Source organism: Ischnura elegans, chromosome 7 (assembly GCF_921293095.1).
Source record: "Ischnura elegans chromosome 7, ioIscEleg1.1, whole genome shotgun sequence".
NCBI classification, from domain to species: domain Eukaryota; kingdom Metazoa; phylum Arthropoda; class Insecta; order Odonata; family Coenagrionidae; genus Ischnura; species Ischnura elegans.
Genome location: NC_060252.1, coordinates 100848215 through 100910843, shown reverse-complemented (window position 1 = coordinate 100910843; position 62629 = coordinate 100848215). Strand labels below are relative to the sequence as shown.

Sequence of the window (62629 nt, the reverse complement as noted above, 5' to 3'; positions counted from 1 at the left end):
TTAATTGGGACAGCATGCCGCGTTATTGGGCCATGAGTCGGCGACATATACTCAATACTAACGACAAAATTAATTTTTTTGTCTCCAGAATACTATTTTTTTAATATTTTCCTCCTTTGATTTACTTTTATTTTTCACAAATGGTCCTATTCTTGCCCTATTTTGGAAGCTCTTGTTGTTATACTATCCGCAAGAGGAGAGGACTTTTCTTTAATAGGACTTAGTAAAAGACGTTCATTCAGCGTCACCCGAGGCTGTGAAAAATATTTTTAACTATATTGTTAAAGTGCACAAGTCCCGATATGTCCCAATTAACCGGAATCTACTGTAATTTTTATGTGCAAGAGGTGTAGAGTCATCAAGTTTTGAAGGGGTGAGCTTGGACGAGATGAGCACCCCAACTGGATGTTCCACAATTTGCTGGTTTATATTTGTTAGTTCACTTGCATTCTAAAAACTTAAGAAGACTTGATGCCTCTAACCTGAAAGAAAGGAAATGTTGTGATATTATGACCACCTCACCAAGATCATTTCTTGCTCTGAATCAGTACTCTCTGATCATACTTCCACCCATAGTATGTTTTAGAATCTCTTGTGTCCCAGACATTCTGAATTTTTACAATGTTTTTATAAACTCGCATTGTTGTCTTGTCAGAGTCAAATCTTGCTACTCAATTTTAGCCTACTTTTCGATTGGCTATCGAGCTGAAATTTTCAGGGTAACTCAGAACGAGATGACATTGCCATACATGTTAAGACTTTTTTTATCATGTTTGTAACTATCTTGACTTTTATTCAGAATTTAAAATGAAAATGGAGATTAGTTCAAAAGATGGCCACCAAAATCAGATGGTGGTGCTGTGATCATGAAAAGGAAGAAGAATCCTAAAAAAAAAAACTAGATTATTGCCTTATGATTCTGCATACAAGGAATTGATTGATTACAAGATTCTATCTTAATCTAAAAAAAATAATATTTCAATATAACAGTAATTTTTTTATGGAAAGTTTTTCTAGCTAACTTCAAATAATAAAATACATTTTACAGGAGCCCAGCTAAGTCTACATAAATTTCTTTTAATACAATGAAAAATTTGGGTGCATGTTCCTCTATAATGTACTATATTTATACCTCACTTCAATTAAAATGTAAATGTGCCCAATATTTTTCTTTGAATAAGAAGCCAGAATATTTAGAGACTGTCAGGCATTCCAAGCTAATCATTTGAGACTCATGTACCCGTGCATGCTGAGGAGATGGTAAGAGAAGCGTGACATGAGTTGGAGGCTGGAGTAAAAGTGGGAGGAATGATGTGTAATATGTATTTCTAAACCTGCGGCATGAACGGCGGTGAAATATACAAGAATTGCCATGAGAAAAAAAGTACCATCAGTCTCAGTATAATTGCCATGGGAATTAACCTTTTCGCACCGAGCTCCTTCACGGGAAGTTGCTTTTGGCTCTACGAAGGGTTTGAGAAATTCTTTTTCGCCCCGTACGGAGTTTTTTCTCGGCTTGGGAATGTTCAGGTAGTCGCTCCCTCCCCTTAATGACCTTTCCTAGCGGGGTCCCGGACCCTTTCCTCCGCAACTGGGCAAATATAATCATCGACTCTTTTCCCCGAAGGCAGCCCATCCCGGCGTACTTTTGCGGTCAGTTTATTGTTGCCAGTGCAATTTTAATTTTTTCAATTGTTACTGTTGCATTAAATGTCAGTTCATCAATGTATTCCTTTAATTTTGCAATGCCTGTACAACTTTTAAACGAAGTTCTACGGTTATTTTTAGGGTTTTCAGCAAAACAGCACTATATCATAGCCAAATGAGGTTTTCCGAGAAGAGTGAGGTTATCATCTTCCACATACATATTTCTGTAGGAGAATACTTACACCAATATACTCTTGGGTGTTCCAGTTGGAGGATAATAAGTTTTTCCAAGAAAACATTAATGCTCTAATGTGTCCCGAAATAAGCCCGTGAGGGGCATAGGGCAGACCACCTGGATCCTGACCAGAGAACCAAGATATGATAGTAATTACCAGGGTAGAGCAGTTCTTATTCCTGCAATGGTATGGAATGCTTCTTACAACATGTGTCTACGTAAAACATTCCCTATTGGTACATTAAATTTACGAAATTTTAGGATATGCATTAATCAGTATTTATAGTGAAATTCGTTTATAATACCTTTGTACTCAAAGGTTGGTAAGAGGTTATTAAAAATAGCCGCTGTAATTTTGGCTCACGACAAAGACTGAGAGAATCATATTTTATTACATTACGAGGGCTTTTTTTCATAGAAGTGAAATCGGATATTCTATCGAATTTCACCGCAAATGTACACTTAGAATGTAGCTAACAGAGTAACGTATATTTTTAGCCGTAAATCATTACAATATCGCTCCTATAAACTTGCTAGTAAGTTATAAAAATAAAAATTAAACATCTAACCTTACCCAGACGAAAAGCGACGGAGCGGTAGTCAATGGATACTATCTGCATACGAATTAGATACGGAGGATTCTGTGCCGTCTGGGTAGAGTCTCCAAAAATTGTTCTAGGTGATGATCAACTCCGTTAATGTGAACGCTAGAATTCCGTTTAAAATTTGGAACCAATCAGCAGAACATACAGAATGTTATTCCTGGCATTGATTTTCAATAAATGCAACATGAACGTTTTTAGTTATTTTAACTTATAAACAAATAAGTGACCATGAGCACCTTCCTTGAGTGGGACACTGAGAGCCGGTATGGGCTGAGGTAATCCTCACACGGACAATAGGAAAGGGTCGGACCTCTCGCCCCGAGGGACCCTAATGGCTGTTGGGACCCACTTGGCATGCTTGACCGCGAAACCGTGAAAACACGGCCTTTGGCCTTTTGCTTCGAGAAATTCAAGCCGTGAAAAGCCGGCCTTTCTTCTTTAGCATCAGAAAATTCAGGCCGTGAAATCACGCCCTGCGTAGGGAAGAGGTTAATTAACCTGGATAGCATAGTGGTCTCCGCGTTGGCCCGTAAAGCCTAAGGTCCATGGTTTGATTCCTGGTCCAGGGGAATTTTTTCTCATGGCAATTCTCTTACGGGAGGAATGATGTTTAAATCAGTTAGGTTTGTGGATGATCAGATCAGGCCTTGATTAGCGAGGGGACTGCTGCCTCTAGTGGATGCGTTAGACAAGCGTTGCGAGGAGTATGGGATGAGGATTAATGAAGAAAACCAAGGTCAAGTGGTTTTGTAAAGCATCGTAAGTGAGGAATGTGAGGATAAAAGATAAAGATGGGTGGGAAAAAAATTGAGAAGGTGGAGCAATTCAACCATTTGGGCTGCACATTAGAGGAAAACTGACACAATAGTAAGGACATCAAGAAGAGAATTGTGTTTGTAAATGAAGTTTTCACGAACGGGATCCTTACATTACACTGAATTAGTAGTAAGTTGTGGTCAGAAACTGTATCCCCCAAAAGGAAGCTAAATAATTGTTATTGTTCCTAAACATTAACATCCACCAATTGATTCTGTTGGAATCAAGTTTTACAAAAAATTGATTACATCATTTGGAAAAATTTTTGACCAAAATAATACCTGGACAATAATAGGTAAACATGACCTGTCCTAATTCCTAGGAAATATGAACTTGCTCATGTTATTCATACATTATAAGCAGAGAATTATTATTACCTTAACAGTTTTTATTTCAGTTAGAAAATTAAATACTTTGTATTCAGTTAAGTACATTCCATGATAGATCAAATTCACAGAAGAAAGGCCATGGTCCATGTTCATGTTCACCACAAGGCAAATCATTCAAACCACCCTGACGAAAAAGAGATCCACAATCCTCTTCCACGCCAGGCTCATTAGGAGCCCATTTAGTGAAATTTGTTGCTTCCAGAGGTTCTCCTGTCAAAAAAATAGCGGGTTATTTTTTCTGTGGATACTTTATTTTATATCAATACTATCTATAATTAGTATAAGGAAATCCTAAAGGCTTTACTTTAATAGCCTTTGAGTTAGTTTCAAACAATGTAATTGTTAAAAGCATCACATTTCCATGAATAGAATTATGTATATAATTTGTCTGAAACCTTGTATTCAAGTTCTGTGGAAAAGTGGTGAAGATAGTCTGGATGATCTACGGAAACTTTCAGTATTTCTGGTGGTCAAATGAAAAATAATCTGGATTGTTGAAGTCCATCCTTATTTTGTTGAAATGCTGTCCTCATCTGGGCTATTCTGCTGATAATTTTCTTTCTTGTTACTTCCATCACTGCTTGCTTCCCAAATAACAGAATTCATTCACCTCCTCAAGTTTGTTTCCGTATATGGATGTTAGCCTTGACTTGACCCCTTCTGCTGCATATCTTAGCTTTCTTTGAGCTTAGCCCCATCTTACAAATCTCTATGTCGGGGTGGTTAATATTTTGGTGATTTTGAGAGCCAAGTTTATAAAATAAGAATGCACTTGTAAAACTCGATTACCAAAATAATTGCTCTGCATGCTATTTAAGGCACACAGGTCATAGGTTCACCACCCCAGTCTTTGAACATTTGAAAATTTGTTTGAAAGGTTAGTCAAGAAAGTAGTTAGTAGTCTATGATTAATGGTGATGATGAGAAAAGCATTCCAAAGGGCCAAAAAAATTGCTTCAGAAGATTAAAATACTCTTTAAATACCCCATATTCGAATATATGTTTGGGGAAAACTATGTCCAAATAACACGCTGCTAAGCGACCGGCAACATGTCGCAACCTTATTATGTAACCTAGTGAATATTCCACTCTCAAGTACAATAAGTGTCTTATGAATAGGGTGAATCGGATTTAAATATGTATATCCTCTGGCTAAAATATGACATTATGAAATTTTTCAGACCAAACGAGTATGTCAGCAACATAATTAGGACGTTGCAGAAATGTTGTCACTCATCTAGCTGCATCCTGCAACTCCAGCTACCTCGCGCAACCATTTTGCAACATTTTCACAGCATGCTGTATTCACTGGGATATTTACTATTGTAAGCGCGTGGTTTCTAATTGGGTTGGCACTCCAGAGGAATTATGGAATCAACTCATTTCGTGAAGGTATTTATTATCAATCACACACCGTGCGTCGCACACCTGGCCTGCGGCCTTTACACATGAGTACTTTTTGCCGACTGCCCTCTGCCTTTTCCACACGTGGCCTCCGGCTTCCCGGAAGGTGCTGATGGCAGCATCACTCCCACGCACTCACATGAGTGACTAGGCATGGGGATCAGAATAGCATTACCATCCGGTTTCACGTCTCTGCGAACTCAAGATGTTCCGCTTACAACTATACCCCCTCCAAAGTGAATTGTTGAATATCCTAAAAACACAACAATTCAATACTAGAATACATGGAAACCATTAAAATCACAATAAAACAAAGAAAGATGAAAAGTTACCCAATGATAGATGAAAGAAAGAAAAAGAAAGAAAAAAAAACTTAACGCACTTAACAGAAAACCGTACAATTTGAAATATATGAATCAATTCAAGTGGATGAATAGGTCCAGAGTTCAATTTTCGGCCGTGGCCTACACTTTTTTAGAATCACAAATTCCCACCCTCCCAAGCACTCGTCATCTTTGCACGGGAATCCCTGGATTTTAAAAACCCTCTTGGCAATTCACTGCCCACGACCCCGCCCCACACTACTGATGCACTTCACACATTACACATTATCACTGTTAAGCAATACCCTTCATTTTTACAACCTTAACTCTAACATTGCATACCCATTATCTAGGGGTCCCCGCCCCCCATCACGTATCCTCCCCTTAGCTCTGTCAAACAATTGACCTATTAATTTATACTCATTATTCATTCCTTCAAATCAAAATTAATTACCACCATCCAATCGTGTTCTATTAACCCCACATCTTGTCCACGATCAAATACCAAACAGTTTTTTTTTTAATGGCACCAATTCTTGAGCTATTTCAAGTCCCGCTATCCCAGCGGCGACTAAAATGGCGAATACCAAGGTCATTGTTCTTGTTCGTCTTCCTCTAGAACCGTGGACAAGGGTCCTCGTGATCGGAGCGAATAGGAGTGTGAGGGTGCTGGAGCAGGGGACAGGGGAGGGGCTGCGATTCTCTCAGCTGTTCGCTGTCGGCTGCGGAGGGGGTAAGGGGACCGCCTTGTGAGGGGAGGGGAAGGCGGTGGAGGGGAGGCTGCTTCGTTCCGCTGGGAGAGGCTATCCCCTTGGCCGGTAGGAGTGGAAGGGACACCTTCCCTCTTCGCTGGCGCCTCGCCGTCTGGAGTGGGTGAGGGAGGGGGGTCAAACCCTTCCCCGCTATCCGTTCTCAGCTGGCTGGCCTGTGGAACGTCGGCGTACCGCCGCGGCTCCTCAGATTCGAACTCTATTTCACTGCAAGGGGGTAGAATTGGGGTTTGGGGAGGAAGGGGTGGATTCTTCCGGGGTCTTCCTCGGGGGCGAGCACGTCTCCTTCCTAGATCCGGGGGTGGAATAGAACCTGAGTAAGGTTTCACACGATTCACATGCACCACAATTTTTCGAAATGGAAGCTCCAACTCTAAATTGCAATCGGACAAAACTCTTATCACTCGATACGGCCCTTCCCAGGGGCAATGAAACTTTTTCACTTGCCCTGGCTTCAAACACGGGTCGCGTAAATATACGTAGTCGCCCACCTCGTATCTGCGTTGTTTTCCCTTTGTTTTTACCCCCTCTGCTTGCGTCTTTTGTGCCCTCCGATTGTTTTCCTTGCAAACTTCCCACAACTTTGTTAGTCTCGCACACAATTCTCCCACAGCCGGGTGCTCAGACGGAACACCGTTCGCCGCCACGACTTCAAAGGGGGAGGCCATCGGAAATCCGAATATCACTTCGTGGGGGGAGTACTCTGTACTACGGTGCTTTTTAATATTATACACAGAGACTGCATAGTCTAATAAAGAATCCCAATTGTTGTTATTGTAATTTACGTAATGGCTCAGTATTTGGGCGATCGTGCGATGCACTCGCTCAACCCTCCCGTTCGCCTCCGGGTGATACGATGACGTGCGTAATCGCTTCACTTCGAGCAGTCTACACATCTCGCGGAACAACTCCGATTCAAAATTGGTTCCCTGATCGGTGAGGATCGTCTTTGGAACTCCGAATCGCAAAATCCAGTGTCTAACAAGCGCCGCAGCCACCGTCTCCGCAGTTTGGTCGGCCATGGCCGTCATGACTACATACCGTGAAAAGTGATCCACAATTGTCAATATGAACCGGTTTCCTTTATCTGTTCGCGGCAAAGGGCCTACAATGTCTAGCCCTAAGAACTCAAACGGCCGCGAGGCATAAGGCACTTCCTGCAAGGGGGCCTTAGAGCCTCCATACGGGCTTCTTCGATTGCACGCAATGCAGTGCTTGACGTGCTCCCTCCCGGCTCTTTCGATACCTGGCCACCAATATTGCGATATTAGTCGAGTCACCGTTGCTTCCCTACCTAAATGTCCCGCCATTATATGATCATGGCATTGCTTGAGTATTTCCTCCCTACAGCTTCTCGGCACCACAGTCCTATTCCCCCGTTTCGTTTTCCTAAACAACACGTTGTCGATTACCGCGAAATTTTTGTCTTCCCTCCACCCTCGGCACTCCTCATCGCTCCCTTGCACATCCGCGAAGTCTATCGCTCCCTCAGCGACCACGCCCCTCACTTTCCGGCTGAGCGTGTCGGCATTTAAATGCGCCTTCCCGGGCTTGTGCGCTACTTCGTAATCGTACTCGCTTAACTTAAGTGTCCAACGCATTAGCCTGCTGCTTGGATCCTTGAGACCAAACAACCACTTAAGAGCAGCATGGTCAGTTACGATCAAGAATTTACGGCCGAACACGTAACACTTAAACTGTCGCACTGCCCACACGACAGCGAGGAGTTCCTTCTCCGTTGTAGTATAGTTTATTTCGGGGTTTTTCATTTGCCGAGACGCGTATGCAACGGGGTGTTCATCCCCATCGATCACCTGCGATAACACGGCCCCTATTGCGAAATTACTCGCGTCCGTAGAGATGATGAAAGATCGATTGAAGTCGGGGTAAATTAATACCGGACTACTCGTCAACGATTCCTTCAAACTCTCCACAGCCTTGTCGCACTCAGGCGTCCAATTAAAAGTAGTCCCTTTCCGCAGCAACGCCGTCAGTGGTCGGGCGAGGACGGCGTAGTTATCCACGAACCGGCGGTAATAGTTCGTAAGTCCTAAAAATGACTGAATTTCCTTTGCCGTTCTCGGGGTTGGGTAATCGCGCACCGCAGCAACTTTTTCTGGGTCGGGCCTGATCCCGTTGGCGCTGATAACATGGCCAAGGTACTTTACTTGTGGGAGGGCAAAGTGGCACTTAGCCAATTTCAACGACAGGCCGGCCGCTTCCAACTTTTCGAATACCTTGCTTAGCCGTGAGGCGTGAGTGTCAATCGAATCGCTAAACACGATGACGTCGTCTAGATAAACTAAACATTCCGACGGCGTCATCCCCCGTAGCACCCCGTCCATCATCCGTTGGAATGTCGCGGGCGCGTTTCTAAGTCCAAATGGCATACGGGCGTATTCGTAATGGCCGCTGTTTACGATAAAGGCGGCCTTCTCACGCGAGTTCGCGGCCATCGGAATCTGGTGATATCCGCTAGTGAGGTCGAGGGTCGTGAAGTACTTACATCCGCCTAAATATTCCAAAGTCTCTGTGATATTGGGAAGGGGGTAAACATCTGCTTTAGTGATAGCATTAAGGGCCCTAAAGTCTATGCAGAATCGATAGTTTGGCTTGCCATCCAGTGACTTTTTCGGAACCACCACCACCGGAAACGCCCACGGGCTATTGCTAGGCTGGATGACCCCCCCGTCTAATTGCTCTTTCACGAAATTCTCTATCAGGGGCTTCAGATGGTGCGGGGTCCTATAGGGTTTTTTATAAATCGGGCGGGCATCACCCGTCGGAATTTCGTGCTCCACTAGGTGAGTGGCAGGGGGCCCGCCCGTTTGCGTAAACAAATTCTGAAATTTCTCAATCACTGGGGCTAGTACTTCTCGTTCCTCCCCTTTCAAGTGCCCCAACTTATCCCGAATGTCCCTTCCGAATTCCTTCACTTCCATTACCCCAACGCACCTTTCCTCCCATCCAGTTGTCCCCTCTTCGCGGCCCGTTTGAATGTCCTCACCCGAGTGCACCTCGCTTACTCTCGCGATCAATGTCCCCTTGTTTAGCGTAAGTGTATCAGGTCCAAAATTACTTACGTGTGTGGTGACGCTTCCCTCATCGCTCACCAAGCACACACACCTGGCCACCCAGCACTCCTCCTCCTCCAGGGCAGATTCCACCAGGCACTCCTGACCCGGCCGCCAAACTTCGGTGTCCAAGAAAATAGGCAGGAGTCGCACGCTTCTACCCGGAACGATTTCAGCGCGCAGGAGTCGAACCGGTACGTCAACTGCTCCATGGCGATGGCACGTCCTCGTGGGGTATCCTCGTGGTATCTTTTCGCCCCCTCTCTTCGCCGCGTCGGGGCGGAAAGGAAGATCACGGTCGGTCGCCGCCAGCACCGGGTCCACTACCGGTGAGAGCGGGCTCCTCGTCGCCGCTAGGGCGGCCCCATCAGCCGGGGGCGATGACGGCCCGTCGGTCGGTCTCCTCCTTCCCCCTCTCTCCTTGCGCTGGGGCGAAACCACGCCCACTTTTCCTTCCATCCCGTCGGACGGGGCCCGCTGATAACAACCCACCGCGCCCATCGCCGCCTCCCTCCTAGTCGACGCACTCTCTCGCGCGTCGGCCAAATGAACTATTTTTCCATTCAATACCAACACTCCCCGAGCGAGATCAATCACTGCACCGTTTTCTCTTAAAAAGTCCATCCCCCACAGTCCTGCATAGTCGCCCAGCGAGTCCACCACTTGCGCACGCAGCATCAGTGACATGCCACCAACTCTCAAAGGGGCCACCACTTCGCCGTAATTTCGCATGTGCCCCCCCGAAATCCCTCGTATCCTCAAGGGCGAGAAAGTAGGGGTCAAATTGCCACTGCACTGTCTAGTTATTAGGGAAACTTGGGCTCCTGTGTCCACTAACACGGGCCACACCCGTCCGTCCATCTCCACTCGTACTACCAGTCCATTTGCCTCGCGGAGCGAGCAAACAGGTGTGATCGCCACCTCCTGGGGGGGCCGCGTTCGGCGATTAACTCGGCCCCACCCTAGTTTAAATCCGGCTTCCTGTCGCTCGACAGCCGCGGAGTACTCTTACAGTCCCTCGCAAAATGCCCCAGGCGGCCGCAGGCGAAGCAGGGCCCTCGGGGGCGGCTCGGACATGAGCGTGCGAAATGACCCTCCTTCCCGCACGAAAAACACGCCTTTGCCGTCGATGCAAAGACTTCCATCTCCCCAACTGGCCTCTTCGCACGCCGTTCCACCTCCACGATGCGCGTGGCGTTCTCAATGGCGTCATCAAACGTCGCTGGCATCCTCAGTCGCGTTTGTCTGCCCACCTCGCCAGAGAGACCGTTTAAGAAGGCATCCAATGCCCTCTGGTCGGCCTCTTCCCGGATGGCAGCCACCCTCTCCTCAGTGCCTTCGACAGAATAGGTCCGTACATTCGTTTCACGAACCCGATCCGCGAATTCCTGTATGGTCTCCCCCGCCTTCATCCGCAGAGTGGACAGCAACTCCCGGTAATACCGCCGGCTTTTACTCGACCTGTATCTCTCCTTCAGCAGTCCGGTAATCTCCGGATACGTCAATGCCTCTCTCCCCTCGGCCTTGGCTCGGCAATACGTATCCGCGGCCCCCTTAAGTCGCAGCCTGATCGCATGCTGTTTCTCCTCCTCCGTCCACTTACTCAGCAAGGCAGCCCTATCGAACCGTTCGAGAAAGGCATCCACATCCTCCGCTGGTCCGCCGCAGAAATTCTCAACCGACGCTAAGAGGGCGAAATTCGGTTGTCTATCCGCGTAGTTCTCAGCGGTCGGGGCGGGGAGATGCATAGGTCTCTCGGCCTCTCGAGCCCTCATTCTAGCGTTCTCCTCCTGCAGGTCCTTTAACTGCGCAGTCAACGTGTCTAACGCGCGTTGGAGATCCATTTCTTGGCCCAATATACTGACCCTGCCCGTCATCCTCACTTACCTTCACTATAGACTTGATTCCTCTTTTTGTTGGAGGCCAACGTCGCACTCTGACACCAGTTGTAAGCGCGTGGTTTCTAATTGGGTTGGCACTCCAGAGGAATTATGGAATCAACTCATTTCGTGAAGGTATTTATTATCAATCACACACCGTGCGTCGCACACCTGGCCTGCGGCCTTTACACATGAGTACTTTTTGCCGACTGCCCTCTGCCTTTTCCACACGTGGCCTCCGGCTTCCCGGAAGGTGCTGATGGCAGCATCACTCCCACGCACTCACATGAGTGACTAGGCATGGGGATCAGAATAGCATTACCATCCGGTTTCACGTCTCTGCGAACTCAAGATGTTCCGCTTACACTATTATAATATAAAATTTTAAAAAAACTTCATATAACATTGTTGGTACCGAATGAAACATATAATTTGCTTTAGTAGATTAATAGCATACAAAATATCATTAATTGTAAATTAAATTTCCGAAGAGCTAAGATGACTTACCAAATATGGTCATAAATTTCCCCTCTTCAACCATGTCATGAAAGCCCAAATAGGCGTAATTCTTTGCTGTTGGATATTTTTTGAACAGAGAGAGTAATGCACTTTCTTCTGCCTCAGAATTAATTATAGCCAAGTGAGTTCCATCCTCTTCACATTTTGTCTTAGCCTCTGCAAAAGTCTTTGCTGAATTCACGTAAAATTTATAGTAACCAATCCCAGGAAAATATTCATAACCCACTGGTACATCAGGAGGAACTACAATAAAAAGTTATTTTATGTTGGTTAAGTTAGATCTTAAGTAAAATTCATGGTTAATAATGGGTTTTGAAACATTTTTCTGACTAACAAAGTATTGGTAGGGCAAAGTTTCAAAAAATGTATTGAAGAAAAACTGAAAATTTTTCATATTTGATATTGGAAAAATATGTAGTACATAGTCGGTGTTGGACAGTGCACGATAGCTGGAAAATCTGTAAGAACAAAGTAATTTGTTTTAACACAATGGAAACTCATCATGTCAAATGTTGGCTGAAATTTTTCCTCTATTTAGACAATAGCAGCAAACAGTGACTTTCCTGGTGTATTTCCAAGGATATCTGCATTACGTTATACTACACAGCAGTGGCGGCACGTGCGTATACGCATGTTAGCAAGTGCACACCCAAAGATGAATGAATTATAAAAGTAAACTATTCCTTTGCAACGAGAAGGAAAAAATCCTGTCCACATATGTAAGAAACATGAACCTCCGAACGCTACAGCTATCTCCTTTTCGAATCCACCGCTCTACAAGTGTGCGATCCCGTGGCATCGCGCCGGGCACATTTTCGGTCTATGCGATCGCTTGAGGGTGCTCTGGCGGGATGAAGTAAGCGGGAGGGGTATGTACAGATCAAATGGGTGATGGGAGCAGACTCAAGACGATGCGAGTGCACATGCGCATATTTTTGGTGAGTGACTCGCAGGTAGTGTAGTGGTGTAGCCGCCACCTACACTACCTGCGCCCAGGATCCTAGTCTGTCTGCAACAAAGTCATCTGTATGGCCGTTTTCTACACTACTTCCTGTTAGGGTGTAAGGAAAGGAGAATGAATTTCACCTACCGTCACTTATAAAGGTGTGTTTAGAATAACTATTTTCATGCATGCTAATATTATATCTGTTCATGAAATTTTAACGGTAGAATGTACCAGTGATATGTTTTGCTTTAATGTATTCAATTGCGACGAAATATGATGCTCATGTGTTAATTAACATAATACATATAATTAAATCATCCTATATCTGCTCTAATGCACACCCTAGATAAATTACCACCAGCCGCCACTGCTACACAGGCACATAGGCAGAGAGGACATAGGGAGCTTTAATTCCCCCGAAAGTTTTTCCCTTCCACAATGTATTTGCTGAGGAGGTTACAAGATAAAAGGAGCACCTATACTCTGACTCTACATTTCTCGATATACATATATGTATAGTTAAATTCAGTGGTATAACCAGGAATATGCTTTGGGGATGGATGGAGGGACCTGGGGCCAACCCCTAGGCAGTCCGGGAAAATTTTTGAAAAATGACATGCCTGGAAAAACGTTTTACATCATTTTGGCTCTAAAAATTTAACTTTAAGGAGATGCAGTTATTACATCCAAAAACTAGACTAGATTTTTGAATATTTTTTAAAATTTCTCCGAGGCTTCAGGGGGGGATCTAACCCCTCATCCCCATAGGCAGATTTAGGGGGGGGACAGGGGCACGGGCCCACCCAGGCGCTTATGAAATAGAAGAAATTTTTTATAAGGTTCATTAAATTCGTTTCGTGTTTTGTATTACAATCTCATTCAATCATTTAATTTCATATAAATAACTTTCATATTATCTCTTTCGAGACGGTGGGGTTCTCGCCTTAGCATGACTGATGTACTGAACCACAAGAGACTCTTCCGTCCCATCCGTACGGAGCATTTTTGCAGGACATTCTATAAGAATTGGGTCTCGCTGATAATCTCACACTTACAGCACCAACCTCTTTCAACCCTTCCTAGCCCTTTCCTGCCGGAGTCTACAATTGGAAAACGTTTTCGTGCTACGAGTAGCATAAGAATATTTTAAACCTCTCCGTACGGAGCTCTTTTTGGGGGGAGTTGCCAGGGTATTTTTGTCTCTCAGATTTGGGACCCAGCTCAACCCTTACTCTGGCCACTGGACTTCACCCTCTAACCCTATAATAGCACGAATCCACGGTCAACTTATTGTGTTACTGGTGTTTTCTTCAACCAAACATTGTAGTTAATTTTAAATAAGTTACTCTTCTAAAAGAATTACCTACGTTTTTTTAAGCATTGTGAAATTTTAAATGGGTTTCTAGCGTTAATAACAACAAAGTTGGTAAATATAAGGAAATGTGACCATAAGTCCGGAAGTCTGTTATTTTTAACGCTAAAATTCCATTTAAAAATTGATTGGTCACAGAACAAAACGAAAAATTCATTTCAAAGCATAAAAACATAGTATTATGCAATGAAACATATCACGGAAAAAACTATTGAAAACATAACTTCTATGCAGCGGATTCCAGCACTGAGGAAGGTCATAAATGAGTGAGAGGTTCGGGCTTTATTGCCTAGGAGTGGCCCTAAGGACTCGCTAAGCTGGGTCTCAGGCCAGGCCTGAATGCACAGGACAATTGCTGCCTCAGCGGTCACTTTCCTTCCCTCGTGTCGAGCAGAGCCAACGTCCGCTCATCTGCGTAGAAAAGTTTGCGACAGCTATACCCGACATCAGGTGTTCTACGTATGAAAATGCCCGTCGGCTCCACCCGGCGTCCGGTGCGAAAGGGCTAGTGGGGCTCCACATTATCTCGGACTCCGAGGATAGTTGGGCTCCTTCCTTCTGGAGTTAATAAACCTACCAGCGGCATTGGTTCGTGGTCAATCATTCTTTGTTTGTACAAATTAGCTGTATGTATAATGGTTGCTTGCACGCAAATTGCAAACTTCAAATTGAATTCCTTGTTTCATTCTGAGAATTTTCAAATTTTGAGCAAAGCCCTACCATCAATATTAACGCATTAAATCAGCAACAATTTCCATGTTGATACTGAAATCGAGATATAAGTTAATATTTATCGTAGAATTTCGTTCAAAAATTGTAAACGATGCTCAAAAGACAAAGAATCCAATAGGGTAGTTTCCTTCATCAAAGAAAATGGAAGGCATTGATTGTGAGTATTCATAATATACAAATTATTTGGTTTTAGAAATACCAGTTCAGACGACTGGCAATGGCCAATTTTAACCACATTTGAAAAAGCCCAGATTGGTGCCCATGCGATGCCACTCCACGTGACGTCACAGGGACCAAGTTTCTATACGAGTAGATAGGAGTTTTACATCGTCTGAGATTAAGAATGCATGCATGAGGCACAGAGCTCAGGGAAACATCTCTTAATAATCACCCATTAAAACTGCCTAAGGTCGGAAAGTTTCCTTCGTTTGATAGGGCATTAATAATCCTTATTTAAGCCAAGTGCTACCTGCTAGCAAGGTACTCCGCTACCTGCTAGCAGCCTGCATCGTATCAGCACTCAAAGCCTCGCCCCAAGGTCACCTCACACGCTGACAGCGGGAACCAGAATGACGTCACACAGTGTTTTCCCATCATTCATACTTAGCCGTCGCGTTTTCGCGCACTTGAAAAATTTTCACTTTTCTTTTAATCGCTAAAAATAGCTATCGTCATTTAAAAATCTAAAAGCGTGAAATAAGTACTCAAGGAGTAATAATCTTTCAATTTAGGTAATAAAAAAATAATAGGAAACCACCCTATTCTTAGTTTATATTTGTTGAGAAAGGAACAAATATTTACCTTGGAAACTGACTGAATGAACAATCGAATGACCCCGGTCCCTTACCACAAAGAGGGGTAATATAAGAAGAGGGGTCCGGGTACCTTCTCGCGGATTTCAAGGGTACGGCCTAAGTCCCTCTTTGTTGGGTCCCGAAACTAAGACTTCGCTAACCTGTGACCATCATGAAAGGGGGAGAGCCAGGAAACATATATTTTCAGCATTTGTTCGCCTGTGTCGGAAAATTTCCGACGAAACATCCTGCTGCATATTTTCATCATTAGTAGGGAAAGGGGATAAAGAGGATATTCCGTATACTAATTGTTGTATCTTTCCTTTTTATTCTCAAGTATGAGAAGACCATTTGCCTGTCAGACCCTTGAGCCCCTCCCCCCAGAAACAATTACTGGATCCGCCCATGCTCATCCCCCCCCCATAATGCCGGCCTTGGTGGCGCCGCAGTAAAGTCCCTGACTGCTAACCTAGAGGTCGCGAGTTCGAATCCCACCTGGGTGGATTGATCACTATCCAGGGCATGGATATTTGTGATTGTCAATCAAGTTAATTGTAAGAGAGGACAATGCTGTTCTGAATTTGCGTGAAAAATAAAGACAAAATTATTATTATTATTATTATTATAATTACCTCTGTGGTTGCATTTAATGTCTTTGACCAAATCACGTAGGAGAAACAGGGGGGCAAGTCTGTAACTCTGTTCTCTCCCGAAAATGGGAGAAAGGAGATTCGTGAAGCGCCTGCGCGAGAGTTGTCGCCCGCCCCAAGTCTCTAGGGCGCCCCGCCGGAGAAAGGAGACTATTTGTCGCCTGGGAGAGTACTAGTCTCTCGACCCAAGTCCGTAAGCCCCCTCAAGCGCCTTTGGCGCCCCAGACGGGCGCTTCAGTTACGTCCCCCTCAAGAGCCCGACGTATCTCTTTCTCCCATGGAGAAAGTGCGTATCTCGACAGTGTTTTGTTGTATTTTCTCAATATGGCGCGTTTTCTTTCAAACCATAGAATATTATTGCTAGTATATGAGGTGCATTTAAGAGAAGTGGGGCAATTAACACCAGTGAGAAATTGTTGCGGGATATTAATAAACCGTTTGAGGCGAGGGAGGAAGATTTCCGGCCGCATTAGCGGAGAAGGTTGTCCTATCCGTCCTTCGATGGTCCGATTCTCTTCCTGCTGAAAATCCATCACCCTCAATAGCAGACAAAAACACCGCAATACTATGAAATAACAATTATCTGTAGCTCTGAATTCTTTTCGTGTAAGTAGCGGGGTTTAGAAAGCTAATGCTAATTCAGAGAGCGCAAGAAAAGCACTTTAAATAATGGAAAATAACTTCTAAACAGTTACCTATGAAAAGCAACAGATAGTTAATGAAACACAAGACATGCCCTTATTGTTAAAAGAACTTATTCCACGACAATGTAATAGAGTTTCACCATTTCATTGGTTTCACGAATACGACTGCTCAGCATAACCGTGTGCACACAACATGAGATCGCGAATCGGTTCCGCTGTCAACACATACAGAAGCTATAAATGTACTTCAATAATAAATGAATATCCACAAACTAAGTACTAGCACACACCGTAAATATAAAGTGAGACATAGGCAAATAAAATATAAAAAAACTGGAAATCACTTCCACTCTTTTATTCATCACGAACAACTTACAATCACTCATTGATCAATTCACTGATTTAAAGCCAGAAATTAGCCCACGAAAGAGGCACAGGTGACTTTTCTGACTATTTTTCGTTAATATACCAGAAAAAGAAACTTCACACACAGCTTTGATCTTGATAGCTTGATCGTGAAATGTCAATGTACCTATCCGATGAACAACGGAGGTGAACACGCCACTGACAATGTTTACATTGCTGTCAGACATTAATCGATATGGTAATAACACTGCTTACAATTCAATCACGATGGAGCACTGATAATTACAACTCTTAGCCGATATTTTTGTACATTGCAACCACTGGCACTGTGATTATCAGCATGATTTACGGGAGTTGTCACATTGACAATAACACAATTTTGGCACAAAAGATGTTTGCACAAATCTGCAAGCAGCGAGCAAAAGCTGTATTCACATTAGAAATATACTCTTAATTTTCAACTTTGGTGAGGTTGTAATTGATACGAAATGAAGAATTTACATGGTGACAAGCAAAATTTACGGGCACTTGGATTTAGCCTTGCAGCCGCTTGCAAGCGAGGAATCACTGCGCGCGGTCAAAAATGTAGTCCCGACTTTAGTAAGTCATAATGAGGTTATTATGCATTTAATTTAGAAAATATTTGCATGGATGAATTTGACATAAAATTAAAAACATTTTAAAATTGCACGCGGTTAATTTTTCGATAAATCAAGCTCCAATATCAGATTCGCCTTAGAAATTTTTCATACTACCCATCGGAGCGAGTTTTCTCCCATCCGAACGGGAGAAAAAGGCCTTACGGGTTACACGGTGCATTAACCCGTACGGGTTAATGTCTAAATGTATGAACGCGAGAATGAACGGAAAAATTCACCGTGTAACCACCCCAAAATGTACAAATGCATGAACGCGTGAACGGAAAATAGAACCTGTTCTAATTTCGTTCATGCATTCGCACAAGTTGATAACAGAGCCACCTGGTGGGAAACGACACATTTAGTTGTTATCTGCAGGGCTATTCCACGGCCGTCTTGGCTATTCAGTAACTCTTTACGCGTATTTGTTCATTTGTACTGTATCGTAAGTGCTTGAATCCTACCACAAACTCACCATTTGCATCTACACTAATATTCGTATAGATTATCCCTGTATGTATGCCGGACATACCAAGTTTATGCCTATGGTATCTTATTGGCTCTATTATGCCGGAACAAAACAATCGATGAGGTTGTCACAGAGTTTTCAACACGACATTTGTGAAATACAACGGCTATCATACGACTTATAGAACACATTTAAACATAATTTATATCATACGAATTAACGACAATTCTACCTTTTATACGTCCGAGGTGGGAATGCGCTGGCCCACCACATAAATACGACTCACATTACGCAAGTTCATAAATCGACAAGACCTCTAAACCAACATCTTTTCCATCTACAGCAAATATCTTCTTAACTTTATGACCGTCCCGGACAAAAGTAGAACAAAGTATTAAAAATATCTACTCTCATACATCATCTACACTCAGTGAAACAGATGACAGAAAAATGTCTAGTAAACACGGCTTAAAAAACAAGATGCGTCTACAAATTTTCAGCCTAAGTATTAACTTTGATAACGGTTTGAAATAAATAGAGTGCTATTGACATATAGCATTAAGCGAGCGATAACGATAAATATTAAACATAAATAAATATTACTGGCAAGAAATGAAACAACTTCGGCAACTACAATGAAAACCACTGTTTACACGGCAGCGCAAATATATTACCAGTGCGTGAAATTTCCTGGTCCTACTGGAGACAACGAAAAGGGAATTATTTTCTGGTAGGTATCGTCTGCTTCCTACCTAATGATACTGTTTTCACATTTAAATTTTGCGCACTGTAAAGGGAATAAACAAAAACTAAACGCCTCGCGTTACGAGAAAATGTGTGAAAACTTGTGCGAACGCATGTACCGTGTAACCCGTGACCGCTCATTCATGCTCCTCGTTCACGCAAACGTCCATGAATTCAGACATGCAAACAGACACGCATTCATACATTAACCCGTACGGGTTAATGCACCGTGTAACCAGGCCTCAAAAGCTTTCCAAGAGACATGAAACATTTAAGCACAATTAAATGCAAATCAGATACATTCCCTTTTTAATAAGAAATACAAATTGGCAGCTGAATAGATGGGATTGCATTCAGATTAAAAATTAATGAGAACAATTAGAGGAAATGTTTTTTGGTAAGAGTAGAATAGCCAACTTTTGATTTTGAAATTAATTTCCTATGTTTTGGCAATTAAGAGCTTAAAATGCAAGATTGATCATGTCAGGTTACATTCTCCTCATCGCTTACCTGATAAGAACCCTCCTAGATGGAAAGACTCGATCCCATCTTGCTCAGAAAGAGTGGTTTTCAGGTCAATCATCATTCTTTCTGGCAGCCGAGGAGAATTTTTGTTTACAGCCCATTTGGTTACAAGGTGACCAGTATAATTCCTTTTGATTGCAAAAGAAATGTGAACATCCTTACTTAACTTTGATTCCACAAAACTCTGATGTTGAATGATGCAATCAAGAATTAGGAGAAATTTAAAAATCATTGAAAATTTCAAACAATGATAATTCATGGCAGACAGATGAGTAATTGAAGTTGTAAGAGATCAGAATAGTTAGAAACTAGCTGTGAAAGTTGGCGCTTCTGGACTTCTTTGCCGCTTGATGGATGCATTTATGGCCCTGAAGATCATGAGAGCGACGATAGCATCCTCAAAATAGATTAATGTGAAGAACGTCATTCTGCTTCGCAATGGGTTTCCCATTTGAAGTTTGAACCTTCCACAGGTCATGATCTCCAGATATGCCTTCCCATAAAATGAGGCAAATAAAATTTTTAATAGGGCTCTCATGATACTACAATGACGAACCAATGTTGATAAACCACAACCCAATCTTCCCTGCCTAATTCAGGAATCAGGCTATTTAACCATCTACCCATCTCAGTCAGAATGACCTGTTTATCTAAATTCAAGCATGTTTCACTAATGGCTAGCATTTCATGCATTATATTCTATAGGTAAATTTTTCACCCATAACACGGGTGATATTGTATTCTGATATGCAACCAATAACCTGTGATTGTTTGAGATTTTTCTTGTATATTTATAACAATTGATTTTTTTCTGACAAGGTCTGTGTAACTTCTTTTTTCCCAAATATCATTAATTTGTTTTTTTTTTCAGGTTGACAATGTGTAACACCTTGCAGAATAATAGGAACACCAGCTGATATCCCAGCACACTTACATCTCTAGTACAAATTACCATGCACCACATGCCATTTGGAATTATTTGAACATTTAAAAGAGAAGTAGATGTTGAGTTGTATTGATTATTAAAAATATTTTATGAACTATACCATTTTTCTGAACTGACGGCGGCTGACCTTGAGCGTGCTCGAAACCCACCCACTCTTCTAGCCAATCACAGAAGAGCGACAGGAGAAAGTGTGGAAGAACCCGCAGTCTCTCTCCGAACTCCGTGCAGTGCACATCGCTCTCCAGCTAGCAGTGTTGCCAAAATCTTATGAGATCGTACAGCGCTCATTCTGCCGCCCCCGAAAGTACCGTTATTCCCTAGGCTGGCAACGCCGATCAGCCGGATGGAGGTGAGCGGAGGGGAAATGGGAAGGGGATCGAGGGGAACGGAGAGGTGGAAGGGGCAGTGTTTCTCATTGGCTAGTTTCTATTTTCCACCCAGCCGCCGTCAGTTCGGAAAAATGGTATAGTAATCAATTATGATGATATTCATACCACAGACTAAGGAAAAAAGGGTTCCCTGAGATGAGCTGATCCACTATATAGGTACTGTATTCCTCTGAATATAGTCCCCCCCCCCCCCTAATTTTGAGGCTTGAGTTTCGGGAAAAAATTTAAAAAATGGGTTTGAATATAGTCCCCCCTTAACTTTTTCTACGGGCATTTTTGGACAAAAAGGGGGGGGACTACATTCAGACAAATACGGTACGTATATGTTATTTGCCATAACTTGATGAGGAAATCCCTCCCTAATTTTTCTACTCTACACAAAGAGACAAAAACAAGACTGCATTTGCAGAGTAATGGGGACTGATAACGACATGTTCACGAAAACTAAGAATCAAAAACAATAAAAAAACCACATTAAATGTAACAAAATTCCTATATTTTGAATACAAAATTTCATATCCTATTGAAACAGTACATAAACTTATTGACAATCAAACGTTGTTAAAAACTCCCGCTTCAAACTTCAAAAACTCTATATAAGGCCAGTCAAACATTTCACTCACTTAACCAAACACAAAACAAAAAATGCCCACCGGACCTCGGACACTAGACTTCGGCACATCATTATAAAATACTAGTGCAGAAAAATTGAATTTCCTAAAATCCCTTCACGTAATTTTCACTTCTCTGCTTCTGTGATTTCTGATATTTTCTTTGAGCTTTTTATCGACCCAGCCTTTCTTTTCTTTTTCTTTCTCCGCTTCTTCCTCTTGTGTTCTCCAGCTACTGTATCCTCCCTATCAGTCCTCTCCAAGCCTACGACTTCTTCATCCTCTCCCAGCTCACTCTCATCGGCTACGACACCATCGCCAGCGAAACCACACTGCACCGCAGTGACTGCCAACCCACCAGCCTTGAATTTCACCTTAGTCTTCCACTGGTCGTTCATGACAGGAACCAGTGATAGGGATCGAGAGGTTAACTTTTTCGGAGGATCGTAAGACACTCCGCCAGGCTTTGGTGTCTTTGGTCGATCAATCTTTTGCCTGCTGGGTTTGCTCAACGCGACTGGCTGCTCATCCTTGCGCATCGGACTGCTCTTCACAGCCCGAACTACCTTTCCGAGAGCACTGTCATCCTTGTTTTTCTTCTGGAACCCAACGCGCCACAGTTTTCTCTTATGCTTTTGCCGCCGCGTTTTCTTCTGACGATATGATTCATCAGGGTCATCAAGGTCACTGTCGTCGTCTTCATCGTCCCCCTCCTCAACAGCAGTGGGGACGTCCCAATCCTTGTTGGATACAGGCTTCTTTGACTTGGACTTTAATGGCTTGGCACTAGCAGGAGCCTGTAATTCTTTGGAACCTTTCTTTGCCTTTGACTCCTCATTCCTTCCAATGAGTGATGCTTTCCTGCTAAGCGACACAGGCTGCGACTCTCTTCTCTCGACAAATGGCCTGCATGAGGGTGGCAATCCCGAACCAGGCCAGAGCTTTTGCCACAAAAAAGAATAACGTGCAGAAGATTCAACACTCATTTCATTTGAAGATATGCTCTGAGCTCTGCCATTAGGGAACCTATTTTTTGGTTCCGAAAAAGACCTGAAATGAGAGTAAACATATTAATTCACTCTTCCTGAGCCAGTAATTGTTGCAAAGTATTTCTGGGCTTACCACAAGACATAAGCCTTGACAAATTAGCAATAAGTAGCGACCAAAAACATTGATAGTAATAAAAGAGTGGCAATCCCAAGAAGAATTCTTGAGTATGTACCTTGTGCATAAGCCACAACCATTTGAAAGCAAAATAAAAAAGCAAATCCATGTTAAATTAAAGTTTTACCATGATGTAACTATAGGACTATCCCTAGGTACCAGCAGGGGTGAATTTAGAGTGGGGGGGGGGGGGTGACAGGGGTCATGACTCCCACCAAATTTTATCAAAATTTTGAAATTTTTTTTAGTTTAATATTTTTGTGTCCTTGTAAAGGAGTAGAGGGAGTGTACATGCAAATGCATGGCTACAAGTCCCATGCATGAGAGAAGTGTGAGTGGTATTTATCATAGATCGAAGCGATCCCCCCAAAAAGATTTACAAAGGAGAACATCCTTTATCTCCTGAGGGGAACTCCATACTCCCCGGACCCAGGTTATGACCCTCTCCCCCAACTTCGATGCTGAATCTGCCCATGTGTACCAGATACTAATATAATTTAAAAGATACATAAATTTATAAGTCGAATGATAGCAATACTAAACCAGAGATAAAATCAATAATCTATTGATATATGGGGAAAGGGAATGGGCAAAAGAGACAGAAACTAGTGGCATGATGAGTGAGAAAGGATAAATTGTGGGAGAAGGAAAGTGGAAGGAAGAATGAAAAATAATACCTGGAGAGAAAGCAAATAGCAGTGGGCAATTGACAGTATTGTTGGCATGCAAACTTTTTTATTCACCTACGGTTCACTCCCGATCATCCAGGCTAACGATGGAGAGAGATGGCATGAATAATCGGAAAACACGGATAACCCAAACTTTCAGTTAAATGTCTTGTAATGCTCAGAATTTACATACACCAAACAGTATATTATTATTCATGCCATTATAATGCTATTTTAGAGTGCTTCTCGGACTCAATGAGAGGTTTCTCTGCCAGTTTGCAAACTTCTTAGTGGCGATAACATGGTTGTACTTGTATTATTAATGCTCCATGTAAGGCCTGGTTTTGAAAACCACACATCCGTGGCTGCGTGATCACAGATACAGAAAAGTGGTTTGCACGAACGCTTCAAAACCACTGCTCCACGTCAGAAACTACACTGTTAGGCACCATGCCTCGTAGTCACGTCTCACACAAGCTGCCAAGGTTGCAACTGCTCTGGGACGTGTATCTGTAATCACAGATCATGGTCGTGCACTGCGAGGCTCGGAAAACAGGAACACGGTGCTCCCGTGAATGCAGCTAGTGCACGATCGCTTCCGTTTAACAAAGGGGATTCTAACAGAAATAATAAGCCTGGTGTATCCTAGCATTAATGCAGTAATTCTGATGTTTTTCAACAGATTTAAAAAAAATAAAGATTGCAGAAAAAATTGAGTGAGAGTGAAAATTATGCACGGATAATCTGCAACCCCGATAAACCGCAGCTAGATAATCGGGAGTCTGCTGTTTATATGTCAAATGTGTTTTTTATAGAAAAATGAATCGGGCACGAATGAAAGACTTGACAAGCATCACAAGCAAGGATGTATACCATTCATGCTAGCAAATATGAGGGCTATTCGCACAGTAACCTCCGTTTGCTCGCAGAGTGTAAAGTGGAGGGGGTAGTGCTGCATCAGCGCACAAGGCAGGTCAGTCAGAGTACAGTCGTTGAAGGGTGAAGGTCGTCTGAGCATTAGTTGTTTTTTGATTGCTTGTCATAATGTGTACTACAATAGAAAATCCCACTAAGTGTGAAGTGCATGCTGTTATTTGTTTTTTCACAGCTGAACAATGTTTGGCACCAGCAATTCATACGGAACTTTGTGCTGTGTATGGCCCAAATATTATGAATGAAGGATTTGTTCGGGAATAGGTTTATGCATTGCTTGTCTCCCAGCAATTTGAGGATGATGAAGAGCTCAAAAATGCAGTCGCTGGATGGCTCAAGGCACGCGTGGGAGATTTTTTTGCAGAATTAATTTTCAAAGTTAGATTTTAGGTATGATATGTGCTTAAATGTTCATGAATATTTAGTTTAGACATACTAGTTTTCAGTTTCCTAGGTTGATCGCCACTTTACAATCATTACATCTAAATAACAAACAGAGTGTTTATGTAAATAAAGAAGGAACACCTCATATATCACCCAAAAAAACAATTTCCTGTGGAGTTCCTCAGGGATCGGTTCTGGGTCCAGTGCTCTTCCTAATATACATAAATGACATCCCAAAGCTGCTGCATTCCATGCCAAATACACTCCCCATACAGTATGCTGATGACACAAATGTCTTGGTGTCAGCCTCTTCAATTGATAGCCTGGTGTCACGGGCTAACAGTATTGTCAACCTCTTACAAGAATGGAGCAATAACAATTTTCTTCTTCTTAATAAAGAAAAAACAAATCTAATCCATTTTGTTAACAAAAATAAGCCTTCACCAGACATTTCAGTGTCTCTTGACGGTACAATGATTCCCCGGAGCAACAAAGCCTCCTTCCTGGGGGTTACCCTTGATAGCAGTCTAAGTTGGGACAGCCATGTTTCCAGTCTACGTACAAAAACTCTGTGCAGTGTGCTTTTTGGTTCGCTCGATTAGGTTAACAGTTAACAATAAAGTGCTAATCTCAATCTATTACCGTGAATTCTATTCCCACGTTATTTATAGCATCCTTTTTTGGGGCCCTTTTCCCTGTGCTCATGTTGTTTTTAAAATACAAAAGAAGATAGTGAGATTGATGTGTAGTGTAACCCTTAGAGCTCCATGTCGCCCTCTTTTCAAGAAACTCTCCATTCTCCCAATTCCGTGTGTTTACATGTTAGTGCAATCATCTGTGCTAAACGCAATCTTGGTTTGTATGCTACCAACGATAGTATTCACGACCACTACACCAGGAACTCTAGCAATTTACATGTAAAGTTCATCAGAACCAGTAAAACTAGCCTTTCCCCCCTTAACATGGGACTACTACTATACAACAAGCTTCCTATAAACATTAAGAGCTTGGAAAAAATGTCTAGTTTTAAATTTAAGGTGAAGGAGTTCTTTTTGATACATTTATTTTATTCTATTGACGAATATTTAACTATGTAAATATGTTCTGTATGGGTAATGTTTATCATTATTTCCTTAAATGTCTTTTTTTGTAACTAAACATTGACGTGCCGTGTATCATGGAACATGTATGTACCAAGATCTCCAGGCAAATAAATATTATTATTATTATTATTATGCATATGTAGCAGATATGCATGATAAATATACCTGCTTGCTAGCTGTCCTCTCTGGCTGAGTGACCTCGTTATTCTGGGCCTGTCTTCAGATATTTTACTTCCCGGAACAAGTAAATTTTGAGGTAACTTGGATGACTCCTCACCTGCAAGCAAGAGTCATGAGCAGTCCATGGCGGGTAAAATGAGCATCTAAATTGCAGGAATTAGCACGATAATCTCAACTTACTCTTTATTTCTTTTATTTCTACTGTCTCAATGAGATCAATTGATAATTGTCCTTCATACACCTGAAAAATAAGTAATACAAAGAATATTAAATGTTATACAATTTAGCTTTAATTTTTCAATATCCATTTATTCCAAAATTGAAGGTTTTCTATTCCTGATGACTATTAAAAATTTAATTTCATGAGCATCCTCTTGCAATCCAGCCATGGATCTACATATACAAATAGTTTCAAATGCATACGAATTCTCAATAAAAAGATTGAATAAACAGATGAATCAGAAGGAATGAGATTAGCAAAATAAACATTAATTAGAATTGTTCATTCAATTATTTTTAAAATATGAAAATTTGAAACTAAATTACATTTTCTGAAGTATAAACAACAGATTCAATACTAATTTCTGATAAAAGTCACAGACAATATTGACAATGAGTAGACAAAGTCAGAGTCAATATTTTACCTGAGCTTGAGTTACAATTAACTCTGGTGGCATCCTTATCTGCTTGGTCTGTCCATCTTTGAGCCCTTAAATATAGAAAGGGTTCAAATTGAAATTTCATTAAAAAAAAATTTATTTATCAATACTTTTTGCTTTCAGTTTAAACTATAGCATGAATATCCTATTCACATTATCATATCTTGAGAGAAATAAAATTTATATTAATAATTATTATTACATATACAGTAAAACCTCTTTACATCGTAATGGAGGGGACCAAAATTTGGGCAATTTGATGTATGGAGGTTCACTATAGAGAGGTTTTAGTGGTAGGCACCATTTTTTCATATCCCTGGGAAATGAATGGTGCTACTGTCTTTTAAGCCATTATATTTATGTGTTTAAACACACATGCATGCATCAGTGAACATATACATATTTATTATTTAATATTTACAGAAAGCGAACGCTATCGCATGATTTTTACTATGATTCGAGAGAAAGTGATTTGATCTTTCTCAATTCAACAGTCACTTTAAATGATTGGGATAGTCGGATACCTTTTTTCTTATCTACTGCTAGGTACGCTCTCATACTGAACAAAATGGCCACAACTAATGATTAACGTGAAAATTACAGCATAATAAGGCATATAAGAAAAAAAAGAGTGAAACATTGCTGAAAATGTCATTCCATGTACGTAATCACAGCTGCATTAATGATCTCTTGTTGTCTCGGTACGTTTTGCAGAGGTAGTTAGGCCGTCTCGGGGGCATCTCCTTGGTATGATATGTGGAGGTTTTTCGATATAAAGAGGTTCACTACAAAGAGGTTTGCCTAAAAATTTACATGTAAATCAGACGGGACCGTAGGGGTGATATGATGTATGGAGGTTTATGATGTAAAGAGGTTCACTACATAGAGGTTTTACTGTATCATTCACTCATTGGTAGGGATATGCAAAAGGTGAGGTTATTTTATAGTCATTATTGGTGATATATTTTTACAAAAGCGATGTTATTTTGCCTTGAAATTGGTGTTATTTTAACGGCAAAATATATTATGTTGATTGAGAGCCATGCTTTCAGTGGCCCACCCAATGCCCTAAATTTAGGATATTATTGACCGGGGATAATTTAAGCAATGACATAAATGGAGTATTGACTGATTTCACCTATTTTACACATTTTATCCTTCGTGTATCCATATATCCAGCTTACATAGAGAGAAAAATTACTTTTAAATGTCTGTGATTTCAAATGAAGTATTGCTATTGCGACCAAATTGTCTTCTTTCAGATTAGTTCTCTTATCTGTTAACACAGTGCTATAGCAAGAAAGAAATCTTTCTGAGTCCACATTTGAAGAGGGGGTCCAAATTGCTTAAAGGCACTTAGATACAAACGATGTCTCAGAAAATTTGAGCTCCTGCATTGCTTTAATTATGTCTACTGAACCCTGGGAATTTTGCTTTTGTAGTAACTTCTGTAATTCTCCCAACTCCAACATAAACTTCTCTGTCTCCATTGACTAGAAGCCATTAATTTTTTGTCTTTTAAGCCAGGGTTCACGTCAGTAGTCGGAACTTGCTTAGGTCTTCCACCTTCAGAGAACTAAGTTTGGTTGATATGCCTTTTAAGCCATCTTCATAAGTATTGACTTTACAGCAGCTGCTTCAGAGGTTGTCATGTTTTGCAAATGTAATAAGTGGTTTTATCAACAAAAAAAGTACCCTTATGAATATTCTCGAGGCTCCTTTTTAACTTCCTTAACTCTTTTGAGACGGTGGAGTTCTCTCCTTAGCATGAATGAAGGACTGAGTCCCAAGGGACTCTTCCGTCCCCTCTGTGTGGAGCATTTACGTTGGACATTTGTTAAGAAGGGTCTGACATTTATCATTACCTTTAGTGATGGCTGTCACACATGAATTGGGAGTGGGACGCAGCTGGCCCTCTGATCCTCTGGCTGCCATTTTGCGTGCCCAAAGCAACGGATGGTGGTTTCCCTGAGAGCCAGCCCCAGATGGATTGCTGGAGCCACGATTGATGTTAGGAAGGGACTCAGGCTGCTCACCAGAGCCTTCCTCCACCGCTGCAACGGAGGCATTGCTATCGGCTGGAGGCTCCAGGGTTGCCTGAGTCACTGACAGGGTGGGTCTCTGAGCTGCATTTCCGCTAGCGACGATCCCTGTTCTTCCCTGGTTGTACCATGCAGAGACAGATTCACTTGACTGTCTCCTCACCAACTTAAGGGGAGGATTTATCCTCAGTTAATAAATTTAATGAGAGCAATGCCTTCCAAACCAAGAATCACACAAAAGACTCTAGGCTGGCAGGGAAAATGCATTGAAAACTTAGGCACACATAATATGACAAAGAGATTTTCACTCCAAAAGGCATAGAATGGTATGAATGGCAGAATAGTGCATGCTCAAGAGGAGTATGGCAAGACAAACCTTTCACATCAATTAGTTACATTTCAAAAAACTCAAAAAACTAGTTCTGACTCTCTTAAACAGTCAAAGCAGTTTATAACACAAACATGCTTCAATTTTCAATCCTGATGGAGGGGATAGCGCAAAAAGATAATTTTGGGACAATGACTTATTTTGAGATGACATTTTGGGATTTTGACTCAATTCCTGATCATTTTCTTGGCAATTTTTGCATTTGTTTCTGTACCACTCTTTCTCTACTTTTGAACACATTTCAATGAAAAATTAATTGTTTTGAATAAGGATAGGTCAGTTCTAATTTTTTCACATTTTCAATTCCAGTCTGTTTCCTGGTATTGGTTCCAAGTTCCAGCTCATGGCCCTAGATCTTAATCAAGTTTTTCACTTTTATTTCACTAATTTTCAAAATAAGTTATTAAAGATTTTCTTAATGACATCATGAAAACTACCTAAATAACACACCAAGAAATCTACCAAGCAAATTGTTCCATAAAATCATTGCATTGAAGTTTATATAAATTATGCTCAGGAAAATTTTTCTAAATGTATCTCTGGCAAATTATTTTGGAACACATTCTTCTCGACTTTGCTTCAGACTTTGGTTCTAGCCTCAAGAATTGGTGGAACAGAAAAACCAGACCAACCCATCCCTTTGTTTGAGGTATAGAAGGGTAGGATAGGGGAGAAAGGGAGTGCTTGCTGGAATTGGTCAACCAAGCGTTGGGCAGATAATCCAATGAATGGTTCATAAAGTGACTGAAAAATGCCGGAAAATTGGTCTATCAGAACGCACTAACCTATGATTGAAATGGATTTTGACCTATTGGTCTAAAGTTTTTCAATGAGCTTCAGCCGAGGATATTTTGCATAAAAATTTCAGTAAAATGCATTTCATGTGTTTATTTAGACTATTTCCCACAGACAGCAGCAAGGCTAATTTAATGAGGTGCATAAACAATACAAACGCCACGAATCTACAAATATATGCACACCAGTTTCGGCAACAAAAATTAAGATGCTTAGAATTGACACTTAACAGGAGTTGATATGTAGAGAGAAGGTTTGAGTAACTCTACGATAATAAATCAAACAAATTATTTCATCACATAATGAAAACAGAAACATATAATAAATGAATGATTTGAATCAAAAGAAAAATTATCCTTTAAAATGAGGATGGCTCAGTTCTACTTTTTCGTTAGTTCTGAATGCAGGTTGGTACCTGGCATTGGTTCACTGTTCCAGCTATCTGTCCTCGATTTTAATAAAATGTTTCATTTAAATTGCTGAATATGAAAAATATAAGTATTTTTATAAAATCACTAAGAGAACTAACAAAAATAGCACATATTTAAGCTGTAAGTATGAACACCCAGGTGATTTTGAAAAATTCAATGCATTTCTTTTACTTACTTACTGAGTTCAACATTACATTTTAGTGGGAAAGGCTATATGTATAACAAATTCTATAATAGTAAATATTGTAATTACAACAGGAAGTGGAAGGGGTTTAGGAGGGAAGATATCGAGTGGAGGAAAGATTTTAGGTGACGACAAATCGATTTCAGACATGAAGATGGTGGCATTGAAACCTCTTATCAATTAAGTGAGAGATTACCTTAGGAACTGTTGATTTTTTCTCTGGCATTAATCTGTGATGAGAAGATATTGGAGATGATTGTGTATCCTCTTGAGTATCATCCTGGGCATCTAATTTCACCATATTCTCCTTTTCATCTTCACTAGAGCTGCTCGTATCACCATCATCACTTTTGTTTGAATGCAAAAAGAGAGTAAAATAAGTGTCCGATGCTATGAATCAAATGGAATGCAAGTGAATCCATCCACCAACTTGTCAAAAATTTTGCACTATGAAGTACACATTAAGTCTCCTGGTTTCCTAAGAGGTTGGTCATTGAAAACCAGAAGACTTTATGAATAGCAGTGAAGTTTTCTCGGGTTTCACACCGGGTCAGGTCCTCCATTTCTCCTTCCAACGTTCCTCCTAAAAATGCGAGGGGACTGGCAGCCAATCAGGAGACGCTGAACCGCCCTCAACCTCAGAATTATGTATATACATATACCCCAAGAATTTGAGGAATTGGTATTGGATTCCTGAATCCCTGAAGACGATGGGCGAGTTGTTCATCAAAACGTTGGAAGGAGAAATGGAGGACCTGACCCGGTGTGAAACCCGAGAAAACTTCACTGCAATTGTTCGCCGGGAAAAAACCAAAAAATATTACTTTATGAATATGTACCAGGTTAATTACCATTTTTAACCATTTTACCTTAACCATTTTAATTATCTTTCTATTTCAGAGAACTGGAACTAATTTTATCTAAACAAGGAACTGTAACAAATTTTTCATAAATGGGCAATGAACTCTGGCCAGGCAAAAATCAATTTTTGTGAATGGATTAAAAATAAATAACATATTCATAAAATAATTAAATGGAGTGAATAATAATGGATACAAGAAAACGATATGAGAATTCATTAAGAGAAACTACCCCATAGTGTAAAAAGAAATAATTGCAATATTGTACATGAATACATATATGTACTAATTTTGAGGTATGTAGGCAAATTTTTAAATTTGTGCAAGTGTTTTGTATGAACACCTTCAATTCCAACAAGTTGATGGCCAGAACTAATATTATGATGGTGGACCTCACAGTTCCCTGGATATATTGAGGACATCTGAAGGACCTTTACGAACATAACAGCATAAGTAATATAAGATAGATTTTTAAGGTGAGCTATATTTGGTCCCATGGGATAAAAGTAATGAAAAAGCTAGCGGAACAAAAGCTAGAGAGTTGTTTCAGGCTTAACTCTTAGACTGCGGGAACATTTTTAAATGTTTTGTATGTTGACTGCAGGAAAAATGTTTTTAAACGTTTCACCATTTCTTGACCACCCGCAACAGTTTCCCAAAATCTTTATAGCTGCCAGGGTGGAGGCCAAGCACACTTTCCCTCACTCTAGGGATCAGTGGCACAGCAAGGGGGGTGTTGGGGGTAAACCTCCCCCCCCCCCAGAGCTCTCTGAAATTTTTAAATTAAATCTATTTTACTCAATTGGATTAATATTGCTTATAGAATAGTGTGAGCATAAACAAAATATCCCTCAGAAGGCCGTAAAACTCAACATTTTGAACTATTTATCTTAAATGTTTTCTGGTGGAAGTCCCCCGCATCTACTGCTTATCCTGGCGGGTATGCCATACCCTCAGACACCCCAGTAATATTTGAGCCTGAAACCCCTCCTAGCCTTAACTCCTAGCTGCATAGGCGGATCCAGGGGGGGGGCACGGGGGCACGTGCCCCCCCCAGACCCTTAAAAATATGCTCGATTTTTAATACGGTCCCATTGTCATTTCGTTAGTTTTGTATAACAAGGTATCCTTGTGCCCCCCCCCTGAACAAAATCCTGGATGCGGCCTTGCTTGTGCCCCTCCCAGAAAGAAATCCTGGATCCGCCCCTGCCTAGCTGTGCCCCTGGTAGGGATCGCTAATGCGGCTCAACTCACCCCGGCCAGCCTTCATGGCAGGGGGTACTTCCCGCAATTTCCTATGATAATGCCCATTTTGTATTTTTTCCTTCCCACTTCACGCTGTTAACATGCCGACAACAAGTGCACATTAGTTAGTAGGATATAAAGAAGGGTTGCCCCAGATTATAAGGGTTCACTCCTTGCAAAAAACTCTGCCAGGCTTGAGAGCAAAATATTTCTTGGTTCTCTCCTGCAGAGGATGGTAGCTAAAATCATGTACTGCCACAGCTTAAGGGCTAATCTCGCGGAATTTTAATATATAAGTAAATTAAAATTGGTACCTATTTGTGGAAAACTGCCAGCAACTTTAAATTTGCTAATACTATGTTAGAATTCCATGAGAATAACTCTGAAAAACTCTTCTCTTTCTTATTGGCAATCCAGACAGAACGTTTTTCTTGAATGGACTACCAAGTGTGAAAAATGGAAAAAAAATTAATTTCTCTCTCGACCAAAATGTGCATTCAAATTTGCATAAGCAAGTACCTTGAATAATCAGATAGTATGATGTTGGTTGGTTCATCAGCATTGGAACCCTCTTCCAGCAGTCGGGTAACGATTTTATTTCTCAGGCGTTCCTTCAAAATCAAACCTAGGAAGAAAAATGAAATAATGACTGAAAAGTTAGACATCACAACTGCAATTAGTATAGAGGTTTATTTTGCTACACAATATTGTTTTAATGCCAAATCAATTAGTTAAGTCGACAAAAATGCATGCTTACCAATCATTGTTTTCCAAAGAGTGTGCATGAAATCAAAAGCCACAAATGAATTAACAGTCAATTTTAAACCATAACAAAAAAAAGATAAATGCGATGGTGGTTGGCGTAACATGGTGAAACTCCTTCATGATGCACAAAGGCTAAGAAAAGACTTAGCTGTTTCACAAAATAAAATATATTTGCGACCGGTTTCGATACAGCGTATCATAGAAACCGGTCGCAAATATATTTTATTTTGTGAAACAGCTAAGTCTTTTCTTAACCTTTGTGCATCATAAAAAAAGATACATAGTTACCATGATACAAAATGAAATATAAATGCAATGATACGACAAAATATTACTCATTGATTCATGTGACTAAAATTATCACGTTAAAGAAATCAAATTACTCTTCTACTTTACTTTTTCTATAAATTTTAATAGTGATGATTCCTTTTTTGAAGTAGTTTTGATTGTACATAATACACTCAATAATTTAGAAAAAAGTTCAAAAAATGGCTAGGTACTAGAAAAAGAGGAAGTTGATACACATTTAAGCTAATCAAATTGTATTCAGATTATCAATATTTCTCCTTTCACATTATGTACTATGTTTTTGCAGCGTGGAAAAAGTATGCAACATGCATTTGGTTTAAATCTAAAATTACCGGTGAAATCACATTAGCTGATTAGGAGTAGGAATACAAGAGTATAATCTACAAGAACTTTCTGTGACTCCCTCCCTCCACATTTAAGGATGTAATAATATGCAAATCTATTGCTACAATTGTAAAGAAAATTTTCAATATGTCTACAAATTATGGCTGCACAGGTGTGTTGGAGCAATTTTACAATTAAATCCTCACCTCACCTCATTACTTAGCTCAAAAATCTCAACACTTTATTTGAGCATTATTATATTTTCAAGATGATGTTGGTCTTTGGACAAATTTCACAAGGTAAAGAAGTGGAGAATTAAACCATAACGAAGTCACTGTAATGAGGAAAAAATAGCATGAAATATAACTACTGCTATACCTTGCTGGGATCCTCATCACAGAAATCCAGAAGAGTATCACAGAAATGCCTTCCCATTGCTTCAAGATCAGCAGTGGAAAAATGAGTTCCATACCGGCGACCAGCAAGCCGTGAACCACCAAATGAAGCCTCCATTGTGTAACTGTTATTCACTCCCATGGACCAGAGGACAACCCTGCCAGTGCCTTCTTTATTCCTTTGTATTCTGAACTTGCAGTTTTCAAAGGAGAACTAGAAGAGTACATAGGGTCATTAGCAATCACCATGATTAAATCACTTCTACACATTAGTAAGCACATTAATAGTACCCCCTCACAAGCATCGTGCATAAAAATGTGTTCTGATGCTATGAATGGTTGAATATTCTTATCATCCAAATATGCCCGTACTCTAACAAAGACCTCTCGCCCATCAATGAAACCCGTAAAAAATTAGATTCTTGAAATTTTCGCATCTTACCAATCATCTCATGCTAAGGGATATAATATAGAGTCAAAAAAATTAAGAATCCCACCACTGTCACCTAATGCCAAAAACTACCATTGACGAAGTGTCAACTTTGATTGGGCCAAATTGAACCACATTCTGCACCACTTTCCTCAGTGAGACAAGCTTTTGACTCCCATATACTCCACCTTCAATCCCTCACTCCCTCCATTTCAAATCCCCCGAGTCCCTCCTCCTGCTTCAACCTCACAAATCACAAAGACACTGGGCCATGTCAATCTCCAATTCGACTAGGCTGATCTTAGCCTCATAGCCATTACAATAAAAGCACAAGTATAATATGGAAAAGTACACTTCAAGACTATTGATAACATATTATTTATTTACAATTTATTGAAAGCAGCTTACAATTTTTTTCTGCTGATCAAAGTCCTCTGATCACTGGAGCAGACAGCAAAATAAAAATAATACATTCCACACCAAAATGTTAGGGGAATCATTATGTTTTACATGGATAAATATATGTATTTAGTTGTTTGGATAATATTGCTGAGGTTTTGAAATGCATCAAAATAAGATAATGATAGTGGAAAAGGCAATAGCTGCATTAATTATAAAATCATGGTGATTTTGATATAACCTTGTGCATGCCTGCATTACAAATTTGAAAATCCTGGTGTGTATGAAAACAAAAAATGTGAAGGTTACAATATAGACTGAAGGAGGGTAAAAATTAGAGATGTGCGAATAGTATCCGCGAATACTCGAATACCTCGAATATTAGAAAGTATTCAATATTCGAGGTTTCGAATAGTTATGCGAAAAGTACCGCCTCGAATACCTCGAATACTTTGAATTTCTCGTCATGCACTGTCGCACGCACGTCGCTGGTAGATGACTCGGAAAAATATAGAGAACTATAGTCGTTTAGTGCTCGCTGCGCCGTTTTACGCAAGTTGACGAATTACATCAAATTCGTGGATTTTAGCGGTGAAAAGAGTTCGACGAGGGGAACTGAAAATGGTCGGGTGAAAAAATCCGAAAATCCCCGATTCCCCCCACCAGGAGAACCTCAGTGCCGTGGGATAGCAACCTTAGGGCATTTCCCACGATCCGCTATCCCCCTCCATTCAGCACTTGCCTCACCCACTCTGACGCTTTCCTCTTCTCCGAAATCAAACAAAAGGTCCCAGCTCGCGCAGGGATCGCATTACGAAGACCCCTGCTTCGAAATAAATATCGAGTTACGAGAACAATAAAAACGTGTTTCACGCCCTCCCCCCTTTTCTCACCCACTGACCTTTTTCTGGCTACCTGCTTCGAAGTTCCCCATTTCTGGAGGTCAACAGCTGTGTGAGTACCGTGGGATACTTACATTAGCGCATTTCCCAAGATCCGGTATCCCTCTCCATTCAGCACTAGCCCCCCCTCTGAGGCTTTCCTCTTCTTCGAAATAAAAAAAAGGTCACAGCTCGCGCAGGGGTCATATTACGAAGACCTTAGCTTCAAAAAAATACCAAGTTACACGAGAACAATAGAAACGTGTTTCGGGCCCTCCCTTTTCTCTCCCACTGACCTTTTTTTCCTACCAGCTTCGAAGTTCCCCATTTCTGTGGAGGTCAACCGCTGCATGAGTCATCTATTAGCACAAAAGGTGTCTAAGAATGACTTTCGTCAATTGATGTTACACCTTTATTGAATTGAAATATTAGTACTGTGCGCGTAATTTCAAAAAGAATAAGACCAAACACGACGTATTTCTGAGTTTATTTAAGCATTTTACGCAAAGAAATAAATGTCAAAATATGACAGAGACTTAGCATTCTGGCGAAACTCGATATGAGCAGCAGAGCTTTTCGGAAGTTGATGCGGTATTTTTTTCGGAAAACATATATCAAGTTACAATTTATGAGTGGTTCTATAAATCTTTATTGTTACAGTCCCAGACGAAGGGATATTTTCTCAGGATATTTGGTTTCTCCCTGATAGCAATTCCAATTCATCTTCTTATCTCGTGAGAACTCCCAAAGATGGACTGAAAATAATTGAAGAAAATCCGGTGGAAAAGAGCTTGTATTTTGCAAAATGCCTCAGATTGTCAGCTAGCACTTGGCAGCAGGAGTGGGGGTAAAGCGATGTTAGTTGAATTAATTATATCCCCAATTGTTTCCATAAAATTAAAATATTCATTAATCAGCTAAATTCCTGTTCGAATCATTTAAAGGAAATCAAAATTACTCCCCAAAATCTTGTGTTGCCTGCTGCATAGGCAACCTAGTCAAACATACCAGCATTCATCATTTGGTATTCGAGGTATTCGAAATTCGAGGTATTCGAATATTCGAGCAATGATTTAATATTCGAATTCGATATTCGAATTCGAGAAATCTGCTATTCGACCCATCTCTAGTAAAAATACATGAATAATCAGAAAAAATACTATGGATGAATGTTTCTTGAGTCTTTTTTAATTAATGCTTATGCATCTTGATATTATTGGAAGAAGTCGCATCAAATCACAAACAACATTAAGTTATGTATATGGCATAAAATAAATGATGTCAAAGATCACCTTGTCCGCTGCATTCTTGTGCAACATGAGAGGAAATACTTGTTCTTTCAGAGTCCTTTCAGCTACTCTCTTACTTTCACAGCCATAAATGAACACATTATGTTTCCGGGAGTGGGCATGGAGATCACAGTACATCACAATTCCACAGTCATCGAGCAGTCTGAAACAAGGCAAACAACCGAGTTCAAAATATCATCTGGTCACTTTGGTTCAGAATTTTGAGAACATTTTTCATTAAGATCAGTGGAAAATAGAATAAACAGTGACAATTAAAGGCTTCAATAGATTTGGAATTATTAAAGACACTTTTCTGTTGAAAATGCTCACCATATTAATTAACCAAATCAACAAGATGTTTGTAGCTAACTTACACGCCACATTAATAATGCACGTAATTTAACCTTTCCCTTGGGCTAAAACCTTGTTGCAGTGGAAAGTCTAGGGTATTTCTAGAACCCCTGGAGCTCTGCTGGGCTGAGGGAGTAATGCTCAATTACTCCCCATAGGGTCAAATGAAGTAATAGTTCTTTTATTAACTTTAGGTAAGCCTAAAACCATCGACAGGGAATTTTTGTATCATGCCCTGATTGTACAAAAGGGTAGGTATAGCTATATTGGTGTTGCTAGGCTGACTCTTATCTTAAAGTTGATATATCATGGCATTTGTAAACGTTTTTGTCAAAGTAGGCTGTTTCTTTAAAATTTTATACATGTTAAACTGTCAAAATGTGTACATACTGCAAACTTATTTCCCATTACCAACAGTGGAAAATTCAATTTAGAGGTAAAATTTTAATTGAGAAAAATATCAGAAACCTTGAGGATTTATTTGCAAAGGCAACCCTAAAAAGTGAAACATACGTTGTTGAGTAGTAGAGTTGTTCAAAATTGGGATCTGCTGCAGTATTAATCTAAGTCGGATGTGCAATATTCCTTGACTATGTGAAGTACACCAAGGTCACTTATAATCTCTGGCCATGAGTATTTAGGGGACACAACAAATCACATTTTTCTTGGGATATGTGATGGCTAGCAATAAATAAATCATGAAAAATTTGTTTAGAAACATATTTGATAAAATTTGTGTAGATTTGTACTTAAAAGAATATACAGGTAGTCCCACTTTTACAGATTTTTTTTTCCATCCACTATTCATGAGATGCTCATTAAAGCGCAAAGCTTCAAGTGAACTTACCTCCTGATCATCACTTTTGTGTACCAAATGGAGGGGTATGTCTCCCGAATCACAGTTCTGTACTGCCTGTTCAAGTCCCTGCCGGTGAGTGAGCATCGGTTATTGCCAACAATTACCCCATCAGGGTTGAGCATAGGAACAAGCTTAAAGATGAACTTCTCTCTCAGCTCCTACAATGAAAGTTGGTTCTGATATTAAAAAATGTGCAACTCACCAAGGCATATAGCAGACTACCGATTATACCGTGGCGGTATATCCGTGTAGCGGATTATTCGTGCATGATTTTCACGCTCAATATTTTCAGTGATCTTTATAAAAAAATGAAATCAGAGGCAAAACTGCATTTCATTGGAATCACTGCATTTGAATGCTAGAATACAACAGGCTTATTATGTATTTCCATTAGAATCCCCTTCGTCAAACGGAAGCGATCGGGCGCTAGCTGCATTCATGGGAACTCCTGTTCCTGTGTTCCTGTTTTCGAAGCTTTGCAGAGTGCGATCGTGCTCCATGATCATAGATATAGGTCCTGCCGCAGTTACAACCCGGGTAACATGCATGAGACGCTACTACGTGGTGCCTGAAAGTGTTGATTTCTGATGTAGCGCACTGGTTTTGAAGCATTTGTGCAAACCAATTTTCTGCATCCGTGATCACGCAGCTGCGGATGCGTGGTTTTCGAAACCAGTGGATGGAGCCGTAATAGTACGAGTAAAACCTTGTTATCGCTGCTAAAAAGATCGCGAACTGGCGAAGAAAGCTCTCAATGAGTCCAGAAAGTACTCTAAAATAATAGAATCACTGCATACATAATAATACAGTAAAACCTCTACATAGTGAACCTCTTTACATCATAAACCTCCACACTTCATACCACCCCTATGGTCCCGTCAGATTTACATGTAAATTAATAGGCAAACCTCTGTGTAGTGAACCTCTTTATCTTGTAAAACCTCCACTTATCATACCAAGGAGACACCCCCGAGACTGCCTAACTACCTCCACAAATCGTACCGAGACAACTAGGGACCATTAATGCAGCCGCAATTACATACATGGAATAACATTTTCAGCAATAAATGTTCATGCTTTTTTTTCTTACACACCTTTAATGTGCTGTAATTTTCACATTAAAAATTAGTTACTGCAATTTTGTTCCATGTGAGAGCATACCTAACAGTAAATAAGAAAAAAGGTTTCCAACTATCCAAATCTTTGTAAGTGACTGTTGAATTAAGAGAGATCACATCGTTTCCTCTCGAGTCATAGTAAAAAATCACACGATAGCACTCACTTTCTGTTAATAATAAACATATGTTCACTAATGCATGAATGTTTGTTTGAACACACAAATACCATGGTTTATAAGACAGCAGTGCCTTTCGTTTCCCGAAGGATATGAAAAAATGGTGCCTATCACTAAAACCTCTCTATAGTGAACCTCCATTCATCAAAATTTTGGTCCCCTCCATTACGATGCATAGAGATTTTACTGTATATTGATTTTTTACATAAACTATGAACATTACATGACATTTACGTCAAAGTTTGGGTTATCCGTGTTTTCCGATTATTCCTTCCGTCACTCTCCATCATCAGCCTCGATAATCGGGAGTGTGCTTTGAAACACATAAACAATTTAGAGATAATTTGATTGTGATTGCCATTTGTCAACTCTCAGAGGAGATCACATGGAGCCAGTACTTATGAATCAGCACAGTTGGCAAGGTTTACAATTTCAGGCAAAAGGTGAAATGCTCTCGGTGGTCATCTTCAAGGCCACAACCAGTTTCTTGCTTCAGATTCTTATTTTTTTAATTCATAGCTTAAAATATTGAACAGTAAAACATGACTCATGAGAATCTTCAAAAAATAACCATAAGTCCAACGAGTATATGTATGTATCTCCAAATTATATTTGATGCCTTGCAATTTCAAAATTCCACTCGGGGGCTAGACTGCAACAGTATATATACTGTTGCAGTCTAGCCCCAGTCTAGCCCAGTTTCCATTTTTGGCTTCTATAGAAGCCAAAAATGGAAACATTTCGCAAATTTTAAGTTTCATGTTTATACAGAATTTTCAAAGAAAAAATTTACAAGTACTCCAGGGCTGAAGTGACATTACATATTTATAAGGAGGCTAAAACACATTCAAAATATCAAAATATTGATAAAATCGTAAGCATTGGTAAAAAATGATTAAAACATAAAATATGCATACTAGCATGAATTTTCAATTGCACACTAAAATTAAATCAACACTGACATTTTCACCTTTATCTATGGTAGCATAATCTGGGGTTGAAGTGCATGACAATATTTATAAGGAGGCCAAAACACATTCAAAATATCAAAATATTGATAACATCGTGAGCATTGGTAAAAAATGATTAAAACATAAAATATGCATACTAACACGAATTTTCAATTGCACACTAAAATTACATGAACACTGACATTTTCACCTGTATCCATGGTAGCGAAGGCAACACATCAGGGGGTGGAATCTGAGCAACAAAATACACCTAGCACCTAGTTTACACCATAATGCACTCGAATGATATTGAGAGCTAAGTTGATTTGGGTAGATCTCACATTGTCTCCCAACTGATTCAAAGGAATGAGAAGGGATTGTTCTGGTCAAAGATATCCATCCAATCAATAAGTATCCATAAGATGACAAAAAACTAACTGGAAAGTCTTAGGTATTTATTTTTTCTGACATTTGAAGTTTTTTATAGAAATCAAATACAGACCTTCTTACCATGTAGCAGAGGAATGGGTCAAATTACTCCTGGAAATACACAAGACTTGCGGCTCAGACTTTTCTCAGAGGGATTTCTCCAAGAGTACTGAGAGTTGCAAGGGCAGCAGTGAATGATACCGTATATGTCTGAATATAGTCCCCCTTTTTTTTCAAAAATGCCTGTGGTGAAAGTAAAGGGGGGGACTATATTCAAACGCATTTTTTTAACTTTTCCTGAAACAAGCCGCAAAATTAGGTGGGGGGGGGGGGATATATTCCGAGGGGGACTATATTCGGAGAAATATGGTATTCATTAAAAGTGAACTTATTTCACCACCAAGAGAGTCACCAATAATACATTGCAGTTTTAACATTATCTTAGTAACAGGGATGCCGACTTACAAAAAATATTGGGGGTGCCCAAACTGGGGATCTTGCCCCAGGAATTTTTATAAGTAGTGAGTTTTAAGTTTTTTAAGCATTTTAGAAGAGTCATATGATCAACATTAGCACCCTGATAACTCGAATCTCGATATCTGGACACTCGGGGAAAATCGACGAGCCCGACACATTTATTCCTCACACCCAAAACGAATTTTTGAGGGGGCTCGGGCCCCCTCAGTCTGGAGTCTGCTTAGAAACGATCATAAATTTTATGGTACTCAGCAATACAATTCCATTAATAGAATACATGGAGATTAGGCCAACCTTTGCTTGATTGCTGTCACTAGTCAGATAATCCAGAAAACCTTTCATCATCCATGATGACGGTGTCTCTCCAGGATGAACTCTAGCAGTGACAACCACAGCTTGCTTTTTCTAGCATGAAAAAATATAAATAAGATTAACATAACTAGGCAAAACACTTGCCTTAGACTTAATTAATATTCAAATGCAAATTGCCATCAAGAATTTTCTAACAATATATGTACAGTAGATTCCGGTTAATTGGTACATATCGGGACTTGTGCACTTTGCCCCAATTAGGCCAACTATCTTGTATATGGGCATAAACAAACGTTGAATTGATAGTATATACTAAAGAATGTTTCTAATGCAACATAAGTTTATTAAACTATTAATTTGATTAATAAATAAGTGAGTTTAGTTAATTTATTATCATTTTAAGAATTATAACAATTAAGTTAAAAATATTTTTCACAGCCTCGGGCAACGCTGAATGAATGTCTTTTACTAAGTCCTATTAAAGAAAAGTCCTATCCTCTTGCGGATACTGTAACATCAAAAGCTTTGAAAATAGGGCAACAATAGGAACATTTGTGAAAAATAAGAGTAAATCAAAGGAGGAAAATATAAATAAATAGTATTCTGAAAAAAAAAAATTTTAATTTTGTCGTGAGTACAGAGTGTATGTCGCCGACTCATGGCCCAATAAAGCGGCATGCTGTCCCAATTAAGCGGAGAATACTCTGGGATATTCCTCTATTGGGTTCTGTTCTTCAAGATCTGCCCCAATTAAGCGGCTGCCCCAAGTAACCAGTGGACCCATATAAACGGAATCTACTGTAATGTATTTCTTGTGTGAAAACCCATATTAGATTAATTAAATCACCTTTGATTCCTCTGGAGGGGTTGGTGCAGTAATGGTGAGGTAGTACACGTTGTTCCCGGCTAATGTGCGGCAGAGTAATCTCAGTTTACTGAATTCAGACTTCACTGGATCATTCTTGAATGAAAAAGACTTATATTGGCATAGATAAACAACTGAGAAACTTCAAATGGATGAGACTCTATTGCCTAACAGGTTGCCACATAGTTCACTGCCGTCATTAACAAATTTATATCCTTTCCTTATTGAAATTTCACAAATACACTGAAGACACAAGGTTTCTTTTAAGTTCAAACTTCAGTATAAAAGAGAACAGAGTCATTTTTGTAAACCAAGTCATGATCACCATAATTATCTTTGGTGATTTTGGGAGTTAATTAAATAAGTACCAAATATGTACAACCACTCAAAATTTTCACTTCTATCTTCCTCAGGATTGTGCACTATAGAAGTTCATTATTCCAATATCAAATAGATAGAGTATTTGACCCACCTGCAACTTGATTAGATAATCCTGAAGTGCAGAGTATGTGTAGGGGTATGAGTGAGCAAGGAAGACAGTATCACCATCATATGGAAATTCTATATTGAATGTCAGAGTATATGACGGAGGCAGGTCATCTTCATCTCTTTGGGTGGAGAGTACACAAGAATTTGATGGGAAAAGAGAGAAAGGTAAATTAGCAAAGAATTAAAATAATCTCGTGGTCATAGCATCTTCCAACAACATTCAATCCAAAAATACATACTCAGTCCATTTTAACATGTGTTGTCAAAGCTTCTAAGTGACACTAGGTTAACTTATATTGGTAAAGCAAAAACTTCATGATTGTATAAATGGAGGCATTTGTAATCCATTATGACCAACAAGTAAGATGCTAAGACTAATGATATAAGAACTACTTATTTAAAGAAATTTACTCTAGAGCCTCAATGTAGCAAAATTCAAGGAATCCAAAATGTAACAAAATTGTTGTGGTGAAGCTTAAATTTTTCGCTTAATTTTCATTGATGTAGTACCATGTCATCCCTATACATGCTACACTGTGATATCAAAGCAGGCACATCTCTCTCAATGAGCACGAAAGCTGAAGATGCTCTAGAGAGGATTTGCTATGAATAACATTAAAATACTAGTATGTATAACCATAGCTCTTTACCCCCACTAACAAAAGGGGAAGAATTTTCCCACATCAGTGGACCATTCAACACGCATGCCATTATGAACCAGTGGCAATACAAACATCAATATGAATGACTTAACTACTCTGCCAAGGTATATTTGAGATAACAAGTAAATACATAATGCCAAATTCCACTATTCCAATACATCACCCTAAACATAAAAGTCACAAAGGGCAGCCCTGCTGAAGTAAAGAAACATCCATGGGCGTACCCAGCGAGAGCAGGGGGGGCAGCTGCCCCCCCCCTAGAAGCAATAATCACTAAAGTCTCTCAGCAAAATCAGTACTGAATTGAAACGAAAGTATTCAACAAATTTTCTTTAAACCCACAAAAAATGATATATATTAGTATAAGAAATGTAGCTAAAATAAAACTATTTTTTCAAGGAAATAATCTCATAAATCCTATGGCTTGACCCCCCCCCCCCCCTAGTTATGATCTTGGGTATGCCCTCGGAAACATCTATTCAATTGGTTACAAGTAGTTGTAGATTAAAAGTGAAGTCAAGAGTGCTTACAGGGAATTATTCCTGAAGTAACTAATATTCTCCCCACATCTCCTCCATCCAATCCTTTTGAGATCAGCATCCTTCGTGGAGTACATTAACGGCTTCATTCCACAACTATACAAGCTATCAGGCTTGGATAAATTTACAATTGAAAACCTGAAATGAGAATACAGAGTAGTTAGAACATTTTCCAATGAAAATACGTACAAATCAATTATACTTGATATACCAATGGCAGGTTAAAACTGAAAATCTGACTGAGCCAAAGTGGTCTTGTGGCATTGAATAGAAACAAAAATTCTCGCCTGCAGGTACACGTTGCGTGATGAGTAAATTTATGCTAGCATTACATGATGCATGGTTTCGAAAAATATATTGTGTAGTTTCTACATTCCTCACAGAATTTCTGCATGCACATTTTAGACTTAGTCCCAGCGCTGTAGCTCAACATTGTGTAAAGGTGCCGGCAAAATTCAGACCAAAAGCAGCCTGCCCACAAAACAGGAGACTAGCCAGTAACCCTAAATAAATTACACTGCCATGCCATTCACTTATTCCTGGGTGAGCTCCACTCTCTTCTATCAAAGCCAGGCTTTGGACTACAATACTGAGTGCAGGTAATGACCTACACTGTTGCAAGCATGAAACGATAAGTCAAAGATATTAAAAAAAAATAAAAAAGTTGATAAAATATAAAGATGATGCAACACCTGTACATGCAATGACTCCGAGTATCTTGAACACGAAAATAGAACCACTGCATGTGACGCCCAGTGTAGAGGTCTGGACGAAGATAAAGTTCATAATAAACATCGGTAATTTTCACAACCTTGGCCAAATTCCCACACTCAAACCGTGACTCAAAGTGCAACGTGTGCCCAGGAATTTCATCATACGGCGTAGCTGCGACCATTTCCGGAGTGGCAGGCGTGCCCCCAATCAATGATCGGGAGAACTGCAGGGGAAGAGTGACATTAGGTGATTCCTATGAAAGACAAAAGAGTGCGATGAACATTTTTTTTCACTCCTAACACCAACCACATTGCACAAGATGAACGAAATGCATGCACAAAGCCTTCTTTTCAAAATGTTTGACCTTTCGTATGAAGATTTTCACAGCTTCTTTTATCAATGTTGGTGGTTGCTTTCGGGAATTGCTGCGTAGGTAACATTTTCTTACTCAACGTTTCACTCCTCCTATTGGGAGCGTTTTCAAGAGAATGGGAGGGAAACCGTTCTCGTCCCGAGCTTATATACGTTTCGTTAACCCATTGTTGACCCGATTTTGAATTTTCACGGAAGGCAATAGCCGTTGGTCATTAGATTGGGCCAGGAACCCTCTCCATAAGCGGCTGAGGATCCGTGGATAAGCGGAGGAGAATCCATCCTCCCTATTGAAGTTGTTTGGTCTTTTCGCTATCTCAACGGATTCACTTAGAAGACGCGGATGATATTCTTCCGTCTTCGCCAAAACCCGTGTAGCGTTAAACATTATTTTATGCCCAGGGCTGGAGGCGTAATGTTCAGCGACCGCAGATGCATCTCAGCAGGGAACCTCACCTTGCTCCCAGTAGGAGGAGTGAAACGTTGAGTAAGACAATGTTACCTATGCAGCAATTCTCGAAAACAACCACCGACAAAATGTTTGACCATTTCACTATGAGCTTTTTCTTAATTACGGGGCGGTTTTTTCAAACTCGGAATACACTTGGAAGTTGAGCGACAAAAAGTATATTAATAAGTGATTTTGCAATTATGTAATTACTATTCACAAATTCATAATCTTACATGAGATAGGCACAGATTATCACATCGTAAGGTTCTCATAAGCATCAGCCGGCAGGCAAAAAATATCTTTAAATATGAGTGAACAAGAGCAGATCAAACTGGGAGGAGAAAATGAGAAATCGCTCCACCACTCGATACAAAATAAAACACACACTGCGAGATATCTATCATTAAGGGCCAGCTTTTTCACTTTCACCTACTAGATCCTCAAAGGGAAATGGCACTGTTACTCTCTATTTCTGTCATAAATAACTCCATGAAGGAGTGCTGTATAGCCAAAGCAGTATTTATCATGGAAAAGAATTGTTGAGTTGAATGAACATGACAGAGTATTTACCAGATACACCACCACTTTTCACTTTCTTTCAAGTTTCTCAATGACAAGTTTCTACCATGATAAAAGGCTGTAGCTAGAAATAGATTTTGGGGGTACATTGGAAGAGGGGTAGTGGAATAGTGTCCTTTAGGGCTGAAGATCTCTGATAGAATGTAAAAATTTTTCTTTGAATACATGTTTTTTAATAATATAGGACTCTATTTGATTTAAAAATTAGAATCCCCTGATTAGTAGTGTATAATATTTCACGTTCAATTGGAATGGGACATGCATAAAACTAAAAATTTCAGGGGGGTTTTATGAACGTCTAAACCATTCCCCTTCCCAATTTGCTACAAAACACTAGAAACAGGTCTTCATTCGGTTATGGGCTTTTGGGGTGCACTGTTTTAAGTTGTCTAATCAATGAAAAATAGGTGGCATTACTCCCTATGCCCATCATAATTGATATCTCTACACCCAGAAACACAATAATTCTCATTGAAAAAATAAATGACAATTTTGTAGTTTTTTGTCAAAATAAATGTCAAATGCCAATGTTAGATACAAAAATTCTGTCAGAAGCGACTAATCCAACCTCACTTTAAATTATCATTTTGGCAACCTCTTTCTGCAATATTCATAGATTCAGGTTAAAAATAATATTTTCAATAAAATTTGATAATATTTCCATAAAAATGATATTTCTAATAAAATTTTTACATTTTATTAGAGATCTTAAGTTCTAATGAAACCTATTCTTGTCTACGCAATGACCTCTAATCCCTTCATAATTAGTAGAACTCCTGAATAATAGTCAAATAGTATTCAACCTGTATTGCAATATATATCACACTATTTACACATTTATTCCCAACATTTCTTCTTTTTTTTTATAAAATAACAGCGTGCACGGCAAACTTGTACCATACAGATGATAGTAGAGAAAGCCAAAATACTGTGGGGGAGTGTTCTTCAGTGCCATTACACCCAAGGTTATTTTGGGACCTATAGTCAGGTCTCACACCTAAGCAAAATGCAGAATAAAATATTTGGACCCTTGGAAGCAATCTCACATGCTCAACCCATCCCTTAACAAAGAATCATGTCATCCTAACCAGTGGCGCAGCGAGGGGGGGGGGGGAGGGGTTAAGGGGATAAACCCCCCCCCCAGAGCTCTGAGAAATTTTTAAGTTTAATCCATTTTACTTAATTGGATTGATATTACTGATAGAATGGTGTGAGGATTAATTATAAATATCCCACAGAAAGCCGTAAAACTCACCATTTTGAATCATTTATCTTAAAATTCCACAATATATTGATCTCGCACCTACCGCTTATCCTGGTGGGTATTCCATACCCCCACACACCCCGGTATTAGTTGCACCTAAACCCCCCCAGCCCTAATTCCTAGCTGCGCCCCTGATCCTAACTATGGGTATGATATCTCCTGAGAACATGAGTGTAAACTGTTGCAAGCACGAGGGTTGACTGCCCCCTCTTAATAATGGAATTAGAGGAAGCAGTTCATACTGAATAGGAGAATCATAGCTTCGGCTCAGTTTCCACTCAAATATTGTGTATTATGCCACTAGCATTGAATGTTTAAGTAAAACAGACGAAGTGAAAAAAGAATATGAGGATGAAATTTCTCTGAAAAGTCCAGGAAAGCTAAAATTTACATCTCAATTTATTTTTAATTTTCAGAAAATAAACTCTTCACCAATTTCTCCAAGCAGTTTTTACCACTCCAAAGTCTAAAACTGAATTTTTTTCCACAGAGGTGAATGTAATAAAAATCTTAGCTACACCTATTCTATATGAAATACAAAAAAATGGCGTGTCCTAAATGAATATTCTTGCAACAGAAAGTACTGTTTGTTACTGGCTGGATAGGCCTGATTTTTTAACTAAAAATACCTGGCTTTCTTGCCACCGGCTTATACCAGGCCTCAGAAGAAATACTGTTCCCAGTACCTACATAATGACGAAGAGGTTGAAACCCAACAGAACGTTTTGGAGGAAACAATCTCAAGAGAACCCAATATCAGTAAATACAAGAAAGAAATTACCAAGAAATATAAAATTAGAAAAGGTAATACATAACAATGACAAAGCAAGCAGGCATAGCAAAAATAAAAAAAAATACAGTAAATAATATTTGAGACACAATCAAAGACCATAGCCAGACATGAAATCAAATAAGTTACTGAAAAATGCATATATCTTATAGCAATAGGGTCATAGATGAAAGATTGATTTCAGTGATGGGGACTCAAACAAGGATTCTCCCAATTCACCCTGACTGCTTGGCTGATAGTAAAGCACTCAGACATAAATGCATGGCATCCAGATTGAAGTCCAACTTTTCTATTGCGGAATTCTTGATTCAAAGAGCCAAAACCAGAAAAAACATACAAAACTCTTTGAAAGCAACAAGACCAGAAGAAAAACAGTTTGATATTAGCTAAAAATATGATTTACTCATTAATGCAATTGCATGCACCAAGATGCCACAAATCATGCAGCACCATCATCCAATTGACCCAAAGTTATTCACAGACTTATACATACATAATTAACCGAAGTGCATGGGCGGTAGTCATAAATAACAGTCCCTGACTCAACTCCAACGGGTTTTGGTTTCAATTCTCTACCGGTTACCACATAGTACTGCTCAGGAGTGGGTGGAATATAATCAATATGATATATTCTTTCCTCTATGACCTGAAAAGACAATAACAAAATTGAATGATGACTCTCATAATTATCGAGAACCTACCAATTTTGAGTAATAAACTTATATCTGGGCACATACAAAGATGCTTCAAAATCTAAAGCAAGACCATGGACATGAATATACAATCAAAACCTATGAATCCATTAGAATTCAAGATGGACTCTAAGAATGCAGGTATTTTTTGTTAAATCACTTTCATGATTGATTTTCCATGTTTTCATGGATAACTTTTCATTGTTTAATTTTTAGAAATAAAACAGAACATACATTTATATCAACATACCTGACATTCGATTGGCCAACGAACTCCTTGTTGAGGATAAATATCTCGACTGAGAGAAAATAACTCCCGTGGTTCCTTCAGGCGGGCTATTGTGCGATTTGTTCGGGCATCAGTATCAATTTCCACTTGGTTTGATTTTAGTGTGTTTTGCAAAAAGCTGCTTAAATAACTTCCAGCTAAATCGGGTGGAATGAAAAATGGATAAACATCCTAGAATATTGACACATTTTATAACCCTTTAAAAGCTTTGAATAATAAGAAAACACTTAATTTTCTGCAATGCACTGCATGAAAATCTCAGATATAATATGAATCTATATTATAATATTCACATGATAGTATCTTGGAAACAAAAGTCAAGAACTAAATCTTTAATTGTTAGGCTAAAACACGATCAACTAAAAAAGCTTTACTAATCTAATGGTATGACTCAAAATAGAACACATTTAAATGATAAAACTGATGTATCAGCACTTAAGAAATGGTGAAAACAGAAAGATTATATGTATCAGGAAGTCATCGGATTACATTTTTTGGCTAATAAAACTACAATTTCCACAAAAGAAGTTGTATGACTAATAACAATTTGACATGAAATAAATTGAAGATATGATCCAATCCAGGATATGTAGGGAGTCACTTTGCCAGAGCTGTGACGGTCAAACCTTACCCTTGGAGCAAATAGGAAACAGTGAAGATTGTAATTCCCTGACACCACTAGTATCCATTCCCTTCCAAAGCATCCTGAATCAATTTCAGAGCTGCTAAGCTACCAGCAAAGAAGGATGGATGGTAACCAAATAAGACTTAGACATGGAAAGTGAGGTTGGCATGGTGAAGAGGAGGCCATTAATCTTTGATCTATCCCCCAAAATTCCCTGTAGAGTTGATGGCAGGTTGGGGAGGGTGGGAAATTGGTACCACCCCCTGCTTCATCCTGGTGAGTCACCAGGGGAAGGAGGGAGCCAATGGGCAACCTCTCACCTTGATGCTCTAAACAACCCCACCCCTTTACCATGAGGCAACCATGGGTTTGTATGAGGGTGAACTTTACCTTTTACAATATTAGTGGCCAAAGGCTCATCAAAGTTGGCCTGCTCCATGCCTCACAAGCCATGAGCCACAGAGATGGCACCAAATACTCTAAGAACCTCCCATGACTGGGGCAAAGCCCCAACTGCCAAGGATTCGTAGTGTCACTCCCCAAGATATTAATTGATTTGTGGGAGGGGTTTGCCAGGTTAAGATATATTTCGGTAAAACGGAAATTTTTATACTGAGAGTTCATGGCGATTTGGGTCTCGATACAAAATGTGTCATCAATTACCACCACAGTTACACACAGAGAAACTTCCCGATTGTAAGAGTAAAGGCAGTGGCATTATTCATGCATAACACCCATAAAGAGGGGAAGAAGAAAACAACCCCGCCAGAACCTTCTCATTCCACTATCCGTGGCTTGACTGTTCCTGGTACGACATCAAACGAGTGTATTGATCTTCTTCAAAGCTTTTTTTATTGATTATCAGGCTTGGTATGAATACCTCCTTACCCGAGTTCTTCAAAGGAATGGAAAAATTATCGTGGAATCTACTTTAGAACTGTGAACAAAAGTATTCTCCAAACAAGATTAACAAAAATACGATGGCGAATGAAAGTTACCTCAAAAACTTATGCACTGGACTCAGGCGTAGCATTTTTGGACAAAATATTATGACTTGATGCAATTCTCCTGGAGGAAAATGATGTTTCAACGTCTTCCTCCGATTCCTTCGATATATGAATAAAAAAAATAATAGCTCCTAAGTCTGTACTTCAATAAGTATCAACACGGATTACGCATTTACAGGAAGAAGTGCCTTTTGAAAGCCGCTATCATAAAGTTTCTGGTTGGTTAGAAAATATGTACCTCATTTGAATCAAATACTGATTCTAATGTTACAAACATTAAAAACATATCAAAATTAAAAGAACAGACCTCTAAATCACCCTTCAAAAACAACAACAAACGAAAGGACAAACAAAAAGGGACGTATGTTCAAATTATTACAAGAATGGCACCAAAAAATAAAGATGATATTACAACAGACACATTTGTGTAGCAAATATTTACGGCATAACAGCCATTCTTTTAAATTATTGATGACAATAAATTACATTCAGTCAGAAGTGGTTGTAAGCAATCGAAACAATAAGCTGCGGACTTGAAATTTCTCATACCCCTCATACCTGCCGCCGGTTTCATGTGTTTATCAAATGCATTACTACATTTTAGGGATGAAGGTTTTTTAAACTTTTCAAATCTACTTTACACCCTTAAAAATATATAAATGTTTTTTAAATGTTTATTTTTGCGTATATCACACTCCCATACTACTTTAACGAAAATTGTATCGTCAAATCCTCTTTTGGTACATGAGGTACCAACACTTCCGCTTCCTCCTACCCTCATTGTGTATCAGGCGGCGTGTCACAATGGTGAGTGATTTCGGGAAAAGTATTTTTATTTATCTGATGCATCGTTCATCAATTTGTATTTGTGTTTTAACTAGGGTGTTCATGTTAAACATTTCCTACTTTTTACTCCCTGTTTTTCAGTCGGCCCACAAAACATTTAAGATTAAGCAGAAGCTGGCGAAGAAGCTTAAGCAGAATCGTCCAATCCCTCAATGGATTAGAATGAGAACTGGAAATACCATCAGGTGGGCATACTTTTATTCAGCTTTTCAGTTTTATATATAATTTTTTCAGGTTAATGTCTTAGTTCGGTATGAACTAAGTTTTTTCCTCAGCGGTATTGACGGTAAATACGTGTTATTAAGCCATGCGACCGTTCAATTAATATATGAGTGATAATCGAGTACTAACGTGTAGTGATGGGCAAAGTCGATCATTTTAGTGATTCAATCATTTTGACTCGAGTCACATAAGTGATTCAATCAATTGATTCAATCACTATGATCGAAAAGACTCAAATCAAGATTCAATCACTATGATCGAAAAGACTCAAATCAAGATTCAATCACTATGATCGAAAAGACTCAAAGGAGTCATGATTGAAAAGACTCAAAAGGAATCAAGATCGAAAAGACTCAATCAATGGATGTAATAAATCACTTTGAATAATCGAATAAATACTGCCTCATCTGCGAAGAGCATTGGTAACGCTGATTGCTATCCATATTAACATTTCATATACTATTTTAATTGTGAATTCCTAGATGAGTAAATTAGATTGCAAAAATGAAGGAAGTAGTGTCATGAAAATATTTGGGAAGGCAAAACTGTCACAGTTTCTTAACACTAATAGAATAATTTCTAACTATATATCTCAAAATATAACACAAAATACACCACACACTATGCATGAATCTGATCTGCAGGATAATTTTATGAACGGCACAATAAAATATAACCAGCTTTAACTTCTACTTCTTAACGTTCTCCTACAGGAGTCATCTTAATATTTTCCTTTTACGTGTATTGGTGTTATTAATACTGATAACTGCTGGAAAACATTTAAGAAAAAGATTACACAAGTATTCAGTTCTTCATAACATAGTATTTAATTTTGTCACAACTATTTCTGCCCTGACGAAAAGAGATTAAGCATCGGTCATTCCAAATTTTGAATCAAACCGGAAACCGAGATGATTGATATGAAACCGGAAGTCGGAGTGATTGATGATTGATGATCGACTTGTTTAGCGAAATGAATCATGAGTCATTTGATTCACCTAGTGATTCAATCTTTTTGATCGAATCGTTCATGATCGACCCATCACTACTAACGTGGGATGGCTATTACGATAGTGCTATTTTCGATGAGTTAATTGGGTTCATTGTTCGTTTTAGGATCGTTTGGCTCGTTATTACAAGGTCCTTCCCAGTAAACATTGCCTATAATTTATCGGTTAACATGTTGCGAACGATTATTTTGAATGTGCAGAAAACGTAGTTACATTACATTATTTATGAAAGAGGACTCATATTAATTATGCTGTAGTTTAACAAATGTGGTTACTTAATGGCGTCTTGGTTGACGTGTTGGTCGTGGGTAATATTGAAGTTGAGCACTTGAAAAATCTCATGCAGTGCTTAACCATGAATCATTGCCGCTTTCGGAAACGGGTTACACATGCGAAATCATTCATTGGGTTGTAATTGTTTAATCATTCGTTATCTTGGCGAGGGAGGACTTCACCAGTGATTATGACGCTTTGTTTAAAGTTAGTAATACGATTTATTTTGATTCGATTTATTGCTTGTCACAATTTAATGCAGGAAATTCTCCCACGAAGTCAATAAGGGCATGAATTTTATCTTTCCCGGCGTATAATCTAATGATTCGGCTCTAGTACAATATCTATTGTGACAACGAAACCGACTAAAAACATGTGACGTAGTTGCAGCGTGTGGTTGCTGGAGAGTTCATTCCCTGAGTTAGCATGGATGAATTTTTAGTTTTGAAAGTCTTTCTCCCTAAGGGGTATGAACAATATCTGGTTATGTATGTAGTAGAAGTTTCCTTATGGTGAATTGTTATTGATCTCTTATTAAGCTCAGCAGGGGCGCAGCTAGGAATTAAGGCTGGGGGGTTTAGGTGCAACTAATACTGGAGTGTGTGGGGGTATGGTGCTGCATCTTTAGTGTTAAAACTTAAATTTGTAGGTAGCATTTGAATCACAACTTGCCTTTAGTCATTAGTTCCTCAGAACTCTTCAAGTGATGACAATGGGAGAGTTTGTGTATTATAATAACATTTATTGCATTAATGGCATGGTCCTGGGCTTTGTTTTTTGCACAACTGTAGATCGTATTACATCCTCAAGGGCCTGACCACAAATCATTCTGGGTATTTATTTTCAAAATGTCCTTAATTTGAATTATGATAATTTCAGGAATTTTTTCTTCAAACCTTGTAGTTAAGTAGCATGTAATAATAGTTATAATAGTTTAGTTTATTGACGGGAAAATTACCCAATTACAAAAATGTACAATTATCATAAGATTGAAATATTTTTAAGCTCTTAAAAATAATCGTAATAAAGTAATAATCGTATAAACTTGCTGTAAAAACCAACAATAGAAAAAATAAACTCAGTAGTTAAGAATAATAGATTGAACAGTCACATATCTCTTAAACAGTGGAAATAGGCATTATCATTATACACAAGAACAAATTATTTAAGTCAATGCACAAACAAAGGTAGTTTTCTCTTTAAATTCTTTGGATTTAAATTACAAAAGTCAATGTTACTACATTTGTAGTTAATGCTCCGCATAGTTCTGGTTAAGGGTGAGTGGAAGGTGTAATTTCTATTAGAATGAGGGAGTGAAAACATGAATGTTTGCCTAGTGTTTAAAGTGGGGACATGGAAAGGGATCATTTCTACCAGATGAATAGAGAATAATGTCTCCATGCAGTAGACTGAAGGAATGTTATGTCCAGGTGTAATCGACGGGTTGCCAAAGGTAACAGATTAAGAAGGGATAGTGTTAAGTCATAAATAATAGGGAGGATATTAAATCTGTAGGATACTAATCTTATGAATCTGCGTTGCACACTCTCAATAGCTTTGATGTGAATGTTATAGAATGGGGACCATACAATAGAGGCATACTCAAGAATAGGGCGGATGAAAGTGCAATAGACATATGTATTTTGGCCCGATTCACCCGTTTGGCATTTTTGGCACATGCGGACTGCATTGAAATTGTCACAGAAATGCAGAAAAGCATCTCAATTACAATGACTTTTGTTGAAACAGGTAACCCATTTTGAAACATGAAATACCTTGTCGTGTTCTGATATTTCATCAATCAATCATACTGATTGCCATTTAATTTTAATATTCTCATCATAAAATCACTAAGGAAGACCCACAAATGTAAAAGATGTAATTGAAAATAAACATATGTATCTACTAAATGATGACTAGCACTTCCATAGAAAATGACATTGTCATAATAAGCTTTAAACTAAACTATTCTCAGGCTCCCACGTGGGTAAGAAATTATGAATAACCTAGTAGCCTTGAGAATGGGTGACGGTGGAACCTGAAATGCCAGTGCACTTAAAATTTCATACTTGTGCGGTGGCTGGAGAAAAGTTTATTTATTCTGTTAGCTGGGAAAGTGTAAAATCATACATGACTTTGGGGTATATAAGATAGTTTATCTTGTACACAGCATATTTATTTACAGAAGTTGGCTTATGCTAATAAGCCTGTGTAACTCTTTAATCATCGTTACCATATGTCACCCATAATTATTCTGAAGACAAGTTTCCCGACTAAAATATCCACTGTGTAAAAACAATATAATTGAGTGGGACTGAAAATCCAGACCTAATAAGGGCATGAACCACCTCTTTATACCATTTTTCTGAGCTGACGGCGGCTGGGTGGAAAATAGAAACTAGCCAATGAGAAGCGCTGCCCCTTCCACCTCTCCGTTCCCCTCCATCCCCTTCCCTTTTCCAGTCCACTCCCCTCCATCAGGCCGACCGGCGTTGCCAGCCTTGGGAATAACGGTACTTTCGGGGGGCGGCAGAGCGAGTGCCGTGCGATCTCCAAAGATTCGGCTTGCCAACACTGCTAGCTGGAGAGCGATGTGCACTGCACGGAGTTCGGAGAGAGACTGCGGGCTCTTCCACTCTTTCTCCTGTTGCTCTTCTGTAATTGGCGAGAAGAGTGGGTGGGTTTCTTGCACACTCAAGGTCAGCCGCCATCAGTTCTGAAAAATGGTATAGAAAACAGCTGTATGGTTTCCATACCATATATCCTAACAAAAATGTAGTTCAGCGTAGAGCAGATGTGTGGTCTCTGAGATTGTCTCACTACGGAAATGCTAGTAACTATGTACCTACGAAAATAAATTCACCGCTGTTGATTCTCATTGTTCCTTTCTTTCACTTTCAGGTACAATTCCAAGAGGCGTCACTGGAGGAGAACGAAGCTAAAGTTGTAATTTATTGTTGCTCCTGTCGCCTTATTCAAAACTCCATTGATGTTGGTCATTACTTGTTCAATGACTTGGCATCTGTAATATGTGAAATAAAACATTTGCCTAATTTTCTGTCTTAAAAAGTCACCATATGTATTTATATTTAGCCTCCTTACTTCTAATATGTTTAAGACTTAATTTTTCGCAGTAGAAGTACATATTCAATTTTTTATTGTTCAAAATTTCTTGTGTGCTGTGAATGGAACATATATGCAACCTTTTCTAGTGAGAGGTATCCACTGATAGATTTAAAAAATATTGAAACTTAAGGCTGTTAGTTGCCATGTGACTGAATGTCTTAATTTCATCTCTAAGGCCCATATTCTCAGGAAGAAAGGTTGTGGAGAAATTAATTTTCATATCTTTTTCAAAATCCGATCCTCGGAAATTGAGGGAACTACATTTTGATGAATGTGGTGTAATATGACTTAGGAAAAGTATCAATTAATCTTCTGGGTGGACCTGTAAGGATTTGGGAAGGTACTCCTGTTTTGCCCAGACTTCAAATATCTTTTTTGTTTGCAATAGATGATTTTTTTTCATTGCATGCAACCTAAAGTTGTTGGAGTATCATTAATGTAAGTGGCTGAGCAGCATGCTGTGAATGACTCCTCAATGTATTGGCCTTTTGATTTCAAGTACATGCTGGTTGCTTCCTTCACTAAGGCAGCTGCTAATATTTTATTACCATTCACATGCTTATAGCTGTTGTTTCTCAGTTGTGATTGTGAAAGCTGGTTCATAACATTAAGCATGGTGCTAGAATAAAATTGCAATGATTTTACCCTGGTGAGCCCTGCGATGTAAGTTATGACTTTTGACAAATATTTACCATATAGGTACTTTAATGGGAGTAGGAATCTAATGTTGATTTAGTTAAAGCTGTTGTAGTCTAGTTCGCTATCCATGATTGAGACATGAATGCAGAGCAATCTACCGTGCTGTAATATGGCCATAATTACATCCTTTTGTGCTTGTAATGAGATTGCCTAGCAAGGCTAGATTGAATATATTTCTGAGAAGGAAACTAATTCATTGAGAATATTTCTCTAAGTGCTATCCCATCTCTAGACCGTTGGGGTGGTTGGGTATATTTTTAACACTTAACCGGTCATGTGAGGTCTGAGAGACCACTGTTTCTAAATTTATAAATAATTTCAAAATATCTATAATCCTCGTGAGTCATAATTTTGTTTAATAAGGGCACAGCACTCTTAAAATTTAATGTTCTTACTATTTATTCCTAAAAATTTGCAACCTAATTTTAGTAGCGGTCTGTAAGACCTCACGTCACTAAATTGGAAATCCAAAAAATGTAATGCTGGTGGAAATGATTCAAAAAGTTATTCAAAACAATTCCTAGTGATTTTTCAAGAGTATTAGTAATTTGAAAGGAAGCAGTTTAATTTGAATAACATGGATAATTAAGCACTTAATTAAAAAAAGCACCATAATGATAACCCAAGTGTTTTTGATATCAGTTTTTTGATCATGTTTCAAATAACTAATTTTACTGAAAAAGTAGGTTTGTATTGGGAGTCCATAATATTAAATATAAGCTTTATAATAGTTGAGAAGTCAAAGAAGCAATAAAAATGACTTTGCAACGTTTTATGAATTTTTGTTTATCGCAGTCTCCCAGATTGCACGACACTGGTAGTGTAACAAGAATTGCACGTCACTGGTTAAGGGTTAATGTAGATGAAGTGGAGCTTGAGGGCCAAGACGCCATGAATTTGTTAGTCCTTACCGTCAATATTATGGATAATAAGTGGGAATGGCAAATCCAAATCACAGAGGACAATTGATCCCATCGTGTGGATCAAGGACTATTAAATTGTCACTTGTGTATGAAATGCAACGGTAATTGAAAATTTGGAATTTGACTGCAGTTTTACCATTGAATATTTCGGTAACATGAAGAAAGTGGCTAAAATTTTGAAGAACTCGAGATAATAATACATCAATTATGTATATATATATTTGTTTATCGTATGAGTTATCTAGAAAATATGTAATGGAATTAGTCTTTTTTTAAAACACTGAAACAAAGATTATACAGAATTCTGGAATAAAATTGAGTGCATACACTAATTTGGGAGAAATTTGCTCATGACACATTCAGAAATGCTGTTACACTTTTGATTTCTCAAGGTGCCTTGTAAAACAGCTTGAAGAAATACATATTTCGTGCTGTTTGATGAAACAATATTACGAAACATTTAGTAAATGAAACTTAGTAGGGGTACAGCTAGGAATCAAGTCTAGGGGGGTTTTAGGTGCAACTAATACTGAAGGGTAAGGAATACCTGCCAGGGTAAGCGGAAGATGTAGGGGCCCTTCCCCAGAAAATTTTTAAGATATTGTTCAAAATGGTGAGTTCTACGTCAGTGTGTATAGTTACTGTTTTGTTTGTGAGACATCCGTCCCCCTTATGGTAAGTACTAAATTTGTCACATTAAAATATTTTTATAAAAAATATTTTCTGAGCTCTGGGGGAGGCTTTATCCCTCAGGACCCCCTGCTGCACCACAGCAACTGAAGTACATCAGCCACTGTTTCTTCGTTCAAAATAAATATTCTAGGTACTTTACTAAGAAATGTAGTTCTGTTATTGGACACTGATGCAATAGAAGATTTCATGAAAAACATCACATTGAGAGTACTTGCTACTGTAAGCATTTGAAAAGTAAAGTAAGGATATTCATAATTAGATTTTTTTAACTTCCGCCAAATTGTAATTTACAGTGTTTCACCCCTAAGAGGCATCATCAGGCTCATTGGAGAAAAGAAAATTATTGCTTTATGCTTGGTGGAAGGGAAGACATTTCATGAGTTGAACAAAATGTCTAGCTATCCACCCCTGTCATCACCTGCAGCTCTTCTCCTTCCCAAGACTTTGGCAATGTCCTAAATTTTGGCTATTCTGGACACTCGAATTCATTACCACATATATCTTTTCATGAACTGATTTGGAAATAGGGATTTTAAATGGAAATAAACTTTGGGTTAAAACTTAAAACATTTGTGTGTGATTATTCATTTCCCGAGACTAAGGGCAAGAACCCGCACTTTAAAGTGTGTGACCTGCATTGTGGACTGCTCTGTTACATCTTAAAAGAATGGCAATTATGGATCAATGATTTAACTAAAAATTTATACATCGGTGGTGGTAGGAATGATTCCTTGCCTACCATATGGAAGGTCATGGGTTAATCCCACCTGTGTAGGTTGCCCCTGTCCAGGGCATGGATGTGTGTGATCGCCAATTGTTAATTTTTGTTGAAACCCTCGATGTAAAGGCGTCATCGCATTGTTTTTGGGGGAATTGAGATTTAAAAAAAATAGATTCCGTATGAAACAAATAATTTTGTACATTGTCCTGTGCATGGCCTTAGATTTGCCTTGTAAGAAGATGGCTTCATTGTGTACCTACTTGAAACATGCCTTACTGGGTTTGAATCCCAGTGAATTTTTAATGGTGAATATCATCCTGGGTGGTAGTAAAAATATAACATGCTCCAAGCATAGGTACTTTATTGATTCAAAAATTTCCCTCAGATCCCCTCCAAGGACGTACCCAGGATCAAAATTAGGGAGGGGCAAGCCATGGTTGTTCAAGTTGTAGGTAAGATTTATGCATGGAAAAGGTGAATAAAATCAACAATTTAAGGAAACTGTAACAGCTCTTTATTAGTTTTGAAAATTCTTTGCTTGAAAAAACATTATATTCCTTTAAGGCATTTGCGGTTTCTGCTTCAAGGGGGGCAAGCTGGGCACGCCCATGATCCCCTCAGAAATCAACCCCTTACGAAAGCATATTAAAAGTAATTTTTGTGGCATGGCACTGAACTATCCTGAACCCCCTTCTACATCAAATTCCCCATAAATGATAGAAGCAGAGATGAAGTGTATTCGTATTTCTCCAAATATAGTCCCCCCCTAATTTTGAGGCTTCAGTTTTGGGAAAAATTATAAAAATGCGTCTGAATATAGTCCCCCCCTTTACTTTTACCATTGGCATTCTTGGAAAAAGGGGGGACTATATTCAGATAAATACAGTATGTAAGGTTTTTTTTTAATTGCTGAAAAATGGTTCCAATCCATGGAAATCATGTGCAAGTATCCATCTCAGGAAATTTTCTCCAGAATTAAATCTAGGTCATAGAAAAATCAGGTTTTTGGTCCCTGAACCATTAAAGATCTATTGCTCTCATTCTCACGCCATTAATTGCAGTTTCGTTGATATCAATTAGCCTCTAAGGTTTAATTAATTCCTATCCTCACCCCCACATGGTGAACCCTGGTAACCTGAGCAATCCTGGGAAAGACCCAGTGGGAAGCAGGATCAGGGCAAATGAGGAAGGAAGAAATGGTCCTCCGAAAAGTGGATTATACACTGCACCATATACTGGCACTGGCAGTGCGTCTATGATCTGATAAGCGTAGACCAATGTCTTTTAGGTATCCATCAACTATACACCTAGTTTTGAAAATTGTTGAGCTGGTGAAATAAAAACTTACATTGGAGAGCCACCTGAAAGAATATCATCTTTTCCATTTTTCGAGAAAATCCAGGGGGTGACTTGTCAGTCATTTAGACCTTAAAAACTAATTAATATGAATGCATATTTTGCTCACCGTGTACCACCAAAGATATATGTCTCAAAACAGGCCCAAATGCATAGGAAGACTGCTATGCTACTGAGTTAAATGACTACAAATTGGACAGAAGTAGCCTGGAAAATGATAGTACAATATTTCTCTATCTAAGAGGATGAGATCAAAAATTGATGATTGGGGATAAGAGTATGGTAGAGGAATATCAGCACATCAAGCAAGGGCGTACCCAGGATCAAAACTAGGGGGGGGGAGGGGGAAGCCATGGCTATTCAAGTTGTAGATAAGATTTAAAAATGGAAAAGGTGAATGAAATCAACATTTAAAGGAAATTGTAAAATCTCTTTATTAGTTTTTAAATTATTTGCTTGAAAAAATATTATTTTCCTTAAAGGCATTGAGATTTTTGCTTCTAGGAGGGGGGGCCCCTCGCTGGGTACACCCATGACATCAGCTATGGTATTAAAGAAGCGGCAGAGGAGGCAATGGATCAGTACAAATGAGAAAATGAACCATACTGGTGGAACGAGGACATTCGACAAAGAATAAATACAAAGACAAAAAGAACTTTATTTGAAATGTCTGCAAAATTAAGGTAACCAGACTAAGAGAGAGTTCAGTGCTATAAAGATACAAATTAACCCTCCTATAGTGCTATCCTTCTTCCTGGGGTACTGGCAAGAAATGCGGAGGGTATTTTCATAAAATGTAGCAACTAGGAAAAAAGCTATTTTATTACATATCCATAAGCAGTTTTTCTTAAATAATTGAGGTTAAACTGATTAATATGGACAAAATATAATTTATAGCAAATTAAATAATGTATTACATATATGAGCCGATATATCGGCCCGTCACACCAAAAGGGTTAAGGGTGAAGTCACATGTATGAAAAAGGAATCATGAGACAGCCAATGCGTGAAACAATAAATAGGAGGAAGATGAAGCTCAGAAGCATGGCAAACATGAGATTAATTGTGTATTAATTAAAGATTTTCTTTGCAAGAATATATGCACAAACGTTCATAAAATCTCAGTTGTAGTCAATGATGAAAAGATAGCAACTGTTCATCTGATGGAAGGTACATGATTTGAACTATCAACGACACCAAATTCTGAATAAAGAATGCAATCTCTCCATAGTTGAAACTGGCGATCAGTTGTAAAATAACCTTCTACTTTTCCCAGAGGTTGATTTCAGTGGCACAGCGAGGGTGAAAATCCCCCAGAGCTCAGAGAAATTTATAAGTTTAATCCATTTTACTTAATTGGATTGATATTACTTGTAGAATAGTCTAAGGGTCAATAAAATATCTCTCAGAAAGCCGTAAAACTCACCACTTTGA

The 62629-nt window shown here is 39.2% G+C and overlaps 2 protein-coding genes across 2 annotated transcripts; one reads left to right on the top strand and one right to left on the bottom strand.

The window, feature by feature from the left end:
- Positions 1 to 21351: 21351 nt before the first annotated feature.
- On the bottom strand, positions 21352 to 50758 carry LOC124163051 (cytosolic carboxypeptidase 2-like). The gene is made up of 18 exons (XM_046539835.1): positions 50710 to 50758; positions 49656 to 49831; positions 49207 to 49359; positions 45236 to 45510; positions 44535 to 44681; positions 43326 to 43461; positions 42836 to 42949; positions 41971 to 42081; positions 38515 to 38684; positions 37320 to 37479; positions 34301 to 34531; positions 33044 to 33135; positions 30616 to 30766; positions 28445 to 28787; positions 26565 to 26629; positions 26101 to 26161; positions 25906 to 26017; positions 21352 to 22538 (listed from the first exon to the last, which is right to left on the bottom strand). The coding sequence occupies exons 1-18, from the start codon at positions 50756 to 50758 to the stop codon at positions 21617 to 21619; spliced, it is 3468 nt and encodes a 1155-aa protein (XP_046395791.1). The 3' UTR covers positions 21352 to 21616.
- A 1161-nt stretch (positions 50759 to 51919) lies between these two features.
- On the top strand, positions 51920 to 56750 carry LOC124162101 (60S ribosomal protein L39). The gene is made up of 3 exons (XM_046538498.1): positions 51920 to 52133; positions 52254 to 52357; positions 56579 to 56750. Exons 1-3 carry the CDS (start codon positions 52071 to 52073, stop codon positions 56625 to 56627), a joined length of 216 nt encoding a protein of 71 aa, XP_046394454.1. The 5' UTR covers positions 51920 to 52070; the 3' UTR covers positions 56628 to 56750.
- The last annotated feature ends 5879 nt before the right edge of the window (positions 56751 to 62629 follow it).

Coding starts and splice junctions, on each gene's coding strand:
- LOC124163051 (XM_046539835.1), bottom strand. CDS start 50,758: ATGGAGCAGGCCAACTTTGATGAGCCTTTGGCCACTAATATTGTAAAA. Junction 34,532..37,319: donor ACAAGAATGCAGCGGACAAG/GTGATCTTTGAC, acceptor GTACTCTTCTAG/TTCTCCTTTGAAAACTGCAA. Junction 28,788..30,615: donor AAAAATCAACAGTTCCTAAG/GTAATCTCTCAC, acceptor CCTCCCCTTAAG/TTGGTGAGGAGACAGTCAAG.
- LOC124162101 (XM_046538498.1), top strand. CDS start 52,071: ATGAGGTACCAACACTTCCGCTTCCTCCTACCCTCATTGTGTATCAGG. Junction 52,134..52,253: donor TCAGGCGGCGTGTCACAATG/GTGAGTGATTTC, acceptor CCTGTTTTTCAG/TCGGCCCACAAAACATTTAA. Junction 52,358..56,578: donor AGAACTGGAAATACCATCAG/GTGGGCATACTT, acceptor TTTCACTTTCAG/GTACAATTCCAAGAGGCGTC.